At 35.0% G+C, this 71,302-nt stretch overlaps 8 protein-coding genes, 1 long non-coding RNA gene and 1 pseudogene across 10 annotated transcripts in view; 2 read left to right on the forward strand and 8 right to left on the reverse strand.

The window, feature by feature from the left end:
- Positions 1-2,111: 2,111 nt before the first annotated feature.
- On the reverse strand, positions 2,112-4,360 carry LOC110684386 (cytochrome P450 71A1-like). The gene is made up of 2 exons (XM_021860842.1): positions 3,365-4,360; positions 2,112-2,901 (listed from the first exon to the last, which is right to left on the reverse strand). Exons 1-2 carry the CDS (start codon positions 4,268-4,270, stop codon positions 2,272-2,274), a joined length of 1,536 nt encoding a protein of 511 aa, XP_021716534.1. The 5' UTR covers positions 4,271-4,360; the 3' UTR covers positions 2,112-2,271.
- Positions 4,361-7,284: 2,924 nt separating this feature from the next.
- On the forward strand, positions 7,285-10,772 carry LOC110684387. The gene is made up of 3 exons (XM_021860843.1): positions 7,285-9,119; positions 9,206-9,349; positions 9,436-10,772. The coding sequence occupies exons 1-3, from the start codon at positions 8,823-8,825 to the stop codon at positions 9,550-9,552; spliced, it is 558 nt and encodes a 185-aa protein (XP_021716535.1). The 5' UTR covers positions 7,285-8,822; the 3' UTR covers positions 9,553-10,772.
- Positions 10,773-15,720: 4,948 nt separating this feature from the next.
- Positions 15,721-18,105, reverse strand: LOC110684388 (cytochrome P450 71A1-like). Its single transcript, XM_021860844.1, has 2 exons — positions 17,108-18,105; positions 15,721-16,540 (listed from the first exon to the last, which is right to left on the reverse strand). The coding sequence occupies exons 1-2, from the start codon at positions 18,014-18,016 to the stop codon at positions 15,911-15,913; spliced, it is 1,539 nt and encodes a 512-aa protein (XP_021716536.1). The 5' UTR covers positions 18,017-18,105; the 3' UTR covers positions 15,721-15,910.
- A 6,461-nt stretch (positions 18,106-24,566) lies between these two features.
- On the reverse strand, positions 24,567-26,505 carry LOC110683976 (cytochrome P450 71A1-like). The gene is made up of 2 exons (XM_021860373.1): positions 25,431-26,505; positions 24,567-25,293 (listed from the first exon to the last, which is right to left on the reverse strand). The coding sequence occupies exons 1-2, from the start codon at positions 26,346-26,348 to the stop codon at positions 24,673-24,675; spliced, it is 1,539 nt and encodes a 512-aa protein (XP_021716065.1). The 5' UTR covers positions 26,349-26,505; the 3' UTR covers positions 24,567-24,672.
- Positions 26,506-28,218: 1,713 nt separating this feature from the next.
- On the reverse strand, positions 28,219-34,736 carry LOC110684389 (annotated as a pseudogene).
- Positions 34,737-36,183: 1,447 nt separating this feature from the next.
- Positions 36,184-38,215, reverse strand: LOC110684390 (cytochrome P450 71A1-like). The gene is made up of 2 exons (XM_021860845.1): positions 37,091-38,215; positions 36,184-36,970 (listed from the first exon to the last, which is right to left on the reverse strand). Exons 1-2 carry the CDS (start codon positions 38,009-38,011, stop codon positions 36,341-36,343), a joined length of 1,551 nt encoding a protein of 516 aa, XP_021716537.1. The 5' UTR covers positions 38,012-38,215; the 3' UTR covers positions 36,184-36,340.
- A 1,354-nt stretch (positions 38,216-39,569) lies between these two features.
- On the reverse strand, positions 39,570-42,624 carry LOC110683977 (cytochrome P450 71A1-like). Its single transcript, XM_021860374.1, has 2 exons — positions 41,150-42,624; positions 39,570-40,489 (listed from the first exon to the last, which is right to left on the reverse strand). Exons 1-2 carry the CDS (start codon positions 42,056-42,058, stop codon positions 39,866-39,868), a joined length of 1,533 nt encoding a protein of 510 aa, XP_021716066.1. The 5' UTR covers positions 42,059-42,624; the 3' UTR covers positions 39,570-39,865.
- A 10,927-nt stretch (positions 42,625-53,551) lies between these two features.
- LOC110683978 lies at positions 53,552-55,996 on the reverse strand. The gene is made up of 3 exons (XR_002503712.1): positions 55,836-55,996; positions 55,299-55,352; positions 53,552-54,628 (listed from the first exon to the last, which is right to left on the reverse strand). It is a non-coding gene; the product is annotated as an uncharacterized LOC110683978 (long non-coding RNA).
- A 3,483-nt stretch (positions 55,997-59,479) lies between these two features.
- LOC110684508 (zinc finger BED domain-containing protein RICESLEEPER 2-like) lies at positions 59,480-62,073 on the forward strand. Its single transcript, XM_021860963.1, has 2 exons — positions 59,480-60,697; positions 60,787-62,073. The coding sequence occupies exon 2, from the start codon at positions 60,787-60,789 to the stop codon at positions 62,071-62,073; it is 1,287 nt and encodes a 428-aa protein (XP_021716655.1). The 5' UTR covers positions 59,480-60,697.
- Positions 62,074-65,026: 2,953 nt separating this feature from the next.
- The window catches only part of LOC110684391 (linoleate 13S-lipoxygenase 3-1, chloroplastic-like), a 6,955-nt gene continuing 679 nt past the window's right edge, over positions 65,027-71,302 (reverse strand). The window contains exons 1-9 of one of the 2 annotated variants that reach the window (XM_021860847.1): positions 71,300-71,302; positions 71,164-71,204; positions 69,934-70,214; positions 67,686-67,923; positions 67,174-67,500; positions 66,891-67,084; positions 66,504-66,805; positions 66,136-66,399; positions 65,027-66,036 (exon numbers count right to left, since the gene is read on the reverse strand). The exon at positions 71,300-71,302 is cut by the window's right edge and continues 173 nt beyond it. In XM_021860847.1, coding sequence (XP_021716539.1) covers positions 65,280-66,036; positions 66,136-66,399; positions 66,504-66,805; positions 66,891-67,084; positions 67,174-67,500; positions 67,686-67,923; positions 69,934-70,214; positions 71,164-71,204; positions 71,300-71,302 — 2,407 coding nt within the window. In that variant the 3' untranslated portion in view covers positions 65,027-65,279. Of the gene's footprint in view, positions 66,037-66,135; positions 66,400-66,503; positions 66,806-66,890; positions 67,085-67,173; positions 67,501-67,685; positions 67,924-69,933; positions 70,215-71,163 lie in introns of both variants that reach the window. The other variant, XM_021860846.1, reaches the window with a different exon arrangement.

The raw sequence follows: 71,302 nt of genomic DNA on the forward strand, positions 1-71,302 counted from the left end.
GGAACTAATTCAAAAAACCCGGAGTCAAGGATGGTCTCTCTATCATCCTCCGGGACAGGGGGCAGGCGGCACTTGGTTCCCAAGAGTTCTGGTTTCCGGTTGTAGATCCGGAATTCTCTGTTCTCTGCCGTAGTTGGGGCCTTAACCAAGTAGAACCGGTGCTTCCAGTCCGACCATTTGGATGGCTTGTCCAAGGTCATAAGGTATTTGGGCTGGGTGGTCAAGGTATATCAGGCTCTCCAGCCGCCTGGGCTCCTACTCAAGTAATGCATGTGGGCAAACGCCTCCCAGCCGGGGTTGAGGCCCTGCATCTCGCAGGCGGCGATATACCCTAAAATATTTACCCATGAGTTGGGGGTTAATTGCCAGAGACCTAGGCCATACCCCCTAAGTATGGCTTTTATTGTGTCGTGGAGAGGGAAGCGGACTCCGGCCAAGAAGGCCGCCTCGTAGCACCCGAACCAAGCGTTCGCGTTTGGTTGTTCATCCTCCCACCATATTGTTCCCAGAGCAGATGGGATTTTTATTGTGTAGTCACCCCCCAGCGGCCGCCGTTTGATAAAATCTGGCAGCGCAGCTCGCATGAGGTCGCGGTCCTTAGAGGAGACGGCGATCATGAGAGGATCGTTCCTATTATCCCAAGAAGGCCTCTCCACCTCCTCGCTATCCTCGGATTCGGTTAAGTAGCTGCTACTGCTACTTTGAACGCGACCGGCATCAGAGCCGGCTGGGGAGTTGGAGACCTCCTTATCAGAGCCTGCCTGCTCTCTGGTCTCATTGAGGGGAGCAGTCTCCTCATTTAAAATGCTATCACCCGGGGTGCTAGGAGTGCCCCCGGGTGAGCCTCCCTGCTCTACCTCTCCTTGCTCTACTTCTCCGCCTGAAGCTTGGACCTCAGGCGGCTGCTCATTTGAGCTCCCACTTCTGTAGTTGGGATCTCTGGCAGTAGACCGGATTCTGGCCATTGTGTCCTGCACAGACACAAAGTCGGTCGATATGGGTGTTGAAAAAGGGTTGTCCCAAAGAACAGAGGCGGCAGACCCAGTTCTAGACTCAGCCGTACTAATAAACCGGCTGAGTTCACAGCTAGGTTCCGGGTATGGGTATAAGGGGTCCATCTACTTATGGGACCAATGAATAAAAGTGCGAGTAAAAGACTCAAACGGAAATATATGAAAAAGCTAGAAAGAATAGAGACGGTACCTAGAAGAAAATCTGGAAATTCTTTGGGATGCTTGCGAAGACGCAGGCGGTTCAAAATCCGGCTGGGTTTCTCTGATTACCCTCGCGAAAACCTTTAGCTAGCTTGCAACGACCCAGACGGTCTGTAGATCAGTTGCTCTCAACAAATTTCAACTCCGAATGCTCTCAACTCTTAAATTGCCGGCTGCTCTCAAATTTTCAGAAATTTTGCAAAGTTTGTAAATGAGAGCTCGGGGGGCATCTTCTCCTGCTTATAGGATTTGTCCCGGAGGGTGAAGAGTCGTGACTCTTCGCCTTCTGCTTTTCCATCCTTCAAAAAAGAATCTGAAGAGTAAAAAAAAAAAAAAAAAAAAAAATTCACCGGCGCCACGTAGCACCCTGCCACGTCAGCACCAGTGAGGGGCAAATGTTTGGGGTAAAAATACCCTAAACACGTGGCCCAATGGCCTAGTGACGCGTGGCACCCAGCCGTTGGTCAGCAGGGTTCCAATCCTCTGCTGACACGTGTCCTCTAAACCCTAAAAGGGGAACCATCCCTTCCCCACTATAAATAGTGGAAGGACCCTCATTAATGGGCATCTGAACATTTATTTCTTACATTGAATACTCCTCAAAAAGACAAACACCTACCCCGAGCAATATTAATTGCGGAATTCTCCCATTACGCGAGAAGTAACTTCAACAATACGTGCATTCTACCTCCCGTATCTTTACTAACTTGATCGTCGGAGGCGGAGCTCCTACCCCCAGGAGTCTTCGTGATTTTGCAGGCACAGGCGTCGAAGGGCATTCTTGGAATTGTAACTCTCCCGCAGGACACATCAAAAAACCCCGAAACACCATTGACAATTGATTATGCAATCATTCCACTAAAAAATCAACGTTTATGAAATATCTAATTCACAATCTTGTAAACAATTCATATATTTCTTATTTAGCTAAGAAATTGAGCTGATTATATTATTGCCAATCGTTATGACTAAGTATTATAACTTACATTAAGGAAAGGAAAATACCTAGGTTTAATTAAGACGATAATAAGCACACAACATAGGTATACATATGACCTTAATATTGATACATATGAAGAGGAAGTCGAGGTTCAGCACAAGCAACAAGAGGAATTTTCTTAGGGTTTGAGAGACCGAAAATCTCATCCATGTCCAAATCTTCGGGTTTTATGTTATCCGGTAATTTCCATGTAAATCCCTGAAGAATATTAGCCAAACTTGCCTCAATGATTTTAAGGCCAAGACTATACCCTGGACACATCCTTCGCCCTGACCCGAAAGGCAATAACTCGAAATCGTGGCCTTTAACTTCTATGTTCTTTCCAATAAATCTTTCGGGACAAAACTCTTCTGGCCTTTCATACACTTTAGGGTCTCTTTGTATAGTGAAAGTATTCACAAGTACTAGAGAGCCTACGGGTATATCGTACCCGTCAATTTGAACTGGTTCCCTTGACATTCGTGGTACGAGCATAGGTGCAACTGGGTGCAATCGCATTGTTTCTTTTACTATATTGCGAATGTAGGGTAAGTTTGGTATGTCTTTCTCTTCAACCCATCTCTCTCTTCCAACTACGCGATCAAGCTCTTCTGTTGCTTTGGCTAATGCGTCTGGCTTTCGTACAAGTTCTGATATTGCCCACTCTACTGTTACCGTTGAGCTCTCTGTGCCTCCAGCAATTAAATCCTGAAATCATATATATAGTTGACTTAGATAGTTGTCAATTTTATAATATGGAGTAGCTAGTTAATTTTTGGAACATTTTGCCTTTTGTAATTTAGGGTGTGTTCGGCACTAGCTTTTAGCTTAGGTAGCTTTTAGTGGTTTGACTAACAGCCACCATCACAAGGATTCACAACTAACAGCTACACGTACAACTAACAGCCACCATCACAGCTAACAGCTACCTTTACCGCTATATTTTGCCGAACACGTCCTTAATGTTGTGAAAAAAAAAAAAAGGAATCTTACAAAAGGAGATTAATCGTTCTTATCTTAAGGGATTAGTCAAGAAAATTAAGAGCCCGTCAAAAAGATGGAAAAAAAATATTATGTGGACTATAAAAAAGCGATAGTGTTATTTATTTATTTAATTTCAAAGTCTAGTCTTAAAATAATTGGAAAACATAAAAGTTAGACTAGGACATACCTGACTAAATGCCTTGACTCCAATTCTTTCAAGTTTGACTTCATTATTTGGATCATCAGCAAGTTGTAACAAAACATCCACCATATCTTTAGCCACCCAATTTTCCTTCTCCTTTTCTCTTCTAGCATTATGTTCATCTAACACATGCTCCATAAATCGATCAAATTTTTTAGCCAAAACCTTCATTCTTTTCACATAACCTTGTACATCAACATACTTCAAACAAGGGATCCAATCACCAAGATTAAACACCCCATTTAGTAAGAACAACTCATCAAGCATCAACTTGAATTCGTCCGGTGTAATGATCGGTTTCTCTTCATTTTTGTCTAGGTACCTTTTACCTAACACCATCCTACTAATCACGTTTAAGCTCAAAGTTGAAAGGTGATCTTTTAACACAATGGGCTCACCATTTGTGTTAAATATACCTTTTAACACGGAATTGAGCTCTTCTACACGTATGTACTCGTACGATTCGAGCCTCTTAACACTAAAGAGCTCCATCAAGCACATCTTTCGCGCTTGGCGCCAGTATGGACCGTATTGAGACCATGTTATATCGGAGTAGTTATAAGTGGTTAACTTTCCTGCTGAGGTTTTGGGCCTCCCAGCAAAAATTACATCATGAGTCTTAAGAAATAATTTTGCCATATCAACTGATGAGCCCACTAACAGTGGGACTGACCCAAATTTAAGCATCATTAAAGGCCCATATTTCTTAGAGAGCTCATGTAGGGAACGGTGAGGGAGTGACCCAATAAGGTTAAAGTTTCCGATAATGGGCCATGGTTTTGGGCCTGGTGGTAGATTGAGTTTACTACGGCGAAGGTGGTTTGTAAGGAGTACTAAGGCTATAGCCACTAGCCACGCAACCGCGTAGGCGGCCAAAGTTGGCGTCTCCATTAGTGATTGGTTTATGTGGTGGTAGTGAAAGAAAAAAAAATATATTTTTGTTTGTGATTTGAAAGTGTTAGGTTGAGTAGCTTGGCCAAACTATATGATTATAAGGGTATATATAGTACGTTATATGCAAGGAGAAACTAAGCAGTTTATAATGCATGAAGTTGCGGTTGGTAAACTTTACTCTTTTGTTAATGGTACTTGACATTGCGGTGTAATTGCAAGAAAGTTTCCCTCCTTATTAACAAATTAATAAAGTTGACCATAAAAAACTAGTGATGATGTATTGATCAACCAATAATGCAATTATAGTATTATAACACTCTATACTTTAAACATATAGGGGTTGAATAAAAGTCCCAATTAAAACTTGTTTACCTCCTTTTAAAAGCACTTTTTGTGAAAAACCTCCTTATAATTTTTTTTTTGTGAGATCATACCTTAATCAAATTTTCTTTTTTTTTACAAAATCATACCTTTGGATGGAAAACGGGGTCAAACCCCGTTTTCAGGCGTTGACTAACCACCACGTGTATCTCACGTGGTCGACGAAAACCCACCAAAGCTTATTTTCCCCCAAATTTTTCCCTCGAATTATTCTGTTCACTGTTCTTCCCTCTCTTTCCAATTAAACCCAATTATCCCCTTGCAATTACTCTTCTCTATTGCGACTCTACCATGGCAGGTTGAAATTGAATTCCCATCATTCCCAAAAGAGTAAGTATGAAATTTCTCTCTTTCTTACATTTGTTATTAATAACTACCAATTTTAGTGTGCTAATTGAATTCGTCCTTGCATTTCTTTGCCTTGGGTATGAAAATGAAAGCAGCTACAATAAGGAAGCAAGGTGGGGGACTAGTTACATAATCATCCAAAAAGACAGGTAAAATTTCTGATTTTTATAATGTTAGGGTTAAGTGAAATTGGCTAATTAACAAATTAATTATAGTAGAATGAATGTTGGAAAATGAAATGGACATGCATGTTTAAAATAACAGTGAGATAAAGTGGTGATTGCATAAACTAATGTTGGATGATTTTATAATTATGTTTGGGAATTAGTGATGCTATATTGAAATTAGTGATGTTTTTGTTTTTTTTTTTTTTTTTTTTTCTTATTATTATTATTTCTGGAAAGTTTGTGGGTTTTTTATAATTATTTTTGGAAAGTGGTGATTTTTGTATGTATAGGACATTGAAATTAGTCTATGTTATTGCATCAGGTTCAATTTAGTGGTATTCATGGATCCAATAAATATTAGGTTGATGTACGGTGGTGATTTTGTAACTAAGAATCAGAAAACAACATATGAGAAGGGGAATAGCAATTATCATAGAGTGTCTTTCATCCAAATGTGGATGTAAGTCTCTTATTTCAAATTTGTTGACTGGGTAGGCGTCGTTCGAAGTGCGCCTACGTTAAAAGCATGTGGTGAATATGCTTGGCACTCTTAGGAAGTGGGAATTGACATATACGATTAGAGACAAGGAAAGTAGGGAGCCGCCAACAAGTTTTTAAGGAACTTGTAAACCGTTCACGGATCATAAAAGGCAACCACGAATAAGGGACAACGATAGGTAACAACGATTGACCCGTGAAGGTTACACCCCATTCATAATCCATGAGATTACTAACTCCATATAGTTCGGAACCACGAAAGGAGGATCGGGGATGATGGTACGAAGTGAGTCATGGAGTCACATTTGCCCGTATTGGTCTCTACTCGATTCTTATAGTGAAAAGTGATTCCTGCGATGTCAAAGGCATACAAACAAAATATTCAATTTGCTCCAAACTATTATTAGGCTAAATTGGTTTAATATTAATGCAACACATAATTCTAAAATATTAGTGATCACTTGATTTAATAACAAGATTAAAAAGGAACCTAAACCGGTTGTCCAAATTATCTTATTAGGCGTGATTTTCAATTACATATTCCCTTTAAACATGCAATATGGTGATCAAAAATAATAATAGAATAAACATTAATATTGGAAGCAATTCAACAATAATAACAACAATATAAAATCGTTAGAAAAATAATAGAAATAAAAGGAACATAATTCTTACTTTGATTCTGTTTGTTTGCAACTACAAAATAATAAACGAATTAGTAACTTCAAGGAAATGATAATAAAACAATAATTAAATTAAATTAAATAAAGTAGAGTTGATTTGGGGCCAAACCCTCAAACAGTTCTACCTTTCACGCCTTGGCTTAAGGACAGAACCACGAGTAAAGTACGGACTCTTGGGAGTGCTTGAAGAAGGAATTTTGGAAGAAGAAGGGTAGGCTAGTGTTTAGGCTAGAGCATAGAAGAGAGAGAAAAAATAGAGAATTAATTGATGCCCCGTACATCAGAAATGAGGGGGTATTTATAGAAAAAAATGTGCTGAGGGAACACACGGAACCCTAAAATGATAAAAACCCTAAAAAGTATCCCTCGACACGGAAAAGTGTACCGTGACACGGGAAATCCCACCGTCAGACGGGAAACATTCCCATAACACGGTGCACATTTTGTGTGACGCGGGAAATAATTAGTGAACGAGGGAGAAAACGCGTTAAGGGTTTACGCGGAAAGGACACGGAAATTCCCGTGTCACAGCAGGTTTCCCGTGTCACGGGGAACCCCACCGTCAGACGGGAAAGTTTCCCGTGACACGGTGGACTGTTGCCGTGACGCGGGAATTTTCAGTCCGCTTTTCTGTCTAAATTCATTTTTAACCCTAATTTCGTTCAGCATTTTAAGTGCCGATTGATAATTTCGGACCATTTTCTGATTTTATTATTATTTGGGCTAAAATAAATAAAAAGTTTGGGCCAAAATAAATAATAAAACAGTAAAATTAAAAAAAAAGGTTTGGGCTAAAATTAAATAATAAGTTTCGGCTGAAATTAAAACTATGCTTTGACCAAACATCAAGACTAATCCATGGAGTAATCAAAAATTGAATTTAATCAAATACGATTTTTTAAGCACTCTCGGGATTAAATACTGAACCCGACCAATAGTGGCAGTGAAAGGTTATTCATCATCGGGTTTGGTTTTGGGGAGACTTTTTAGGTGTCTACAACTGGATAACTGGGGAGCTAGGGTATGCTGAGGTTGGGCAAATTTGGTATAAGAAGCATGGGTGTAGTTTATATAGTGGTAGAAAACAAATACTGACTGATGCTGACATACCAGAGTTCTTAGAAGCAAAATAAAGTGATGGTTGGTACATATTATACTTGGTGCAACCTAAGAAAGACTATGCTGCTGAGACTTGTAGCACAGAGGAGTCACAAAGGAGTAATTCAGCAGTGTTGTGTGAGTCAAAAAGGGGTGAGGAATCAGCAATGGGGGGTGAGTTAAGTAGTGAGTTGGTTGAGACAAGTTCAAAAAGTGTGGGGCCCCTAATAATAAAATATTCCCTTGCAAACCCTACATCTACTTTCCCTTATACCTCCCCTATTTTGCCTCAAAACAGTACCTTATCCAATTCAGATCTAAATCCACTTAGATCAGAAAAACTCCCAACTTTCTCCAAAACAAAACCCAAGCTGAAATCTTTGACTGAGGTCAAAGAGGGTGAAAGTAGGGGGGGGATTAGAGATCATACCTGAGAGAGGTGAGGTTCTTCCTAGTCACAATGATGAGAATGATGACAGTGATGTTGTATTGAATGATGATGATTTTGAAGATATAGGTGATGATGATCTGTTTTCTGAAAATATTGGTGTTGGTATAACTGAAAGAGTGATTGAGAGCTTAGGTGGTTCTAAACTGATTGTGGTTGAATACCATAGAGAGGATGAAGAAGAGGATAATGTGGAGGAGGAGGGAGATCAGTTGCAACGTAATCATGATTTAAATGATAGTGACTGTGAGGATGAACCTCAATTAGGATATGATCATGAGGGAAGACCTGAGTACCCCATATTCAACCCAGAAGTAGACTTTAAGAAAAAAAAATTGAACTTAGATTTGGACTGAAATTCCCATCCAATTTAGTATTCAGAAAAGCTTTGAGAAATCATGCTATTGAAAATGGGTATGATTACTACTACCTACATAACTCAAATGTGAGAGTGTCTGCATACTGTGCGAAGAGATGTGCATGTCCATGGTAGAAAGGTAGAAATCTATACAAGTGTGTCTGTAATCAGAAGAGGAAGTGTAGATTTAAGGTCCATTGCAAGAAACTGAAAGGAGAGGAAACTTTTCAAATTAAAAGTTTTAGAGGAGAACACATTTGTGGTCATCAACATGTTAATCCCAAGTTCCTCAAAGTACATAGTAGAGAGATACCTTGAGGACTGGAGAGATGACCCATGTATGAGCATGAAAGCATTCATTAGTAGGGCTACCAGAGAAGTACAATCTGAGATAAAATATCATAAGGCCTATAATGCTAAGGAAATAGCACTGAAAATGTTGTTTGGAGATGCTTCATAGGAGTATAAAAAAGTGTGGGATTATGCAGCTGCTATTAAAAAATACAACCCTAGAAGCACAACTATTGTTAAGGTCACAGGAATAGAGAACCCCCCACCATTGTTCCAAATGATGTATGTGTGTCTACAACCTTGTAAGGAAGGGTTCATTGTTGGGTGTAGGCCAATTTTGGGAGTTGATGGGGCATATCTGAGAGGTCCTTTTCCTGGTATCTTATTAACAGCAGTTGGAAAAGACGGAAATAACAACATTTTTCCAGTCGCTTGGGCAGTAGTTGAGACTGAAAATGCTGAAACTTGGAAATGGTTTTTGGAACTCTTGGTGCAAGACATAGCAACAGTGGCTGATTCAATTACACGGGTTCATGAGAATGAAAACCTCACCTACATGTCAGATAGACAGAAGGTAGGTTTGATTCCTTTTAATTTTGTCCTTAATTATTTTCATAAGAATAACCTAAATTGTAACTATGTGTCTTATTTTACATGTAGGGGTTGCTGGATGCTTTTAGTAGTGTGGTGCCAAATGTAGATATAAGGTTTTGTTGTAGACACATATGGTCTAACTTCAAAACCAAATTCCCAGGGGAGATATATAGAGAACACTTTTGGAAGGCTGCAAGAGCCTCTACTAAGGTAAGTTCTTGAGTACAAGCATAACATACATTACTAAAGTGTAATATGATTTATCTCACTGTTATTTAATATCATTCATGTCACAGCATCATTTTCAGCAACAAATGGAAGCTATCAAACTCATAAACATTGATGCACACAAATATTTAGAGTCAATACCAGTGAGCAGTTGGTCAAGACATGCATTCACCACTATGTGGTGAGCAGTCTGGTATGATTTAAAATAATTGTTGTGAATCCTTTAATAATGTTTTGAGAGAGGCAAGAACAAAACCCATCATATCCCTTATGGAGTGGATAAGGAGATATGTCATGAAGAGATGTTGTGCAAAAAGAGAGGGTTTGAAGAATTTTACTGGCCAGATCATGCCATCTGTAGATAAGATGATAGAAAATGGATTGTTAAAGGTGTCTAATATGAGAGTTAATCAGGCAGATTTATATGAATTTGAGGTAGATGATGAAAATGATACTTATGTAGTCAATTTGCAAAGTAAGGTGTGTGGGTGTTTTCGGTGGAGTTTGTTGGGAATTCCATGTTGGCATGCACTTGCCTGTATTGTGAAGAGAAGGTTGCCACATGAGGAGTTTGTGCATCCTGCATACCATGTCAGCACCTATGCTGCAACTTATGCTCCCATATTCAGAGCAATGCCTGGGTACAAGCAGTGGGATGTGCAACCTCTACCCTAACCTTTACCCCCTCCTTATAGGATAATGCCTGGAAGGCCTAGTAAAAAGAGAAGAGTGAAAGAAGCCGGGGAAGATAAGGAGAAGCAGTTGGTGAAAAGAGCAAAGAGAAGTAACAAGTACTCTAATTGTGGTGGTCTTGGTCACTACAAAACAAAGTGCCAAAATGTGACACAACCACAACCAATCAACAAGGGTGGGAGACCTAGGTCAGGTGATGCCACTACTCAGTCACAACAGGTTGCTGCAAATTCCACTCAACTCAGTCATTCCCTATCAACTACTAGGGCATCAGCAACTGCATCCAACACCACTGCAAAAAAGGCAAAGGCACCTCCACCAGCACCTAAAGCAACTACTTCTACCAGGGCAGCAACTGCAGCAAAGGTAGCAGCAACAAGCACAACAACAGCTTCAAAAAGAGCAGCAGCAAAAAAGACTTCAACTTCACATCCAACAACCAGCAGAGGAGCAAATAAGTAAAAAAAAAAACTAAATCAATGACTAGTTTGATTACAAGCAGTCAGAACGTGCAATCTTCACAAGCATCCTGTAACTTTGTCAAGCAATCTTAAAAAACAAGGGTTTAATATTTTGACATTCTTTGTCATGCTTTTTTTTGGGAAATTAATTCCTTAATAGTTTGACATTAAGGAAATTTCTGTGTGATAATTGCAATGTCACTTTTGTAAACACTACTCTTATTTTGGATCGTATTTATAACATGCATTATCGCAAATATTATTGCTATTTTGATAGATATTGCATTATAAATGATAATTGCATAGCATTTCATTTAATAAACCCATAAGCAGGTCATACCAGTACACATTACAACCAAATATATGGCATTAATTCCCTAAATTTGCATATATTGATGCCCAAACAACAACCTAAATAAACAACTTAACAACAATACTAACAACAACAGAAACCACAACACATGCTCCAAAAACTACCCCTAACTGGTCACTTTTAGCTTTGTTTTCCTGGTACTTCTTCTCCATTCTATTGATTTGTTCCATGAGTATGTTATTCTCATGAGTACAACAAGCCATCTTTGTCTGCTGCAACCTCACATCAGTGGTTAATCTATGCTTCTCAGCCACAAGATTATTAGTAACATCCCTTTGCCAATCGAGTATGTCCTCATCTACCCACTGAAAGTAATTGCAACCTCTATACCCACTAAAGGCAGTTGGTCTCTATGGTTAGAGATATATGAGAGTTTTGAAGTACTTATTTAGCAGTCAGTAGGGTTGGCAAAAAATCAGGAAAATCCAGACTGTTATTTTAGATTTAGCATCAACTTTTTTGTTAATTTTAAATAAATCAAAATCGAAGATGAACTGAAATACGAATGATCGAATATCACTTGTACATAGGCTAAACCGCCGTTGCTTTTGTGTGTGTTTGTTTGTATTTAATTCCCAGTAGCACCCCCTCCATATCAAGCACCACCTTTGCAACTGTCAATCACGAATTCACCATCACCACAGACACCAAGATGCCGACAACCAACAACTTCAATGATTTAATGAGTAACAACTAAACACCACAAAAACAAAAAAGAAGCCTTAAGTCCTCCGCCTCTACTCCCTAGCTCCCTCAACCAAGTTACACCTCTAAACCATGATTACATCCTCTCGAAATTGTAAAATTTACAGTCCTTGAACTTCCTTCCGGGTACTCATGACTCCATGGCATCCTAACACCAACAGAAGTACCAGAACGACACTTCTGACCCCCCTCAATCATGCTGCAAAAAAAAAAAAGAAAAAAAAAATTAAGGAACGATTCAATTTAAGAACCCTAGTTTTTCGAATTAACCATAACTCATAATCAACCCTAATTTAAATTAATCCATTTCCAAATTTCGACAATTACCTGGCTTAGTTGAAGATCCTTACACAAATCGAAGTAATGAAAGGGGATAATTTGGGTTTAATTGGAAAGAGAGGTAAAAACAGAAGAAGGAAGAGGAACAGAGTACTTCGAGGGAAAATTTGGGGGAAAATTTGCTTGGGTGGGTTTTCATTGACCACGTGAGATGCACGTGGGTAGTCAACGCCTGAAAACGGGGTTTGACCCCGTTTTCCGTCCAAAGGTATGATTTTGTAAAAAAAAATTTGTTTAAGGTATGATCTCACAAAATATTTTTATAAGGAGGTTTTTCACAAAAAAGTGTTTTTAAAAAGAGGTTTCTGACAAAATTTCCATATATATATATATTTTTATATTTTTATATATATTAAAAAAAAAAAGAATTATTTCATGTTTTTTTTAGACGGAATAATTAATTTCATGTTTGATGTAACATAATGAGGCCTAACATAATAAAGTTTGTTGACTACTTTTAGAAAGAATTTCCAAAGACTTTAATGAGTTCTTGTAAAATTGATTTATAGATCCAAATTCAAATATGTTTATGAGAGAGACCTCATGTCATGGACTTGTTAGGTGTGTGTTTGGCTTATTTCGTGACTTGGTTCTTTGAATTGTCTTACCCACGTACTTGACCAATGTTTTGTTGCGGACTGTTTTGCTTAAAATTCTCAAATTTTAGCAAAGTGAAGTTTCCCACGAATCTCATGTGTAAATACTTTGAGATATCGGAGCAACTACTAGCTAGTGCTACTACTTACTTTGTGGAGTATTATTGGTGATTGACCAAGACAAGACTCATGAGTAGATTGGGTTCTTGTAAAATATCATGAAGCTACATATCAACTTTAAGTAAATTGTTATATATATATTTCTTTTCTAGTAAGTTGTAGAGAGCGACAACAAACAAATAATCTAGGACAAGATTATATCTCAAGTTTTGATTCAATCTTAAAATTTTAGCCAATTATGCTACTGGATTTCCAACAAACAATTGTGTAGTAAAGAGTTTTTAGGATAAAATAAAAGCTTATTTGATTAACTTAGAAGATTGACTATGTAAATTCACTATGTTGTCTTATAAGAGCTTATTCTTTGTTAAGAAAAAAGGAGCTTATTGAATGAATAATTAATTGGTTGTGCTGATCTGTCTAACTTCTAACACTTTTAGGGGTTGTTTGGCAATTGACGGTTGGTTATTGGCTTGTTTGCTTGGGTTTTTTTTTATTATCTTGAAGTATTAACTGTATGGATGGACTTTTAAAGTTAGTTGTTTAAACCAACTATTTACAAATGTGTTTGGTAAAATTATTAATGTTCGTTACTGTATATTAGTGATAAAGTGTGTCAACAAGCCAAAAGTCAATAGAAAATGATACAAAACATATTTTTTGACTATTTATAAGCTTTTGGCGGAAAAGCCAACTACCAAACATAATTTTTGACCGGTTGACAAAAAATGTGGACCCTTATCAAATTTATACTCCCTCTGTTTTTAAATACTCCGTATTTTCCTTTTCCGACCGTTTTTAAATACTTGCTCTATTTCCTTATTTGGAAAGTTTTTATAATTTTTAATTCATTTCTCTCACCTAATGGACCAACCATAAATCATATTTTATTAATTTTATATTCTCTCTCCTCCAATTTTCTTAACTACTTTTGTTTTTTTTTTATATATAATTTTTTATTATTCTCCCTACCCCACCACCTCCATGTTTTATTACGTTAAATTATCTTAAAACTTCACGCATGGAGATATGGAGCAAGTATTTAAAAATGGGGGTGTAATTATTTTTTATTTATTTAATTTCTAGTCACAACAATCTCTCACAAAAAAAAAAAATGATATAGTAGGCTATAATGAATTAATATATAGGTAGTACTTAATAGAGTCTCACCATTGGAAAATTATATGTCACATGAGTTACTAAATTGAGAAGTTGGTTGAGTATCACCATTGGGTATGAAAAGCAACTCATTTTGTATTTTAATATTACCTTAATTTGGTTCTTGTACTCGTAACTTTTGCCATTTTTGGATGGTTCACATTACTTGCAACTTTTATTTTTCTTTCATTTTTATGGTAGGTTTTTGGGGTTAAGTTTACCATTTTACCCTTATTTTTTTTTTCTTTAATCAGTCTTATTAAACTATAAATCTAATTATATTAAATTAAACCCCAAGATTAATTAAATTACTCTCATCCCCAATTTTTTTTTCTCTCTCCTCCTCCAACCCCAATCTCAAGGTGGGTTCGTCGGTGTTCCAAGTGTGGGTTCGTTGGTAGTTCAAGATTGTCGGTGGTTCGTCATCGTCGGTGTTTGGTGTGTTCCAGATCGTTGGGGTTCGTCAGTGTTCCAGATCGTCGGGTTTCGTTGGTTAGCTGAGGTCGGTGGGTTATGGCTTAGATCGGTGGGTTTGGTGGGTCGTGGGCTCGTGGAAGAGATTGGTGGGTTTAGTTCGCCGTATTTTAGATCGGTGGGTTTGATGGGTACGTGATTTGGTGGGTTGTTGCGGTGGGTTTGGTGTGGTCATCGCTGAGATCGGTGAGTTAGGTGGGGTCGTGGTTTGGTGCAGTGGTTGCTAGATTTGTAGGTTAGTGGGTTCGACAGTGCTAGGTTCGGTAGTTGTTGGGTTCATTCGTCGGTGCTTGGGTTGCAGGGTTCGGGGGTCGTCGGTGTTGGGTTTCTGGGTTCAGTGGTAGGTGATGGTACGTGGTGGTGGTGGCCTGGTCGGTGGTTTATGTACAACTAGGTGGTGCTGGTGGTGGTGGGTAATTTATTTTAAATTTGGTTGAATTTATTATTTTTTTAGTTGGATTAATACTTTTAGTATATACTCTTATCTTTCAACAAACATAGGTAGTACTTAACTGAGTCTAGGCACCATTTGAGATGGTCTAACATGGGATTATTTTTATCCAACGATTTTGTATAAATAACACCTAATTAAGATATTGAATGTAATTAGCTAGTTAAATTACTCAACGATTTTTTTTTTTCTTTTCTGAAACAACAACGTACGGAATCAAATTTAATCATCAACTACTCATTGTCTACTCGTTAATTACCAAACATATCCTTTAAGTTTTCCCATCCAAATTAGTTAAGGAAATGTGGGATCAAAAGACCCTCTTGTATATTAGTCAATTACTGACAATTAGTCATGTGCAACTTGCAATGAGCCTAGGCCAACAGCTAATAACTCCTACAACAGTCTACAGAAACTCAAGATTGGTTATCAATTTGCAGTATCATTTAATATGTTCATTCATTTTCCCAAATCGCATAATTATGGATCATCAACTAATTTAACAGCGACATACTCTATCGCGTTAGGCAAGCCCATGCAAATTGTTAACGACTCTAGATAACAGCAACTATTTGTTTTTGTTTCTAGTGAGATGTTTGGATAATACAAACTACAAATGAGATAAAATAATAATTATTGTCATCGTAAATACTACATTTACAATTATCCTCGCTATTGTATGGAGTATTAGTATATAAAATTATAAGAAAATAATTTTTACTCTAAAATAAGTGATGTTTATGCAAGTTTAATTTGTTACTCATAAAAATTAATAATTAATGGCATTTTAGATTTTATACTCTCTCTGTCTCTATAAGTTTTTCATATTTAGACAGTGATTGTCTCACAAAAATAAGTTATGAAAATTAGATTAGCTAGTAATATATATACTGGATAAACATATGCTTGTATATAATTTTATCATATCTCTTACAAATCCATAATTAATTATTTCAAGCAAAACATCAATTGAGTACCTTAACTTGTAGGAAATCAAACAATAATCATCTCTTATTCAAGACATTATACGAAGTACTAAATAGTAGCACACAAGAGGTAAAACTAAACTCCAAGATTTAATTAAGACAACACTGCAAAAGTGCAAATAAATCAAAATCCTTAGCTCACTAGTTAAGTAACGATCATTTTTTAGGTTCAAGGAAATCATAATGTTCACATATGATACATATGATGAGGAAGTCGAGGTTCAGCGCATGCAACAAGAGGGATCTTCTTAGGATTTGAGAGACCATAAATTTCTTTCATATCCAAATCTTCAGGCTTCATGTTACTAGGCAATTTCCAAATAAATCCATGAAGAAGATTAGCCAAACTCGTCTCAATAACCTTAAGGCCAAGGCTATACCCAGGGCACATCCTTCTTCCTGATCCAAAAGGCAACAACTCAAAATCGCGACCTTTGACATCTATATTATTTCCAAGGAATCTTTCGGGCAAAAATTCATCTGGATTTTCATACACTTCGGGGTCTCTTTGTATGGTGAAAGTATTCACAAACACTACACAACCCTTGGGAATATCGTAGCCTTTGATTTTCACATGCTCCCTTGCCATTCGAGGGACGAGCATTGGTGCCACTGGGTGTAACCTCATTGTTTCTTTTGCTATTGCACGAATGTAGGGTAAGTTTGGTACATCTTTCTCTTTAACCCATCTTTCTTTTCCTATCACACGGTCGAGTTCTTCTGTTGCCTTGGCAATAACTTCGGGTTTTTTCAAGAGTTCTGAAATTGCCCACTCTACTGTTACCGCTGAACTCTCTGTACCTCCAGCAATTAGATCCTGAAATTCAATAAGTATATAGACTTAAACTAATTGATTAACCAATTTAAAGTCAATAAACATTATTGTTACATACATTTGTTTTTATATGTGTTAAGCTAGTACTACCCCCGTTTCATATTATTTGCAACGATTAAACATTTTTCCTCTCTACTTTATGTCAAATCGTTTCAAATAATATGAAACGGATGTAGTATATAAACTTGTATTGTATAATTAAAAGTGTTGCAAGTAAAAATAAACATATTACTCCTTATCAAGTGTATGGTAACATATATAGTCATATACGAAGTAGTAACTACCGCGAGAGAGCCCTCATAATTACATGACCAATAATACAAATTTGGCTCCATCTTAACCCGTAAGCCCCCCACCAAAAAAGTTGCTGTCACTCTATCACGGAGTACAATAACGTTCTTTATCGTTTCCATTATCACATCATTACATGTGCAACATCAAATAATATCTCTCTTTCCATGTCAAAATAAAGTAAAAATATATTCCGTTCATTAGCACAGGTGTACTTTTGTCTAATAATAAAAAAGAAAAGTTAAGATTAAGACGTACCTGGCTGAATGCCTTGACTCCAACTCTCTCAAGCTTAACTTCAAGAGTAGGATCATCAGCAAGTTGTAACAAAACATCCACCATATCTTTAGGCACCCAATTTTCCTTCTCATTTTCTCTTCTAGCATTATGTTCATCTAATACATGCTCCATAAACATATCAAATTTCATACCCAAAACCTTCATTCTCTTCACATAACCTTGTACATCAATGTACTTCAAACAAGGTATCCAATCCCCAAGGTTCAACACTCCATTTAGTAAGAACAATTCATCAAGCATCATCTTGAATTCCTCGGGCGTAATGAACATTTTCTCTTTATTATTTCTTTCTAAGTATTTTTTCCCTAACACCATCTTACTAATCACATTTAAGCTCAATGTTGAAAGGTGATCTTTTAACAACGTTGGCTTGTTGTTAGTGTTAAATATGTCATTTAACACTAAATTAAGCTCTTCTACACGTATGTACTCGAAGGATTCGAGCCTTTTTACGCTAAAAAGCTCCATCAAGCACATTTTTCGCGCTTGGCGCCAATATGGACCATATTGAGACCATGTTATATCGGAATAGTTATAAGTTGTGTACTTTCCTGCCGAGGTTTTAGGCCTCCCGGCAAAAATTACATCATGAGTTTTAAGAATAAGTTTAGCCATTTCAATTGATGAGCCCACTACCACCGGAACTGACCCAAATTTGAGCCTTATTATGGGCCCATATTTTTTAGAGAGCTCATGGATGGAACGATGGGGGAGGGCCCCAATAAGGTTGAAGTTCCCTATGATGGGCCATGGGTTTGGGCCTGGTGGTAGGTTAAGTTTACGACGGCGAAGGTGGTTGGTAAGGAGTACTAAGGCTATGGCCAATAGCCATGCGGCCGCGTAGGCGGCCCAAGTTGGTGCTTCCATTGGTGAATTGGGTTGTGTTGGTGGTTGAGGTAATATGTTTTGGCTTGTGGCTTGGAATTGAAAGTTGGATTTGGCTTGGCATAACTCAATTATGGTAAGGGGTATATATAAGTAATATAATAATGCACTTTTAAATAAATATATTAATATAATAATGGTTTTCCAAAATAATAATAGTACTTCCTCCGTTTCTTTTTAGTTGACTTGTTTCTTTAATCACGTTTATCAATGCACAAATTCAACCACAAATATCTTTTGTTACACATAACCAAAAATTATGAAAATTTGATATATTTAAAATATTTATTGTGACGAATCTAACAAAATATCAAATGACTATATTTTTCATTATGTATAAAGCAAAAAACATGATTAAAGGGGAATATAAATAGTGTTAAAATCAAAACATGTCAACTAAAAAAACGGAGGTAGTATGATGGAAAAAAGATTGCAAAAAGAAGTTACATAGTAATGCATCATAAAGTTGTTTCCAATAAGAAATCATGCATAAAGTTGTGGTTGTTAGACTTCACTCTATTGTTTTGGACTTTTGCCATTGTGTTATACGAAGTAATTGCCAGACATTTTCGTTATACACGAGTAAGTCAGTAAGGAATTGTACAGTCCTTTTCCACATAGTTCAACTCCAAATGAGCAATTTTGACTAGTTTTTTTGAAGGAAAGCAATTTGACTAGTTTGGGGAAAGATTTTCTGATTTTTCACTTTCCATTACAACCATGAAAAAAATTTCTAAACTATGGTAGAGCATAAAATAGATATGAACTTATTTATTTTAAACAAATAATAATAAGTTGAACCAAAAAGGCCTTAAATGACAAGGCCATACACTAGTATCTTTTGTTAGATTTATCTCTATGTATAAATTTAAATTAAATTATCAACTTTTAGAAATCGAAGTGTAAATTTTGCTCATTATTCACTAATAGTTTGTTTGGTAAAGAAAGGGGAAGGAAAAGAAGTGGAGGGAGGAGAAGAGGAGGGGAGGGAAGAATGGTGAGTTTTCCTTTTAAATCTCTCCATTGTTGAAGGGATCAATTTCCTACAATTTAATCATTTCATTTCTCTTCCCTCCAATTCCCTCCCTTCCTCATTTGCTATCCAAATGAAAGATAATTCATCTCTCCATTTCTCTTCCCTTCCTTTCCCTCCATTTCCTTCAATCCAAACACACCGTAAATACTTCATGTGCAATTTCTTTTGTATAGGCTAAACTGCTAAACATATGCTAAGTAATAACCTAATAAGTATTGTATGTATTAATGATCAGATTTGTTCATTAATAAATACAACCGAACTAAAGTGTTATTTTTAAGTAAAATTTTAGTATTCCGTAAGAAACAGAGAGTACTCACGTTTTTAGAAGTAAGAAAACAAGTGTGGCAGTGGTCCATCCTTTTTGTAAATTTCATGTGCAATTTCTTTTGTATAGCCTAGACAGAAGCTAATTAATATTAATCCGTCTAAATGAGTATCCCATATTAGACTTGACTAAGTAGTTGGTCCATCGAAATTCCTTATCTCAAGGGCTAATAGGGCGATGATGAGACTCGATCCCAAAATCTCTTAAAATTGGGAGAGAAGCTTTAACCATTTGAGCTATCTTTCACTCTCATAAAATATATAATAGAGTATGTTGCTATGAAGTATTTTTAAAAAAATTATTCAATCACAGATATCCACAATGACCCACATAATATCTCTCCGTCTAAAAAATCTAAAGGAAAAAAAAAATCATTCTAGAAAATGTTTATTACGGAGTATTTACTCATTTTTTTCATCGATTTACTTTTGACGTCTATACAAGGACTAAACAGTAAACACTAAACACTGCCTTAGAAAATTATAAACATTAAGTAAACTGTAGACAGAATTGGTTTTTATTTCTAAACATGAATATTCAAAGAACACTGTTGTCAAAAACAACACCCACAAAAAAAAAAAAAAGAAAAAAAAAAAAAAGAAAAAAGAGGAAAGGAGAAGAGAAGAGAATATTCAAAGAACATTCATGAAAAAAAAAATGTTGAGGGAAATGTAAATGCTTTATTATTTTTTTTTCCCGAAGATATAGGTAGTAGGAGAAACTTTGTTGTGATTTTCTAGTTTAAATTATTATTTGCCAACCTATTTGACTTAAATTTCGTTCTTTACTGTTACTAGTATAACTTAGAAGATTCAAATCACTACTTAAATTACAACTTCAATTCCTTTGTGTTTGAATAAAAGGATAGTGATTAGTTTCTCCTTCCATCTCCCGTTGTTGGGGGTTGGATTCCTCACTTAGCTCTCATTTCTGTGATAGAATCATAGAAAAAGGGTTCATCTTGTACCTTAACGTGTGTTATATATATTTAAAAGAATCAGTTTGATTTTTACACTATTCATATAAATATGACATGACACTAATATAAACATGATACATTTTTTATCGCTATAATCATGTCATGTCACCTTCACAACATGTATCAAATTTGACAATTAAAAATGCTTAGATTTGAACTTGAGATCAACATGTATAAATGTATTGTATTAAGTTACAAGTCGTACTCGTATCATCTAAGCTATCCATTTATAGTGCCTTTTTAACCAACAAAAATTATATTGTAGTTCACTTTAATACTATGTATATGAGATTATTACTCGTAGTATTTAGTTACACTATTTGTTCCCATAATATAATGATCATAAATAATTTAGTCACTTTAATTTTGAACTTTGACAAACTCTTATTGTTTTTTGGTTTTATGAAAAATAATATACTATGTATTTGTTTTAAAGTTAAATTGTCAATAGTTGAATATCTTTTTTCAATTATGAATTTTTCAAGATGATTATCAAAACACTAAAATGAAACAGCCGAACATAATTATCAAACTAAACAAGTATTTCCTATGTTCTTTTTTACTTAACCTGTTTCATTTATCATGCTTGCCACTGCAGAACTTTACCCATTAATACTTTAATTTTGCATTAGTAAAAATTGTAAAAGTTGCATGTTATGATAGTAATTATTGAGACAATAATTACAATATCTTACATGTATATGTTTTTCTTACCTATAATTCACAAAATATGATCAAAAGAGAAGCGATGAATGGTATAAAAGTCAAAACAAGCCAAGTTAAATAGAACAAAAAAAGTACAAACTAACTATTTGAGACATCGCCAATAATACCCTTAAATTGATACAGATGCAATACAAAATCATAGAGTTAAAATTCTACTAGTGTTACGGAGTAATTATTATAAAACGGCGAAAGTATTACTGTGTAACTGACCAAGACTAGACCTTTAGCAAATATTCTGATGGACAATTACTGGGTTCCCCCTTTGTCAGTGGGCACCCGAGCCCTACGCTCTAAAATGGTCCAAATTTTCAATTATTTTGATGACGATTTCTTCTGGTGCACTATGTTTATCAAATTGTAAACAAATTTTGATTAGGGTATCGGATATCATCATTCCCAAAGTATTACCAGCTAATATTATAGGTATTATGTATTACTCTCTCCATCTCAAAATTATGTTATTGTTATTTTACGTAATAATTTTATTCAAAAGAACATTATTATTGCGGGCTAGGACGCTAGGTATAAGAGGGAAGTTGGCTTAAAGTGGAAAGTACTATGTATATATGTTGTGTTGGAGATGGTTTCTTGAGAGGAAATGCCAATCAAACACGTTATAGGGAGTACTTGTTTAATTATAGGCAACTGAAAATTGCGGTAGTGACTCATAATTCAATCATCACTTATTTTCTTGTAAAATTTTATGCAATAAGTTATTGTTAATTTATACTTATACTTTAAAAAATGAAAAAAAATTGGCTTTGATGTGATACTGTAAAGCAAATTTTTAAAATAAATAAATTTTGAAAAGAGATTAATAATAATTTTTTTTTTTCCATGAGGCTAATCACACCATATGACTAGTTGTAAATCAATAAAGTAACCTCTATAAATCTGAATAAGTTTTCCCTGTAACACTGTAGAAGTAACCTTGGAATACTGAACAATAACTCCTATAATACTAATGAATTAATCCTCATGAAGGCCAGCCAGCCCGCCACACCGACCCATATAAAAGTCATACATAATAAAATATCATATATGACGAAAAAAAGGTTTTAATAAAATTGAATGAACTTGAGAAGATTATTGTTTTTTTTTTGGTGCTTAGAGAGTCACAAGGGCGGGGGTGAGAATCAATCCCATGATCTCTTGGAACCGGGAGGGAAGCTCTAACCACTTGAGCTATTCCTCACTCTCACTTGAGAAGATTATTGTGATAGTCTTCATTTCTATAATTTATTACTTTGATGATGATAACTTGATATTGAGAAAAGTAAAGGTAATAAAAAGACAAGTTTGGAGTGGGAAAATTAAAGAAAGTGAAAGTGAAAGTAAAATTTCCAAATTGAAATGTACTTGTGCATTGAATTGATTATTGAAGAGCCTCAATCTCCATGGAAGTAGGTCAAGTAACATTTGGGCCCTATCAAGCAACGTGATTTTGCAAATTTACAAAGATTCCACACAAAGTAGATTAAGGGACCTATGTGCTAATGTGCTATATGCCTTAATGCCTATATATATGGCTATTTTCTAGTACGTGTTATATACTCGTAATTATTTGTTGTGACATTATTTGTATCAACAACCAAAAAATGACACTGCCAAAATAAGGGTGGTCGTTGATGGGACGGTCCATCTTTACCAACAAATCATGTGTGAAAAATCTGACAATGCGCAATTTCAATTGTATTAATCTAATGGAAGAGATTAAATATTTGATCACGTGCACCCATATTTTAATATCCAACAAAGTAACATATATGTGGTACTCTCATAATCCCATATAAAAGAGAGTGCCCATTATTTAAAGGGGTTGATTGATTTGGAGCTCTTCAAATACAGAGTAATTTCTTAGAAAGACAATCTTCAGTGTGCTTAGACTATACACAAATCCACCGAAGTGTATAATGAAAAGTGCATTGAAATTAATTTGGTTATTCAGTATTTTTCATTTTATTGAAATCAATTTGGTTATTCAGTACCTTTCATGTTATTAAAATCAATTTATTTACCGTGTCAATTAAACGAGACCTTAAATTAATGTTTTGCATTGAAAACAATTTGGTTATTCAATACCTTTTATGTTATCTTTGACAAGGTCAAAACCTTTCAAAATTGGCACCTAATATATATGTTATATTATTACTCATATGCGACTGGGCATAAAGCTCATCACATAGTCAATTAATAGTCATATATGCATGCCACAATTGCCACCTCTTGACTTCTTGTTACTAGACTAGTTACACTCTTAGTTGAATTTTACTTTAGTAATAAGTAAGAAAATTAAAAGGGGATTATTCAGCTGATAGAGAGGACAAGGAAAATCTCTTGAATGAACTATACATGAAGAGAAATATTACCATGACTCTACCACCTCAACCTCATCATGCATCTCTCTTGCCATGTGAATTTGGATACTATTGCTGGTACCACCTGAACTCAGCTCAATATAATATTCAAAGTACTACTATGCATGTCATTAATCTTCATCTTTTATTATTCTTTCATTATATATAATAATTATTATTAATATATTGCTTTCATGTGAATGATATGGCCAAGCCCAAGCAACATGACAAACGATTTGGTTGACCTCTAATCTAGCCTAACACAAATTGAAAGGTGTTAGATAAGGATAAATTATATTGGTTGAAATAAATTGCAACAACATCACGGGAAATAAATTGATTTCAATAACATGAAAGGTACGTTAGACCCCGGGTCTAAACAATTTATTTCAATAACATGAAAGGTACTGACAATTGAAATCAATTTATTTCCCGTGTCAATAATATTGGTTGAAATATTGGTTGACCTCTAAACAAACATATCACCACTTGGGTCTAAACAAATACTTCCTCCGTTTTGTTAATATTGCAACAATGGACTTTTTGCACTATTCAGCACTCTTGTTTGACTATATAATATGATTTATACGTTAAGCAAAATATAGTCATGTGGGATCTTGTTGGATTCGTCTCATAAAATACTTTCACGATCTCAATTTTTTATAATTTTTACTCTTACACATTTATAGATATTTTGCATATAAAATGTTCATAGGGATGCGTAATTTCCTCATTATTGCAATATTAATAGAACGGAGGAAGTGCTATATAACTGCACTAAAATATTTTAATTTAATGAAATCATTATTTTCTGCTCCTTCAAAGTTTTCATACATGTTTTCAATTAGGATCTTGCTAACGAGCGCCCCGGGACGTTAGATAAGAATAAATTATATTGGTTGAAATGGTATTAAGTTAGGATTTCATGACAAAATCACGCGTCGTTCGGTGTAATTAATGTTAATTTTACTCTAATATTTGCACTTTAATTCTCTTATCTAATGCCTCGGAGGCGCTCATTAGCTTTTGCCTTGAATATTATACTTTTTGATAAAAAATTAAACTTGAATATTATTCTAATATCACATGTAACATACATACTTAGGTTAATAAAAACAAGAAAACGAAAAGTCTTGGATTATTACCACAAAGCCCAAAACTTGAAATGTCAAGTTCGTTTATGCTATATATGTTCACTGAAACTTAAGATGATCACTGATACATATGATGAGGAAGTCGAGGCTCGGTACAAGAAGGAATCTTCTTAGGCTCTGAAGCACCATAAATCTCTTCCATAGCCAAATATTGGGCCTTCATATCCTCAGGCAATTTCCATGCAAAACCTTGAAGAAGATTAGCCAAACTTGATTCAATAACTTTAAGGCCAAGGTTATATCCCGGGCACATCCTTCTTCCTGACCCGAAAGGCAACAACTCGAAATCGTGACCTTTGACATCAATATCATTTCCAATAAATCTATCTGGCCAAAACTCGTTTGGCCTTTCATAAAGCGTAGGGTCTCTTTGTATGGAGAAAGTGTTTACAAACACAATGGTATGTTTAGGGATGTCATAGCCTTTGATTTTAACTTGTTCCCTAGCTAAGCGAGGCACCAGCAAAGGTGCCACTGGGTGCAATCTCATTGTTTCTTTTACTATTGCGCGAATGTAAGGTAAGTTTTGCAAGTCTTTCTCTTGCACCCATCTTTCCTTTCCAATCACGCGGTCTAACTCTTCTGATGCCTTTTCAATGATGTCTGGTCTTCTTATGAGTTCAGCAATTGCCCATTCCACTGTTATTGTTGAACTCTCTGCACCTCCGGCAATCAAATCCTGCAATTCATTATTGTGTAAGATCTAATATTAGTATATACTAGATTTTACATCTCATAGGAACATTAATTATGTGTAAAGAGAAAATACAAAAATGAGATTAAATTACTTGATAAAACTAAAATTAGATAAATTACCTGGCAAAATGCCTTGACTCCAACTCTTCCAAGCTTAACTTCATTATTAGGATCATCAGCAAGTTGTAACAATACATCCACCATATCTTTAGGCTCCCAATTCTCCTTTTCTTTTTCCCTTCTAGCATTATGTTCATCCAAAACATGCTCCATAAACCTATCAAGTGTCTTGGCCGAAATCTTCATTCTTTTCACATAACCATACACATCAATGTACTTAAACAAGGGGATCCAATCCCCAATATTAAACACCCCATTTAACAAGAACAATTCATCAAGCATCAATTTAAATTCTTTAAGTGTTATCATTGATGTCTCTTCATTACTTTTTTCCAAGTACTTTTTCCCTAACACCATCCTACTAATCACATGTAGGTTCATAACAAAGAGGTGATCTTTTAACACTATGGGCTCACCCTTAGTGTTAAATATGCCTCTTAACATGGCCTTAAGCTCTTCTACGCGTATGTACTCATATGAATCTAGCCTCTTAAGGCTAAAAAGCTCCAACGAGCACATTTTTCGTGCTTGGCGCCAGTATGGATCATATTGAGACCAAGTTATATCGGAGTAGTTATAGGCTGTGTACTTTCCTGCAGCATTTTGAGGCCTTCCGGCAAAGGCTTTATCATGCATTCTTAGGAAAGTTTTTGCCATTTCCACTGATGACCCTACTAACACCGAGACTGACCCAAATTGGAGCATCATTATATCTCCATATTTCTTAGAGAGCTCATGGAGGGAACAATGGGGAAGGGGCCCTATGAGATTGAAGTTCCCGATAACGGGCCATGGTTTCGGGCCTGGTGGTAGGTTAAGTTTTTGACGGGTAATGTGGTTGGTAAGGAGTACTATGGCTAGAATTACTAGCCATGCAACTGCGTAGGCTGCCCAAGTTGGTGCCTCTAAACCCTCCATTGGTTATATGATTAGTTTGTGGAGTTGAAGTGTTTTTTTGTTGATTGTTTTGTGGTTTTATGTTATGGAAGTAGATGTTGATATGTATGAAGGTATTTATAATATAAGAATCAAGAAAAAAAAATAAAATATGTTGCATGAAATGAATACTTTTCAGATCGTCTTTGTTGGACTATAAAGAACACATAAGAAGACAATTGGATATCATGAATGAATTATATATTTTTCCATTTGTCTTTGTTGGACTAATAATAAACGCAAAATTAAAGTAATAAGAAACTAAAATAATGCATGAAATATACATTATTATCTATAAAAGATAATTGGTGAGTTGTATTTCTTTGCATAAAGTTACAGCCTATAAATATACAAGCTAATGACTATTTTAAGTACGTAATAAATTACAGCTAAGAGGGGAGGAAATTAAGGGATATAATTTACACAAGTCAAAAATGACAAATATGTTTGCAGAATAATATCAAGATAATTTCTTGCTATTATTCTCTTCATCATCATCATCGACTTTGTTGAACCAATTAGATGTTATTGTAAAGGATCTATACTTTTTGTTGTTCTTTGATCTTATGCATGAAGAAACATTATTGTTGTCTGAATTGGAAATTGTTTAGTCAATTTTGATAGCATTCCTCCATTTTTTTAATTAGATGTATCATTTTTAAAATTGCCGATTTTTAGGCAATTTTTTGAGTAGAGATAGATGAAGAGAAAAACTAAAGAGGATCTATGTGATATGAGAGAGATACAGGGAATTTATTAACTAAAAGGGAAAGTGATGCATCTATATCATATTGAAACTTTCATGCATAGAAACTGATGCATCTAATAAAAAACGAATGAAGTAAAAGATATTATGTACTACTACTTGGTAAGATTATTGTTAGATTTTTATTTTGAGTCTTAGGCCCCGTTCAGTTCGCCTTATTTTTGCTGAACTAAAATTATTTTTACTGAAATGAAATTATTTTTGCTAAACTTAAATTATTTTTACTAAACCAGTAAAAATAATTTTACTGAACTTGCTGAAATGAAATTATTTATTGATTTTCTATTAAATTTTTTCTTTAAGTTTACTGATATAAACTGAACTGAAATTAAATATTTTACTGAATTGAAATTATTTTTGTTGGGCTCAACTTATTTTTACTGAAATGAAATAAATTTTACTGATTTAAAATTATTTTTACTGTATATTTTTTTTTTAATGTGAAGTGAACAAGGCCTTAATAAGCAACGGTATAAGACCGACTTTTATGTGATGTTATTGAATTTGATAGGTCGTTAATGGGAGACAAATGAATTTCCAACAATTCTAATAAGGCTTAGAGACAATTAATGCAGATATATATTGGGTTTGGTAGGCTATTATAAGATTGTTGTTTAAGGCATCGGATAAAAATCTCACCTCTCTCCTATTACATCATGAAAAAATTATTGAATATGTTGCAGGCTAGCTACTTGTATCTATATATACTTATTTACATACAAGTATATCTATCAATATATGACTTTGAACTCATGTCTTATTTTGGATCCTATAGCCATTAGATTTCAGGCGTTGCCAACAATTATGACTCAAAATTACTAAACTACCGTGTTTTGCTTGAAATTGTTAAAAATGTCTTACAAGTTGATTGATTTAGACCACATCCAAATTTGTAGCACATGCAAAATCTACATTAAATTAAATATGTTGAGCAAATTTGAGTTGAAAATTGTTATAGTTGACCTTGCTTTCCACACAATGAAAAACTATTGCTGGTTTGATCTCAAAATAGGTAGGGGTGTCGTCATTCGTCAAGCATGCCTCATATCTATAATATAGATATAAATATAAGTATATGAATTAATTTCATTCCATATCTAAATCTTGAGCCTTCATATAATCAGGCAATTTCCATTCAAAACCATGAATAAGATTAGCCAAACTTGACTCAATAACTTTAAGGCCAAGACTATACCCTGGGCACATCCTTCTTCCTGACCCAAAGGCAACAACTCAAAATCTTGACCTTTGACATCAAAATGCTGCTCAATAAATCTCTCTGGTTGAAACTCCTCAGGCCTTTCATAAATTTTTGGGTCTCTTTGTATAGTGAAAGTGTTTACAAGCACAATAGAACCCTTAGGGATATCATATCCTTCGATTTTAACTTGCTCCCTTGCCACGCGAGGAGAAAGTAAAGGTGCCACAGGGTGTAGCCTCAATGTTTCTTTTACTATTGCACGGATATAAGGTAGGTTTTGTATGTCTTTCTATTGAGCCCATCTTTCCTTTCCTATCACGCGGTCCAACTCTTCTGTTGCCTTTTCAACAATGTCTGGTCCTCTTATGAGTTCTGAAATCGCCCACTCTACTGTTATCGTTGAACTTTCTCCACCTCCTACGATTGAGTCCTGAAATTCATCATTGCATAAAACCGATATTAGTTTACTAGAATAAATATATTTCTTCTTTAGAATTATAGTAGTCTAAAGAGTGAGACCGACTAATTAATTTTTGTTAGTTGTAAAACTTACAAATCAATGGGAATAATACCTGGCAAAATGCCTTGACTACAACTCTTTCAAGCTTAACTTCATTAGTAGGATCATCAGCAAGTTTTAATAAAACATCCATCATATCTTTAGGCACCCAACTTTCTTTCTCATTTTCTCTTCTAGCATTATGTTCATCCAACACATGCTCCATAAACATATCAAATTTCTTACCTTAAATCTTCATTCTTTTCACATAACCTTGTACATCAATGTACTTTAACAAAGGGATCCAATCTCCAAGATTAAACACCCCACTTAACAAAAATAATTCATCAACCATCATCTTAAATTCCTCTATTGTCACGATCGATTTCTCTTCATTATTCTTTTCCGTGTACTTTTTTCCTAGCACCATCCTACTAATCACATTTAGGTTTAAAGCAAAGAGGTAATCTCTTAACAAAATGGGTTCCTCACTAGTGTTAAATATGCCTCTTAACATGGATTTAAGCTCTTCAACGCGTATGTACTCATATGAATCGAGCCTCTTAGAGCTAAAAAGCTCCATCAAGCACATTTTTCTAGCTTGGCGCCAATATGGACCGTATTGAGACCATGTTATATCGGAATAGTTATAGGCTGTGTACTTTCCGGCGATATTTCTAGGCCTTCCGGCGAAGATTTCATCATTTGTTTTTAAGAAAACTTTTGCCATTTTCACTGATGAGCCTACTAACACCGGGACTGACCCAAATTTAAGCATCATTACTGTTAAGAAAATAATGCAAATTTTCTATTTAATCAAATTTGAGGGAGAAATAAATTATATAAACAAAATGTCTATTTATACCAAAGTGTAAAAAACACAACCCCTCTTTTCTCTGAGTTATTTTTCTTCTCTCAGATTTTCTCTTGAAAATATTACATACAAATGAAGGAAATGCTCAATTTATAGTTTTCCTAAAACAACCTAAGCCATTTAAAATTTAGCCTGCAATATTTATTACCATTAGTTATTTTTCCCTATATTTGGAAACACCTTTAATTTTCAATGGTAATGCATGGTTATCTGCCAACAATCTCCCACTTGAAGACTGATTTCAATATGTCTTCACACCAAGGAGTAGAACCTCAACTAGTCTTCTGTCATTTTAAGACCAATTGATGTTGAGCACAATTTCAACTTGTCAATCGTCACTGTTTTCGTTAACATGTCTGCTGGATTCTTACTGCCAAGAATCTTTTTAAGAGTTAACACTTCATCTTCTAGAAGAGACCTGATAAAGTGATAACGAATACCGATGTGCTTTGTTCTTGAGTGAAACGCCGAATTCTTTGCTAAATGTATAGCACTTTGACTATCGCTATACAAAATATTATTCACTTGTTTGAACCCCATCTCATCTAACAAACCTTGAATCCATATCATCTCTTTACTAGCTTCGGTCACTGCCACATACTCAGCTTCTGTAGTGGATAAAACAACAATCTTTTGTAGTTGGGACATCCAACTTACGACTGTATTTCCAACTGTAAATACATAACCCGTTGTGCTCTTTCTATTATCGACTTCACCGCCAAAGTCTGCATCAACGTAACCTTGTATTTTCAATTCGCCTTTACCAAAGTACAAACACTTATTAATTGTACCTCGTAAATACCTCAAAATCCATTTAACAGCTTCCCAATGGACTTTTCCTGGATTGGACATAAACCTGCTTACAACTCCCACTGCATGTCCAATATCTGGTCTTGTACAAACCATTGCATACATCAAACTTCCAATAGCCGAGGCATAAGGAACCTTGGCCATATATTCTTTATCTTCATCTGTCTGAGGGGACTGATCCTTTGATAGACGAAAATGACTCGCCAATGGTGTACTAACAGGCTTAGCATCACCCATATTAAATCTCTGAAGAACACGTTTGATGTACTTTGATTGTGATAACTGCAAAGTGTCTCTCTGCTTATCTCTTGTGATTTGCATTCCTAAAATCTTCTTTGCTGGACCCAAGTCCTTCATGTCAAATTCCTTTGACAATTGATGCTTCAACTTTATAATATCATTCATATCAGAACCTGCTATTAACATGATCAACATAAAGTAATAGGATGATATAACTGGATTGATATCTTTTGAAGTAGCAACAGTGGTCAGCGTTGCACTTCTGGAAATCTTCCTTGTGCATGAAGTTATCAAACTTTTTGTACCATTGTCTTGGGGCTTGTTTTAGCCCGTATAAACTTTTCTTAAGTTTGCATACCATCTGCTCTTTCCCACTTTTTATAAAACCTTCTGGCTGGTGCATGTATATTTCTTCATCAAGATCTCCATGAAGAAATGCAGTCTTCACATCTAACTGCTCGAGATAAAGATCTTCAATTGCAACAATACTCAACACTGTTCTAATGGTATTGAGTTTCACAACAGGAGCGAATATCTCATTATAATCAACTCCTTCTTTCTGTTGAAAACCTTTGACAACTAGTCGAGCCTTATACCTCTTGGAATCATCGTGCTCCTTTTTTGCTCGATATATCCATTTGTTATGAAGGGCCTTCTTACCTATGGGTAACTCAGTTAGTTCCCATGTCTGGTTTGAAATTAGGGATTGCATTTCATCTTTCATTGCAAGCCCCCACTTGCTAGCATTTCTGGTCTGGGATGCTTCATAATAATCTTCTGGTTCCCCATCATCAGTTAATAACAAATAATTCATATATTTTCTATTAGGCACATGTGGTCGAGTACTCCTTCTTAGGGTAGGAGTTGGACAAGAAGGTTGTTGTATGTCATTTGATTGCGATGTACTGCCCTGTACAGTCTGTTCTTCTTGTTGCGGAGTACTTATGATAGTGTACTCTTGCATCGTACTGTCTGGGACATAATCTTCATCAATGAATGTAGATTCTTTTTAATTTGTTTCATAACTCTCAATTTTATGCCTATCTTTGTACATGACTCTCTCATTGAAAATTACATCTCTTGAACGAATAATCTTTTTGCTTTCATCATCCCAAATGCGGTATCCGAACTCATCTTCGCCATAACCGATAAAAGTGCAAACTTTTGATTTTGGATCAAGCTTATTTCTGCCTTGATCACTAATGTGCACATAAGCTACACAACCAAATACCTTTAAGTGCGACAATTTGATCTCTTTGCCGCTCCATACCTCCTCTGGTAATTTGTACTCCAATGGGGTTGATGGTCCTCGATTGATCAAGTAAGCTGCTGTATTGACTGCTTCTGCCCAGAATTGTTTTGGTAGACCTGACTGTATACGAATGCTTCTGGCTCTTTCTGTCAATGTTCGGTTCATCCGCTTAGCTATGCCATTATGCTGAGGCGTACCTGGCACAGTTCTTTCCATCTTAATACCATGCTCGTAGCAAAACTTCTTGAATTTGGTGTCCTCATATTCTCCGCCATTGTCGGACCTGAATCTTTTGATCTTCAGACCTGTTTCATTTTCAACCCTAGCTTTCCATATCCTGAAAACTTCAAACACTTCGGACTTGTATTTTAGAAAGTAAACCCATACTTTCCTATAGTGATCATCAATAAAAGTCACAAAGTACTGTTTTCCACCTATAGACTGGGTGGTTGTTGGTCCCCACACATCAGAATGAACAAGCTCCAATTTTTCTTTCATTGGAGTTCTTCCATATGTCTGAAAGCTTACCCTCTTCTGCTTTCCAAGTATGCATTCTTCACACATGTCTAAATTCACAGATTTTAGACTAGGGAGTTTTCCAATTGAATGCATGATCTTCATTCCTTTCTCACTCATGTGACCAAGTCTTTGGTGCCATAACTTGGAATTTTCATTCTCTGTTGCAACTGCAATCGAATAACACGCTCCATCTGTCAAATAGAGAGTACCATTCTTTTTACCATGAGCAACTATCATTGCTCCCTTTGAAATCTTCTAATTATCACCTTGAAAGATTATAGTGTAACCTTCACGAGCCAACTACCCTACTGAGATCAAGTTCTTTCTTAGGTCGGGAACATGTTTGACATCCTTCAGCTCCCAAGCTGACCCATTTAACTTAATTTTGACATTATCTTGACCAACAATATCACAAGGTTGGTCATCACCAAGGTATACCTGTCCAAGGTTTCTATGGACATACTTCTCAAAAAAGTTTTTATTAGAAGTAGCATGGAACGATGCTCCAGAGTCTAATACCCAAGACTCTTCTTTTCTCTCCAATGAGCATATCAACGCATCATCACCTTCTCCGGTAGAAGTGACATTTGCCTCTGCCTTCACTTCTTTGCCTTTTGGTGTTCCCTTACACTGATTTTTATAGTGCCCAATCTTTCCACAATTCCAACACTCCACAGTCTTTGAGTTTTGGAAATTATTTGGATTCCTGGATTTTGACCTCCTATCTCTGGATTGTCCTCGATAGTTAGATCTTCCGCGTTCATTCCTTCTGATTAAATTTCTTCCTCTTGACTCTGTATGCAATACTGAAGAGGATGAAGATTCACCTGATTCTCTTCGTCGAATCTCCTCACTAAGAACCAGATCACGAACGTCATCAAACTTTAACTTGTTATTTCCCGATGAGCTACTCACAGCTGTGACTGTAGCATTCCAACTATCTGGCAGGGAAGATAAAAGTATTAACGCTAATACTTCATCATCAAATTTGATTTCAACAGAACTCAATTGGGTTGTGACAGAATTGAGTTCATTAAGGTGTTGAGCTACCGATCCACCTTCCGAGATCCTCAAACTAAACAACCGCCTCATCAAATGAACTATATTGGAGGCTGATGGCTTCTCATACATATTAGAGAGAGCTTTCATGAGACCTGCCGTTGTGGTTTCCTTTGCAATGTTAAACGCCACATTGCGTGATAACGTCAATCGAATAACTCCGAGTGCTTGTCTATCTAAAAGCTTCCATTCTGCTTCTTGCATGTCATCTGGCTTTTTCTCTTCCAGAGGTTGATAGAGTTTTTTCTGGTATAAATAATCTTCAATCTGCATTTTCCAAAATCCGAAATCTTTACCATCGAATTTTTCAAGTTTAACTTCTCCTTTGTCTGCAGCCATTTCTCCCAATCAAATTTGACTATTTCTTTTAGGATCGTTTTTATTTTTATTGTAATGTGGACTAATTGTCAACCAAGCTCTTGATACCAATTGTTAAGAAAATAATGCAAATTTTCTATTTAATCAAATTTGAGGGAGAAATAAATTACATAAACAAAATGTCTATTTATACCAAAGTGCAAAAAACACAACCCCTCTTTTCTCTGAGTTATTTTTCTTCTCTCAGATTTTCTCTTGAAAATATTACATACAAATGAAGGAAATGCTCAATTTATAGTTTTCCTAAAACAACCTAAGCCATTTAAAATTTAGCCTGCAATATTTATTACCATTAGTTATTTTTTCCTATTTTTGGAAACACCTTTAATTTTCAATGGTAATGCATGGTTATTTAATAACCATTTATTTTTTTTTCTTTATGTTTCTTAATTATCTGCCAACAATTACATGACCATATTTCTTATAAAGTTCATGAAGTGAACGATGGGGGAGTGACCCTATAAGATTGAAATTCCCAATGATAGGCCATGGGTTTGGACCTGGTGGTAGGTTATGTTTACGACGGCGAAGGTGGTTAGTAAGGAGGACTACGGCAATGGTTGCTAGCCATGCAACTGCATAGGCTGCCCAAGTTGGTGCCTCCACTAGTAAGGTGACCATTTTGTGAAGGTAAAATATTAAAGATTTTTGTTTTGAAATTTTAAGGGGGGTCTACGTTTGCATGTAGAATAATGTTATAATTTTTTTTTAGTACTAATTATAGTAAATTAAGCAAAAAGAATTTAAAATACAATCAATGCATGAAATAAATAAGTAAATACTTTTCACGTCGTATTTTTTGGACTAAGAAATAAAAATGAACGCAAAAGCTACTCTTCAATTCATAATAACCACTCATAAATATAATAATCCTACATTAACATTTACTGTAACTAGTATGTCATGGATCTTCATTTTGTATGAGTGGTTCTATTTTACGGGAATTTTTTGGCTAAACTGAAAATTTTCAAAGTCTAATTCGGTTGCTAGCTAGCTACTACTAGTCTACAAGTTCATGTAAAAGATATTTTGTATACAATACTTGATAAGATTACCACAAAGTCTTATATGTGGTTAGTCACATGATGTGCCCACTTCACATAATCACATACAAGACAATTAATTAAGTAATATGAGGTTACGGTGATGAGCAAATAGGGTTACTTTAACGCGTATGTAGGTTACTTAAATGAGAAATAGGGGTTATTATCTCAAATAAGTGGAATAGTTCTTTCATTTTTTAAAACAAAATAATAGAGGCTACTTGAATGAACAAATATAGTTACTTATTTCTAAATTACATGAAATCACTTGTATAATGAATTTGGTTTACTTTTATGGACAACGTACATGAGGTTACTCTTATGATAAATTGAGGTTACTATACTCATATATATAAATGAAGATTACTCTTATAAACTAATGTGACCACACCGTGTGGCCAGCCACTTATAAGACTTACCCATTTGGATATATTTCTCGAGTTGATTTTGTTTTTTATTTATTTTATTTTATTTTATTTATTTATTTTTTTAATATTTGTCTATATTATTGGATTTGGTATGGTAGATCGTCAACTGCAAAATTTCTAAATTACTCGGGACTTGATAGAAATTGTTACAATGTCGTTGTAGAAGTTAAGTGACTTAAAGCTAATAACATGAAAATTCTACATATATATGTTGAGGAAATTCAAGTTCAAATTGTGGAAAAATCTAGTGCACAATTTTCGAGGAAGATTTAGCTCTAGTGTACACTGCCATGGCAGTCCAAGTCCAAGCTCATGCGCTTGAACAGGTCTCACAGGCTATTTGTTTTTAGAATGATAGATGGTTCTTATTATATACTCCGTAATAAAGAATCGAGCTAACGAACGCCCTGGGGCGTTAGTTAAGCATTTAAAACATTTTTTAAATTAGTACTCCGTATTTATTTAGAAAAGCATGCTAAAACCACGCGATTGTCGGTGTTATTAATATTTATTTTAATTCAATATTTTTACTACTTTTAGTTATCTTATCCAACGCCTCTGGTCGAGACGTTCGTTAGTTTTTACCAAATTTTTTTCTCTTCCAACTTTTAGATTTTTAATATATAGCGTTAAGGATTATAGATTAAATATCATTTTTTGTACAAATATTAGTGAATGAAATTATGAAACTGTATATTGACAGTCATGACTAATTAAACAATAAAACAAAAAACTTTAAAAGAACGAACATAGGTAGTGTTTACTTATTTTATCATGACCAGTAGTTTACACACTCGATTAATTATTAAAACAAGGAAATTACAAAAGGCCCTAGCCTAGTAACCCAAAACCCAACTTGAAAGATTAAGTTTAGATTCTTTAGGTTCAATAGAAAACTTAAAATTTCACAAATGGTAAATATGGTTAGATAGTCGAGGCTCAGCATAAACACTAAGTGGAATCTTCTTAGGATTTGAGAGACCATAAATCTGTTGCATATCCAAATCTTGAGGCTTCATGTCATCAGGCAATTTCCATGCAAAACCATGAAGAATATTAGCCAAACTCGACTCAACAACTTTAAGGCCAAGACTATATCCAGGGCACATCCTTCTTCCCGATCCAAAAGGCAACAACTCGAAATTATGACCTTTGACATCGATATCATTTCCAATAAATCTATCAGGCCAAAACTCGTCAGCCCTTTCATACACCTTAGGGTCTCTATGTATTGAGAAAGTATTTACAAGCACAACGGAGCTCTTAGGTATATCATAGCCTTCAATTTTAACTTGTTCTCTTGCCGAGTGAGGCACGAGCAAAGGCCCTACTGGGTGCAGCCTCATTGTTTCTTTTACTATTGCGCGAATATAAGGTAAGTTTTGTATGTCTTTTTCTTGAACCCATCTTTCCTTCCCAATTATGTGGTTCATCTCTTCAATTGCCTTTTTAACAATGTCAGGTCTTCTTATGAGTTCAGCAATTGCCCACTCTACTATTACCGTTGAACTTTCTGCACCTCCAGCAATTAAATCCTGTAATAATTAATTACCATGTAAAACTCATATTAGTTTACTAGGATTTATATATTATAGTAAATCATTGTGCAATGAAAAAGAAAAAAAAAAAAAAAAAAAACTAAAATTAGGTTATACCAAGCAAAATGCCTTGACCCCAGCTCTTTCAAGCTTAACTTCATTATTAGGATCATCAGCAAGTTGTAACAATACATCTACCATATCTTTAGGCTCCCAATTTTCCTTTTCTTTCTTCCTTCTTGCATTGTGTTCATCCAAAACATACTCCAAAAATCTATCACTTTTCTTAGCCGAAATCTTCATCCTTTTCACATAACCATACACATCAATGTACTTAAACAAGGGGATCCAATCCCCAATATTAAGCACCCCATTTAGCAAGAGCAATTCTTCAAGCATTAATTTAAATTCTTTTAGTGTTGTTACCTTACTAGTCTCTTCATTACTTTTTTCCAAGTATTTTTTCCCAAACACCATCCTAGTAATCACATGTAAGTTCATAGCAAAGAGGTGATCTTTTAACACTATGGACTCACCCTTAGTGTTAAATATGCCTCTTATCATGGATTTAATCTCTTCTACACGTATGTACTCGTACGAATCGAGCCTCTTTACACTAAAAAGCTCCATCGAGCATATTTTTCGTGCTTGGCGCCAGTATGGATCATATTGAGACCATGTTATATCGGAGTAGTTATACGCTGTGTACTTTCCTGCAGCATTTTGAGGCCTCCCAGCAAAGGCTTCATCATGTTTCTTTAGGATATTTTTCGCCATTTCCGCCGATGATCCTACTAACACCGGGACTGACCCAAATTGGAGCATCATTATATGGCCATATTTCTTAGAAAGCTCATGGAGGGAATAATGGGGAAGGGGCCCTATAAGATTGAAGTTCCCGATGACGGGCCATGGTTTCGGGCCTGGTGGTAGGTTAAGTTTTTGACGGGTAATGTGGTTAGTAAGGAGTACTATGGCTAGAACTACTAGCCATGCAACTGCATAGGCTGCCCAAGTTGGTGCCTCTAAACCCTCCATTGGTAAAGTGTTTTTTTTTTGGTAAATTGTTTTGTGGTATTATGTTTTGTAAGTAGATTTTGAAATGTATGAAGTATTTATAAATTAATGGAGAAAAAAAAAAATGAAACATGGTGCATGAAATCAACACTTTTCCCATCGTCTTTTTGGACTAAAATCTAATGCATGCAGCATAAGAAGTGACATTACTCCGTATCATGCATGAATTGATGCAAATACTTTTCCTACTGCCTTTGTTGGACTAATCGTTACGGAGTATAATACAAATCGAATTTTTAAACTCTGACCAAATGAGATCTTTTACCAAAATGGCTAATTTGACAAAAGTATTTACCAAAACGACTAATTATAAAATTTAATTTCCAAATTATAAAGTTCACTTTATTCTTTTTTTTTAAAAAAAAAAAAAAAAAAGAATTAGTTTTTTTTTTTTTTTTTACTTTGGTTTTATTTAAATTCTAAGGCCATAGTTTAAAATATTCCATTACTTTGAACAATAACAATCAACATAATATATATGCAGCAATTCTCAATTTTTAAAAAAGTTACACAACATAAACAACCACAAAAGGAAAAAAAAAATACAACTATTAATTCACTACTAGAATATAGCCTAATACCGATGGCCAAAATCCATCGGTAAACATATAAAAAAAACCATCGGAATCACGTTTACCAATGGCTGCCATCGGTATTTTGGCCATCGGATAACAATTTGTCGGGAAATCAGAAAATACCGATGGAAAAGCCATCGGTAAAAATAATACTGATGTTTTTCTAAGATAAACCTATTAATACCTTAATTTCTAAGATGAACAATACCTTAAACAAGTATATTGTTTAAATTTTCCAACTTAAAAAAATCTGTAAGTAAATAAAAAAAAAAACAAAGTTAAAAAAAAAAAAAAAGAACCAAATCGGTTCAAAGGAAATAAGAAAAAGATAGATTCCTTCCAAGTTAATAAATTAGCTAGTTTGGGAATTAAAATGTATAATTAGTCGTTTTGGTAAATACTTTTGTCAAACTAACCGTTTTGGTAAAATATCCGACCAAATGTATATAAAATATTTACGAAGTTATGTGATATTTTATTAGATTCGTCTTGACATGTAGCTTTATAGTATTAAAAATTTATAATTATTTTTGTTAATATTAAATTAAAGATAGATATTGATGGTCAAAGGAGTACTTTAGAGCAAAGAAAGTGCGAAGAAGTGAAAAGGTGCGGAGAAAGTGTTAAGGCCACTCCTAAAATGATAGTTATTACATTTTTTTTAGCAAAGAAAGTCCGTATATTTTAAAATAAAAGACACACATATTCGTATTTGGCGTGATTATTCCCCATAATTTTATTTTATATTTCATTTATTTTCATCTTCATATTACTAGTCGCGGGTGGTGCTAGTAGATCTCGTGTCTAATTAAGTTGATGCTAACTCGATTATCAAATATCTAGCAGATACAAGAACATATATTTTGGTATATGAACTTTTAGGTTTTGTAAATAGGACTATAATTATCTAACAGTACAAGAACATATATTCAACCTTAGCTCATATTTGTTGATTATTATAAAACATATCACAAGCAACTTGCTAACAACAAAGAAAACAAGTTCAACTTAACTTCACAAAATAATGTCCCCACCACCACATACTTTCGTTTGTGAGCTAAATTGTTTGATTCCTAGCACTAATTTATATATACTACATCCAGTTCAAATTACTCGCAACTTTTAAATATTTTATACTTCACAAATAATACCCTAAAATTGCGAGTAATTTGGACCGAAATAATACCCTAAAATTGCGAGTACTTTGGACCGGAGGTAGTACTTGGTACTTGCTTATATTCTAAGTCATATGGTGAGAAAGTTGAGGCTCAGCACAAACACTAAGAGGAATCTTCTTAGGATTTGAGAGACCAAAAATCTCTTCCATATCCAAATCTTGAGGCTTCATACTATCAGGCAATTTCCATGCAAAACCATGAAGAAGATTAGCCAAACTCGTCTCAATAACCTTAAGGCCAAGGCTATACCCAGGGCACATCCTTCTTCCTGATCCAAAAGGCAACAACTCAAAATCGCGACCTTTGACATCAATACTCTTTCCAATAAATCTATCCGGCCAAAACTCGTTAGGCCTTTCATACACCTCAGGGTCTCTATGTATAGAAAAGATATTTACAAGCACAACAGAACCCTTAGGGACATCATAACCTTTAATTTTAACTTGCTCCCTCGCTAGGCGAGGCGATAGCAAAGGTGCTACCGGGTGCAGTCTCATTGTTTCCTTTACTATTGCGCAAATGTAAGGCAAGTTTTGTATATCTTTTTCTTGAACCCATCTTTCCTTTCCTATGACACGATCAATCTCTTCTCTTGCCTTGGCTATGATGTCTGGTTTTCGTATGAGTTCAGAAATTGCCCATTCAACGGTTATTGATGAACTTTCAGTGCCTCCCGCAATTAAATCCTGATATTTATTTAAATTTTACATAAAACTCTAATATACATTGTACTATATATATACCTTTATTACAAGGGAAAGGGTGAGGCCAGCCAGGGAAATGGTGTCAACATGAATTGACCTATTTAACCTTATTAATCTATTCCATTTATAGTTAATTAATACACTTAATTTAATTTTTTGCATATTATTTTGTTTACTTTGGCCCTACTAAACATTAAATCCCAGAGGGAGCCCCAGTTCATCTTCATGATGAACAAAAAACATTTATCTAGTGGCTAATCAACATTACTAGGGTCCACATTTGACAAAAGTTTTTTATAATTTATAAAAATGCCATTAGATAAACGTTTTTCTGTTTATCATGAAGATGAACTTGTATTTTCTCTAAATCCCATTAATCATGTCCTAATATAATTTTTTTAATAAATACATTCAAAAAAGGCTTGATCTGATGATTAAATAAAAAATTAAAAAAAAAAAAGAATTTAGAAAATGAAGGGAAAATCAAGCAAGAAATTGCGTTACTGAAATCCAAATAATTTCAAAAGCATGTATATTCAATTATAAGAAAAAATAATGTAGGTTGTTTTGATTAGGTTATTATAATTTAAGAAATTCTAATATCTGACAAACATAAACAAAGATAGATTAGAACATACATACCTGACTAAAGGCCTTGACTCCAATTCTTTCAAGCTTAACTTCATTTGTAGGATCATCAGCAACTTGTAATAAAACATCCACCATATCTTTAGCCACCCAACTTTCCTTCTCTTTTTCCCTTCTATCATTATGTTCATCCAACACATGCTCCAAAAATCTATCAAATTTCTTAGCCAAAATTTTCATTCTCTTCACATAACCTTGTACATCCATGTACTTTAAACAAGGTATCCAATCTCCAAGATTTAATACCCCATTTAACAAGAATAATTCATCAAGCATTAACTTAAATTCCTCTAATGTTAAGACCGATTTTTCTTCATTATTTTTATCCAAGTATTTTTTACCTAACACCATCCTACTAATCACATTTAGGTTCATAGTAGATAAGTGATCTCTTAGCACAATGGGTTCTCCATTAGTGTTAAATATATTTCTTAACATGGAATTAAGTTCTTCTACGCGTATATACTCATACAGTTCGAGTCTCTTGGAGCTAAATAGTTCCATCAAGCATATTTTTCGTGCTTGGCGCCAATAAGGGCCATATTGAGACCATGTTATATCGGTATAGTTATAAGTTGTGTACTTTCCGGCAGCATTTTTAGGCCTTCCGGCAAATGCTTCATCATGTGTTTTAAGGAAATTTTTCGCCATTTCTACTGATGAGCCTACTAGCACTGGAACTGACCCAAAATGGAGCATCATTATAGGTCCATATTTTTTTGAGAGCTCATGGATGGAGTGGTGAGGAAGGGATCCAATAAGGTTAAAGTTCCCAATGATAGGCCATGGTTTTGGGCCTGGTGGTAGGTTAAGTTTACGACGGCGAAGGTGGTTGGTAAGGAGTACTATGGCTATGGCCGCCAGCCATGCAAGCACATTAACGGCCAAAGATGGTGCCTCCATTGGTGTTCAAGCTAAAAATGGAAATAACTTTTTTTTTGTTTTTTTTTTTTTTTTTTTTGAGGGTTTATATTTTTCAAGTTGAATTCAATAGGGGATACTTATAGTGATTGAAGCAAGAATAACCCTACTTATAGAAAATAATAATGCATGCATTTGTGAAGTAGCGATTTTATTTGCATTGGTTTTATTTATAACTTTCTTATATGGTGCCACTTGGGAATACATTATACATAGGCAACATAGCTGACCTATGGTGAATGTGACGAGCTGAGTTCTTTCAAAAAAACATGATGTGTAATTGAAAACATCATAAAATTTTACAAGCTTACAAAAATTATTAAAAAAAATTTATACCTAAAGGCCAAGCAACCTTAAAACTGAATTTGAAACTTACATCGCTTAAAGAGGTTCTAGCTCAAGGTCCGGTCACTAAGACATAATACTTAGCTTCGTATTATATACTACTAACTTATTTGACTTTCGATTCTCTCTCTGAGATAGGATAACCATTTAGCCATTCTTGACCTTTCTCGGCGGTAGAGAGATCAGACTATTTGTATCGTGTACTTTTTTATCTATCAATAAACCTCCAACTAACGTAAGTGTAGTTAAATTAGTGGGTTAATTCACCCATGTACTCCATAATTAATTGATTAAATGGAAAGTATATTCAAATTGAACTGGTATGTTGTTAGATTGTCATTTTCGAATAGTAGTTGTAGAGTGTATAGTTCTATCTTCTTCTCCATATTATATATAGCAAGCTGGTTAGGAATGACTCGATCATTCAAGAAAATGTGGAAAAATATAAGGGATTATTTGTTTTTAGCATACGATATCAGATCGTTTTAGGTTTTACTATTGTATATAAAATAATAAACTCTAATTGTTACTTAAATACGGGGTACTTTTTAAAGACTTGTATTCGGTCTTGTGACCTATCAGCGATTCAGCGTATAGTAGTATAATACTCAGTACGTACTACGTAGCTCACACATGCATCATATCATGCAAGATTATTAATAAATCTTGCATATATATGTCACACCCTCCAATCTAAACTAAAAATGTAGACTAAGCTAGCTAGCTCAGTGAATAAGGTACTCCACTTATTATAAGTACGAGTTTACATACTGCTCTCTTCATCTTTTTATACTTGTCTTATTTTTTATCTTTTCATTAGATCGAAGCCAGAAATAGAATTATAAAGTTATGGGGCCGATTAGTTGATACTTCAAATTACAAAATATGAATATATATGTTGAATTGCTTATAATCTATGATATTATTATCTTGTTTTCTCACATTTATTGGCTTATTAGAATGATAATTATACATCTGTTTACGTAGTACTCCGTAGTAATAGTTTAGGATCACACCCAAAGGTTGTATCAACGAGTATGAAAGCTAAAACTTGAAGGCATATTAAGCCTATACGCTACAGTTTACTTTAAGAATCATGGGACGTTCTTTTTTTTTTTTTTTTTTTGAATTTGAAGAAATGGGACGTTCAATTTATATCAAAATCTTGTAGAGGTCAAGAGTAAATATCAAAGCCACAGAGTTGGGCAGCCCGCTTCACATCTAACAGATAGACAAATAAGTCAAACAGTTAATATCACATATGTTTATATGACCCCGAGATGTATCCCCTAAAATCTCTTCTTTTTTTTTTCGACAACGGGTCCTAAAACCTTCAAAATTTCTCAAAAAACATGGATACTAGCCTACAATTTTGGAATTTTTAGACTTATTCGCACGGAAATAAAATTTGTCGAAATGTTTACCATGATCCCTAATATTCCCCGGGAGGCATATTGGGTGGGTGGAACCATCCAATTTGCCTTTAACGACCAATTTACTGGTTTACAACTTGCAACGATTTCATTAACTCAAGTCTACTACGAACATTTATGAAAACAAATAATGGTCATATATGGTTCCAAATGACATTATATGACCCAAACATGTATTCCTTAAAATTTTAAAACTTTTAGACACCAAGCCTCGAAAACTCCAAAATTTCTCAAAAAGCGTGGATATTAGCCTTTAATTTTTGAATTTTTTGACATTTTTAGCGCAGAAATAAAAATTGCCAAAATGTTTACTATGGTTCCTAATAATCTTCGGGAGTCCAATTGGGTAGGTTGAACCATCCAATTTGCCTTTAAACGGCCAATTTACCGATTTAAAACTTGCACCGATTTCATTAATTCAAGCCTACCATGAACATTTATGACAACATATAATGATCATATATGGTTCCAAACGACATTATATGACCCCAAAATGTATCCCCTAAAATCTCAAAGCTTTTCGACAACGGAACTCGAAACCTCCCAAATTTCTCAAAAACGTGGATATTAGCCTTCAATTTTGGAAATTTTTTTACTTTTATTCACTCGGAAATAAAAATTGCGAAATATTTAACATGGTCCCTAATACTCTCCAGAATCTTAATTAGGTGGGTGGAACCATCCAATTTGCCTTTAAACGGCTAAATTAACGGTTTACAACTTGCATCGATTTCATTAACTCAAGTCTACCATCAACATTTACGACAACATATAATGATCATTTATGGTTCCAAACGACATTATATGACCCCGAGATGTATCCCCTAAAATCTCATTTCTTTTCGACACCCGAAACCTTCGAAATTTCTCAAAAAGCATGGATATTAGCCTTCAATTTTGGAATTTTTAGACTTTTTTTTTGCACGGAAATAAAATTTGTCAAAATTTTTACCATGGTCCACTAACATTCCCCGAGAGTCCAATTGGGTAGGTTGAACCATCCAATTTTCCTTTAAACGGCAAATTTAGCGATTTACAACTTGCACCGATTTCATTAATTCAAGTCCACCACAAACATTTATGACAACATATAATGATCATATATGGTTCCAAACGACTTTATATGACCCCGAGTTGTATCCTCTAAATTCTCAAGGCTTTTCGACAACAGACCATGAAACCTCCAAAATTTCTCAAAAACGTTGATATTAGCCTTCAATTTTGGTATTTTTTTTACTTTATTTATTCGTCTGGAAATAAAAATTGCCGAAATGTTTACCATGGTTCCTAATACCCTTCGGGAGTTTAATTAGGTGGGTCAAACCATCCAATTTAACTTTATACGGTCAAATTACTGGCTTACAACTTGCACCGATTTCATTAACTCAGACCCACCACAATCATTTATGACAACATATAATGATCATTTATGGTTCCAAATGGCATTATATGACCCCGAGATGTATCCCTTAAAATCTCATTTCTTTTTGACACCGGGTCCTCAAACCTTCGAAATTTCTCAAAAAAAACATGGATATTAGCCTTCAATTTTGGAATTTTTTGACTTTTATTCGCACGGAAATAAAATTTGTCGAAATGTTTACCATGGTCCCTAATATTCCCCGGGAGTCCCATTTGGTGGGTGGAACCATCCAATTTGCCTTTAAACGACCAATTTATTGGTTTATAACTTGCACTAATTCCATTAACTCAAGCCTAACACGAACATTTATGAAAACAAATAATGATCATATATAGTTCCAAACGACATAATATGACCCCGAAATGTATTCTCTAGAATTTAAAGACTTTTAGACACCAGGCCTCGAAAACTCCAAAATTTCTCAAAAAGCGTGGATATTAGGAAAAATGCAGTTTAATAATCCCAACTTTGTCTAATTAATTTAAATAATCCCAAAGTTTGATTATTCTTCAACGATCCAACTTTCACCTGCGTTTTCTTTCTTCAAGCCAAATTACCAGTTACCTGTAAAAAAAGGTTTTAAAAAATTTAAAAAAAATTACTTGACACGTGTTGCATTCTAATTACTTCGAAAAAAATTAAATTAATAAACAAAAAAAAGGATAAAGAAGACCACCAGCCAGTCAGCCACCAAATGCTGGTGGCCTTCCTTCCCCATCTGCCAAGTCCCACTCCCAAACCACCCTTCTAGATCCCTCTACCCTACTTTTCCGAACTCCCTCACTCCTTTTATCCACTGGAAACCTTCCCCTCGCACCTGTTGTTTGCGTTTTCCGGCGCATGAAGGAGAAAGAAATTAGGAATTTGCATTTTTGGTTGTTTCGCTGGTGAGAAGGTGAATTCAAGGGCAGGGGATGGTGTTTTAGGTGGTTTCGGGGGCGGGGACAGGGGAGGAAGACGACTTTAAGGAAGGGGCTTTGGTTATGGGTGGTTTCGAGGTTATGGGTGGTTGTTTCGGGGTTATGGGTTTTGGCTATAGCTGTTTTACGGGGTAAGGGTAGGAGAAAGGCCGATTTTGCGGGGGTGGGGCGGTTTAAGGGGAGGTAAGGGAGGCCGAGGATTGGGACGTGGTGGTTCGGTTGGGATGGGGAAGGGAATGGCCACCGCAAGTGGTTGTGGGCTGGTGGTGGCATGTATTGTTTTTTTTTTACTGATTTTTTTAAAAAAAAAATATTTTGGACCATTTACAACTTGACACGTGGAAAATTACCTACAATAAAAGGTGGTTGAAATTTGTTGATCGGGTTGGAATGGATAGAAGAAAATAGAGGTAAAAGTTGGGATTAGTGCAGAATAATCAAACGTTAGGATTATTTAAAGTAATTTGAGTAAAGTTAGGGTTATTAAACTGTATATTCCTGGATATTGAATTTATTTCGCCCAGAAATAAATATTGCAAAAATGTTTACCATGGTCCCTAATAACCTCCAGAAATCCAACAGGGTGGGTTGAACCATCCAATTTGCCTTTAAACAGCCAATTTACCAGTTTACAATCAACTTGCACCAATTTCACTAACTCAAGCCTACCACGAACATTTATGACAACATATAATGATCATTTACGGTTCCAAACAGCATAATATAACCCCAAGATATTTCCCCTAAAATCTCATTTCTTTTGACAAACGGACCCCAAAACCTCTAAAATTTCTAAAAAAACGTGGATATTAGCCATCAATTTTGGAACTTTTTGACCTTTTTTCGCCCGGAAATAAAAATTGCCAAAATATTTAACATAGTCCCTAGTACCTTATGGGAGTCCAATTGGGTAGATGGAACCATTCAATTTGCCTTTAAACGGCCAATTTATCGATTTATAACTCTAACCGATTTCATTAATTCAAGCCAACCACGAACATTTGTGACAATATATAATGGTCATATATGGTTCCAAACGACATTATATGACACCAAGATATATCCCTTAAAATCTCAAGGCTTTTCGACAACAGACCCCGAACCTCTAAAATTTCTCAAAAAGCGTGGATATTAGCCTTCAATTTTGGAATTTTTTTACCTTTTTTCGCCCGGAAATAAAAATTGTCAAAATGTTTATTACCATGATCCCTAATATTCTTTGGGATTCCAACTGGGTAGGTGAAACCATTCAAGTTGCCTTTAAACTGCCAATTTACCAATTTACAACTCTAACCGATTTCATTAATTCAGGCTTACCACGAACATTTATGACAACGAATAATGATCATATACGGTTCCAAACGACATTATATGACACCGAGATGTATCCACTAAAATCTAAAGGCTTTTGACAACGGACCCCAAAACTTCTAAAATTTCTCAAAAAAAATGGATATTAGCCTTCAATTTTGGAACTTTTTGACCTTTTTTTCGCCCGAAAATAAAAATTGTCAAAATGTTTAAATGGTCCCTAATACCTTCTGGGAGTCCAATTGGGTAGGGGGAACCCATTAATATGCCTTTAAATGGCCAATTTACCGATTTATAACTCTAACTTATTTCATTAACTTAAGCCAACCACGAACATTTGTGACAATATATAATGATCATATATGATTCCAAACGACATTATTTGACACCTAGATGTATCCCCTAAAATCTCAAGGCTATTCGACAACGGACCCTGAAACCTCTAAAATTTCTCAAAAAAACGTGGATATTAGCCTTCAATTTTGGAATTTTTTGACATTTTTTCGCCCGGAAATAAAAATTGTCGAAATGTTTACCATGATCCCTAATATTCTTTGTGAGTCCAATTGGGTAGGTGAAACCATTCAAGTTGCCTTTAAACTGCCGATTCACCAATTTACAACTCTAACCGAGTTCATTAATTCGGGCTTACCACGAACATTTATGACAACGTATAATGATCATATACGATTCCAAACGACATTATATAACACCGAGATGTATCCCCTAAAATCTAAAGGCTTTTTGACAGCAGACCCTAAAACCTCTAAAATTTCTCAAAAAAAAAATGGATATTAGCCTTCAATTTTGGAACTTTTTGACCTTTTTTCACCCGGAAATAAAAATTTCCAAAATATTTAGCATGGTCCCTAATACCTTCTGGGAGTCCAATTGGGTAGGCGGAACCATTTAATTTGCCTTTAAACGGCCAATTTACCGATTTATAACTCTAACTGATTTCATTAATAAAAGCCAACCACTAACATTTTTGACAATATATAATGATCATATATGGTTCCAAACGACATTATATGACACCTAGATATATCCCTAAAATCTCAAGGCTTTTCGACAACGAACCCCAAACCTCTAAAATTTCATAAAAAGCGTGGATATTAACCTTCAATTTTGGCATTGTTTTTTACCTTTTTTCGCCCGAAAATAAAAATTGTCGAAATGTTTACCATGATCCCTATTATTCTTTGGGAGTCAAACTGGATAGGTGAAACCATTCAAGTTGCCTTTAAACTGCCAATTTACCAATTTACAACTCTAACTGATTTCATTAATTCAGGCTTACCACGAACATTTATGACAGCGTATAATGATCATATACGGTTCCCAACGACATTATATGACACCGAAATTTATCCCCTAAAATATAAAGGCTTTTTGACAACGGGCCCACAAACCTCTAAAATTTCTCAAAAAAACGTGGATATTCAATTTTGGAACTTTTTGACATTTTTTCGCACGGAAATAAAAATTTCTAAAATGTTTAATATGGTCCCTAATACCTTATGGGAGTCCAATTGGATAGGTGGAACCATTCAATTTGCCTTTAAATAGCCAATTTATCGATTTATAACTATAACCGATTTCTTTAATTCAAGCCAACCACGAACATTTGTTACAATACATAATGATCATACATGGTTCCAAAAGACATTTTATGACACCGAGATTTATCCCCTAAAATATCAAGGCTTTTCGACTATGGACCCCGAAACCTCTAAAATTTCTCAAAAAACGTGGATATTAAGCCTTCAATTTTGTAATTTTTCGACCTTTTTTCGCTCGGAACAAAAAACTTTAGAAATGTTTACCATGATCCCTAATATTATTTTGGAGTCCAACTGGGTAGGTGAAACCATTCAATTTGCCTTTAAACTGCCAATTTCCCAATTTACAACTCTAACCGATTTCATTAATTCAGGCTTACCACGAACATTTATGACAACGTATAATGATCATATACGGTTCCAAACGACATTATATGACACCGAGATGTATCCGCTTAAATCTAAAGGCTTTTGACAACGGACCCCAAAACCTCTAAAATTTCTCAAAAAACGTGGATATTAGCCTTCAATTTTGGAGTTTTTTGACCTTTTTTCGCCCGGAAATAAAAATTTCTAAAATGTTAAAAATGGTCCCTAATACCTTCTAGGAGTCCAATTGGGTAGGTGGAACCATTCAATTTGCCTTTAAACGGCCAATTTACCAATTTACAACTCTAACCGATTTCATTAATTCAAGCCAACCACGAACATTTGTGACAATATATAATGATCATATATGGTTCCAAACGATATTATATGACACCGAGATGTATCCCCTAAAATCTCAAGGCTTTTCGACAACGGACCTTGAAACCTCTAAAATTTCTCAAAAAACGTGGATATTAGTCTTCAATTTTGGAATTTTTTTACCTTTTTTCGCCCGGAAATAAAAATTGTCGAAATGTTTACCATGATCCCTAATATTCTTTGGGAGTCAAACTGGGTAGGGGAAACCATTCACGTTGCCTTTAAACTGCCAATTTACCAATTTACAACACTAACCGATTTCATTAATTCAGGCTTACCACGAACATTCATGACAACGTATAATGATCATATACGGTTCCAAACGACATTATATGACACCGAGATGTATCCGCTAAAATCTAAAGGCTTTTGACAACGGACCCCAAAACCTCTAAAATTTCTCAAAAAAAATGGATATTAGCCTTCAATTTTGGAATTTTTGATCTTTTTCGCCCGAAAATAAAAAATTGCCAAAATGTTTAACATGGTCCCTAATACCTTCTGGGAGTCCAATTGGGTAGGTGGAACCATTCAATTTGTCTTTAAACGGACTACCGATTTATAACTCTAACTTATTTCATTAATTCAAGCCAACCACGAACATTTGTGACAATATATAATGATCATATATGGTTCCAAACGACATTATTTGACACCTTTATGTATCCCCTAAAATCTCAAGACTTTTCGACAACGGACCCCGAAACCTCTAAAATTTCTCAAAAAGCGTGGATATTAGCCTTCAATTTTGGAATTTTTTGACCTTTTTTCGCCCGGAAATAAAAATTGTCGAAATGTTTACCATGATCCCTAATATTCTTTGGGAGTCCAATTGGGTAGGTGAAACCATTCAAGTTGCCTTTAAACTGCCAATTTACCAATTTACAACTCTAACTTATTTCATTAATTCAAGCCAACCACGAACAATTATGACAACGTATAATGATTATATACGGTTCCAAACGACATTATATAACACCGAGATGTATCCCCTAAAATCTAAAGGATTTTTGGCAACAGACCCCCAAACCTCTAAAATTTCTCAAAAAAAAAATGGATATTACCCTTCAATTTTGGAACTTTTTGACCTTTTTTCGCCCGAAAATAAAAATTTCCAAATTATTTAACATGGTCCCTAATACCTTCTGGGAGTCCAATTGGGTACGTGAAACCATTTAATTTGCCTTTAAACGGCCAATTTACCGATTTATAACTCTAACTAATTTTGTTAATTCAAGCCAACCACTAACATTTGTGACAATATATAATGATCATATATGGTTCCAAAAGACATTATATGACACCTAGATGTATCCCCTAAAATCTCAAGGCTTTTCGACATTGAACCCGAAACCTCTAAAATTTCTCAAAAAGTGTGGATATTAGCCTTCAATTTTGGAATTTTTTACCTTTTTTCATGCGGAAATAAAAATTGTCGAAATGTTTACCATGATTCCTAATATTCTTTAGGAGTCAAACTGGGTAGGTAAAACCATTCAAGTTGCGTTTAAACTTCCAATTTACCAATTTACATCTCTAACCGATTTCATTAATTCAGGCTTAACACGAAAATTTATGACAACGTATAATGATCATATACAATTCCAAACGACATTATATGACACCGAAATGTATCACCTAAAATCTAAAGGCTTTTTGACAACGGGCCCCAAAACCTCTAAAATTTCTCAAAAAACGTGGATATTAGCCTTCAATTTTGGAATTTTTTGACCTTTTTTCGCCCGAAAATAAAAATTGCCAAAATGTTTAACATGGTCCCTAATACCTTCTGGGAGTCCAGTTTGGGTAGGTGGAACCATTCAATTTGCCTTTAAACAGCCAATTTATTGATTTATACAACTATAGCCGATTTCATTAATTCAAGCCAACCACGAACATTTGTTACAATACATAATGATCATATATGGCTCCAAAAGACATTATATGACACCGAGATGTATCCCCTAAAATCTCAAGGATTTTCGACAACGGACCCCGAAACCTCTAAAATTTCTCAAAAAACGTGGATATTAGTGTAGGGAATAATTTCAAGCCTTAAATCCCACTAGCTCGAACCCCACTGTGATCATACACTAAAGTACGGTGGCGTCCAAAAGGGAAGAAGATAGAGCAAAAGAGTCTCCAACTAGTTTTTAAGGAAATTGTAAACCGTTCACGAGGTGAAGGTTACACCCCTTAATGATCCAAGAGATCGTCAACTCCATAAGGTCATGAACCAACTAAGGGTTCGGGGATGAAGGTACAAATCCAACCTAAAAGTGGTTGAACCTGCCCTAATAATAGGCCTCTACTTAACATGCAATCAATAGGATTAACCCTAAACCTGTTTAATCTATGTTGGTTGAATATAATGTACAAATAAACTATTATTGGCGATCACTTGAATTTATAATCATATTAACCCTAAACAAGATTATTAATTATGTTATTAAGCATGATTACAAGTACCAATTCCCTTTTAACATGCAATAAAAGGCGTGATCAAGCAATAAAAAATATCGTATCAAGCAACATAATAAATAACCATAACAATAATTATAATCGTTATCAAAATAATAATAATAATAATAATAATAATAATAATCATCATCATAAATTATAACAATTAAAATCATAATCATGCTCATGTTAATATTAAAGCTTAATAATAACAAGATCCTAGGCATGATACTAACAAGATTAATAACAAACCCTAGCATGTCACTAAGCAATAAAAATCAAATCTTTAACCCTAACATGATACTAACAATCATAAATATTAGGAAGAACATAGGAAGCATCATAGAAATCATATTTAATATTAAAATTACCCTAGACATGATACTAGGAATATCATAATAACAATATAAACATGATTCTACATCATAATATCAATTAATCAATTAAAGTACTTACTTTGATGCCTCATACCTCTTTCTAATAACAAAATACACACGTTAGTAACTTCAAGGAAAATAATAATCAAAACAATTAAATTAAATAATTGAAAGAGAGATTTGGGACCAAACCCTCAGAAATTAAACCTTTCACGTCTAGGGCAAAGGCAACTTCGAATATGGCTAGGTGTTTCTAGATCTTGTGAATGCGGAATTTTGTATGAAAACAAAGTAAGAAAGAATTGAAAGAAAGAATGCTAAAGAATTAATGATCGTTGATGAAAGCTAATTAAAACTAATTGTTGATGAGAATTCGTCCATGAAAACGGAGTTTTTGATACGATATTTATAGAGAAAATTAGCCAAAAAAGATAATTTAACAAAATAGAGTCTGACGCTCAGGAAACAAGGTTGGCGCCAACCCTGGCTAGCTGGCGCTAGGCACCAGTGGCTAGCACCAGGCGCCAATGGCTAGTGCCTGGCGTCAAGCCTGGTTCCAGGCGCCAAGGCTTGGGGTTGGACGCCAGTCTTGATTTTAACACGTTTTCGAAAATCCGATAAGTTTACCGTACTGGAGGATAAAATAATATAATTTCTTCGAAAATGCTATTTGATTTTGATTAAAACACTGAAAAGTCAACAAAGTCAACTTATCAATGCTAATTGAATTAGGAATGAAAAGAACCTTCTAGAAGATTCTAGAAGACTAAAACCATTCCTCATTGCATTAGGAATAATAAATCATATTAGGCCCTCCCCAAGATCATTCGGTCGTACATAAAGCTCAAACCGGGTCCAGTTTGGTAATTTGGCCATAAACTACTCCCTTTCTTAATTCGTTGCCTTAGAGACATGATCCTGAATAATGTGGTAATTAGACACATAAATTTACAAACAATTTATTCATCTACCAGCTAAGACTCAGAATTGTGATTACTGTTCACAAGATACTAAACGTTTAATCAAATTGACTGGTAAGTTTAAATTGCCATTTAAAAGCAACTCTAGATAGCATCTCAAAATAAACCATCACAAGATTTTATCATAATTTGCATGCAATTATGACACACAAATTCACATAAGAGTGCAATTCACCTTCCAATCCTTTTCCAATTTAGGAATAATTATCAAATAATAATCCATAAACCTTCATTAATATACCTTGGGATATAAAATTCCCAAAAGACTACCAATCTCAATGCAATTCGAATTTTAATTCGAACCTTTGTATTCTAAAATATAATTTGGACGTTTGCATAGTCCATATGCACATAATTCACGTAAAGTTTGAAATTACTTTTTGAATACGTTTCAAATTCTTTTAATTTCGAAAATATTACATATAGTTGTAAGTTGAATACTAGATTCATAATGTGGATTAATTGGACCAATGAGATCCTAGGTAGGAGAGGTTAGGGTCGACGTTGCCCTGAGCCCAAGTCCTGCCTTAGCCAGAGTTCATTGTCAATCCAATAATCCCCACTATTAATCTTTCTTCGTATTAAAATAGAAAGTAGTTTTTATTTAAATATATACTTTCGGAAAAACAAATGCGAAACTCTATCCTATATGCCCTTCTTAGGTCTACCCATCAGTTTTATATACCCTTCTTAGGTCTATCCTATATGCTCTGATACCACTTTGTAACACCCCCAAATTACTCTCTAATATTAACAATAATAATCCAACTTTAGGGAGTAACATGGGAGTATTACCGCCACGTGATTACGTAAGGCTTAACAGAGTTTTGCAGCGAAAAATAGTACTTAAATTTCATTAATGATAATAATAGTTTGATACATTTTCAAAATAACTACACCACTAATATTATGTCTACTAGATTAAACTAGGTGATCACCGCCCATCATTCCCCATGCAGCATATAGTTCACGTTGTTCGGTCGCCATCACCTTTCTACTTATCAAAATGATAAGTAGGGCCAAGCCAAAACAAAACAAATACGTATTAGCCAAAATGCTAAGTACATACAAATGCTAGACATGTAAAATCAATTTAATTAATTAAACGTGCTTTCGAAAAGATTTAACTTTATTAAATCATAATTTATCCAAACCATTCCTGAATATAAATTCACGTATAAAAGCTTGTCAAAAGAACCAATTTCCGAAATAACTAACTTTCCAAAAATAATTCCAAATAGGATGGATCAGTCCATATTTTCAAAAATCATTTTACCACCTAAGTGTGTACACCCCCCAAGCTAGTAACTCCTTTACATAGTGCTATCAAGGGGAAAGACTAGGTCATACAAAGTCCATAGTATTCAACTTACTCCGCACAGTGGGAGTTAAAAATCTAAAGATCCAAGGAATAAATCCTGATAAATAAACTTCCCAATATCCCATACTCGGGATAATTTAAACAACAAAACTTCCTTCTTGAATATCAATACAAGTTTATAATCAACCATATAAAATATTCAAACATTTGAGATTAAGCGATTAAAACATGCTTCACTGAAATTTATATCATAATCATTTAAACATGGTTCGAAATCACTTAACATATAAATCATGTTGCATATAAAAGTCACTTTATAAAAGATCTAGCCACGTGTACGTACCTTGATCTTTGCAAAACAAACACGGGGTTCCTAGTTACGAACCGGAAATACCTCCTACAACAAACCAATAATCCTAATCAAATACTTTTCAACCCAAAGATACAAGGACTTAGACTATCGACTTTGACTAGTTGTGCATGAACAACTTATAATTATAACTCTTTTATAAAATTAACACTTGTATTTATAAAATAATCTTTAATAATTCATAATAATAATAATAATAATAATAATAATAATAAGGTAGTATTAATGCTACGTAAGTAGTAGTAGTACATGTGAGTAGTAGTAGTAGTCATATTAATAACAATGATAATGATAGTAATAATAATAATAATAATAATAATAATAATAATAATAATAATAATAATAATAATATAGGAAGTAGTAGTAATACGTAGATGTAGTTGTAGTAGTAGTACTACTAGTGCTTAGTAGTAGTAGTTGTAGTAGTAGTAGAAGTTGAGAGTAATAGTAGTAGTAGTATTACTAGTACTTAGTAGTAGTACTAAAATGAGAAATATATGGCTTACTTACGGTTCAACGCAAGGAAGGAGGTGGCGGCAAGGTGGTGTCCAAATGGTGGTAATAGGGTGGCGGCGAGGAGGTGCTCGTGAGGAGCTCAAGACTACAAAATGAAAGCTTAAAAACGAGGTGAAAATGGAGGAGGAAGGAGAAAGGAGAAGGAAAGTAAGAAGAGAAGTAGGAGGTGTGATGGAATAGCTCATGTTTTCATGGCTATATATAGCCCCAACTCAGGCACTATTCCAACCGATTTCATAAATGCTGCCAACCCAATTAATGCGGCTAACCTAATAAATGCTGCTGGCCTAATAAATGCAGCTGACCCAATAAATGCTGCTGACCCAATAAATGCTGCCGGCCTAATAAATGCAGCTGACCCAATAAATGTTGCTGACCCAATAAATGTTGTCGGCCTAATAAATGTTGTGGATATGAGTAGTAAGGGTTGACCTTGATTACGGGAGGAGGGATAGTTTGGTACTTGGTAGTTTGACTCAAGTAAAATATTGAAGGCTGAAATTCCGACAACTTTGAGTCGACTCATATAATTACAATGCGTAACAAAATTATATTTTTGTAAAATCATGTATGGACTTAAATAAATATTTTTTTGTATAATAAAATATTTCGGAAAAATCCATAATTAATAATTAGTAAATGGCTTAAAAATACGGGGCATTACATTCGACACCAGTCCTCGAAACCTTAGAAAATTCTGAAAAAGCATGGATCTTAGCCTACAATTTTGGATTTTTTTTTTCTTTTTTCCTCCCGTAAAATAAAAATTGCCGAAATGTTTAACGTGGTCCCTAATAACCTCCGAGAGTCCAATTGGTTGGGTGTAACCATCTAATTTGCCTTTAAACGACCAATTTATTGGTTAATGATTGCATCGATATTATTAAATCTAGCCTATCACGAATATTTATGACAACGTATAATGATCATATATGGTTTCAAACAGAATCATATGACCCCAAGATGTATCCCCTAAAATACCAAGTCTTTTCAACATCGGGCCCTGAAACCAACAAAATTTGTCAAAAAGAGTGGATATTAGCATTCAATTTTGGAATTTTTTGACTTTTTTTTGCCCGGAAATAAAAATTGCCGAAATGTTTACCATCATTAACTCAAGCCTACCACGAATATTAATGACAACATATAATGATCATTTATGGTTCCACACGGCATTATATAACCCCCTAATGTCCCCTAAAATCTCTTTTTTTTCGACATCGGGCCCTGAAACTTTCGAAATTTATCAAAAAGCGTGGATATTAGCCTTTAATTTTGGAATTTTTTTACTTTTTTCGCCTGAAAATAAAAATTGCTGAAATGTTTACCGTGGTCTTTAATATCCTCTGGGAGTCCAATTAGGTGGGTAGAACCATTCAATTTGTCTTTAAACGACCAATTTACTTGTTTACAACTTGCACCGACTTCATTAACTCAAGCATGTCACGAACATTTATGACAATAAATAATGATCATATATGGTTCCAAACAATATTATATGACCCGCGATGTATTCCCTAGAATTTCTAGACTTTTAGACACCAGTCCCCGAATACTCCAAAATTTCTCAAAAACGTGGATATTAGCCTTCAATTTTTGAATTTTTCGACTTTTTTTCGCCCAAAAATAAAAATTGCCGAAATGTTTACCGTAGTCCCTAATACCCTCCAGGAGTTCAATTGGGTGGGTGAAACTATCCAATTTTCCTTTAAATGACCAATTTACCGGTTTACAACTTCCATTGATTTCATTAAATCAAGTCTATCAGAAACATTTATGACAATATAAAATGATCATATTTGGTTCTAAACGGAAATATAGGACCTCGATGTATCCCCTAAAATTTCAACACTTTTCGACAACAGACCTCGAAACCTCTAAAATTTATCAAAATGCGTGGATATTAGATTTCAATTTTTGAATTTTTTGACTTATTTTCACCCGTAGTAAAATTTGTCGTAATGTTTAAAATGGTCCCTAATACCCTCTGGGAGTCCACGTGGCTGGTGCAACCATCAAATTTGTCTTTAAACAGCCGTTTTACCGGTTTACAACTTGCACCGATTTCATCAACTCGAGTTTACCATGAACATGTATGACAACAAATAATGATCATATATGGATCCAAATGACATTATATAATCCCGAAATGTGTTCCCTAAAATTTCAAGACTTTTCGACACCGGGGCCCCGAAACCTCTAAAATTTCTCAAAAATCGTGGATAATTAGTCTTCAATTTCGGAATTTTTTAACTTTTTTTGTCCGAAAATAAAAATTGCCGATATGTTTACCATGGTCACTAATACCCTCTGGGAATCCAATTGGGTGGGTGGAACCATCCAATTTGCCTTTAAACGACCAATTTATCGATTTACAACTTGCATCGATTTCATTAACTCAAGCCTACCACGAACATTATTTATGACAACATATAATGATCAAATATGACTCCAAATGAAATTATATGATCCCGAGATGTATTCCCTAAAATCTCAAGGCTTTTCGACACCGTGTCTCGAAACCTCAAAAATTTCTCAAAAAGCGTAGATACTTCGATTTTGGAATTTTTTTACTTGTTTTTGCCTGGAAATAAAAATCGCCGAAATTTTTACCATGGTCCCTTATACCCTCTGTTAGTCCAATTGGGTGGGTGTATCCGTCCAATTTTCCTTTAAACGGCCAATTTACCAGTTTACAACTTGCACCGATTTCATTAAATCAGGCCTACCACGAACATTTTTGACAACATATAATGATCATAAATAGTTCCAAACGGCATTATATGACCCTGAGATGTGTCCCCTAAAATATCAAGGCTTTTTGACATCGAGCCTCGAAACCTCTAAAAATTTTCAATTTAGCATTTAATTTTGGATTTTTTTTACTTGTTATCGTCCGAAAATTAAAAATTGCCGAAATTTTTACCATGGTCACTAATATCCTCCGGGAGTCCAATTGGGTGGGTGGACCCATCCAATTTGCCTTTAAACGGCCAATTTACTTGTTTACAACTTGCACCGATTTCATTAACTCAAGCTTACCACGAACATCTATGACAACTAGGGGTGTACAAAAATTGGCCCGGACCTGAAACCGGACCTGAACCGACCTGAACCGGACCGGACCTGACCCGGACCTGTTGATTCAGGTCCGGTCCCGGTTCTTAAAAATCCAGGTTCCCGGTCCCGGTCCGGTCCCGGTCCAAACCCGGGGTTTTCAGGTCCGGACCTGAAACCCGGGAAATCGTAATTAAAAAAAAAAATAAAAAAAAAAAAAAAAAAAAACAAGAAAATATCTGATTCTCTGCCTCCCTCAATCTCTTTCATATTTTGAAGTTCTAACCCTAACTCCCTAAGCCCAAACTCTCAGCCTCCCTCAATCTCAACTTCTCAACGCGGCTGTCCGGCTGTCCCAACTCGCTCCAGCCACCGCCCACTGCCGACACCTCCCTCATTCTCTCAGGCGATGCACACCGATAATATCTGGTAAGTATTTGCTTATAATTTTGGTATTTTTAATTCGAAATAATAAATTAAGTGTGAGAATTTATATGTTTATTCTTGTTTCAAATTTTCAATTGCTTTTAATGATTGTTTGATGTTTGCATGTTGAATTTCTTATTTTTAGTTCATCTCTTTCGAATTTCTGTTTTTTTTTTTTGGTTTTTTTGAGTTTAGGGTTCATAAGAATTAAGAAGTTTAGGGTTTAGGGTTCAAGTGCGAAATTTAGTTCGAAATTTTGTGTTTATTATGATTATTAAGATTAATTTAGTGCGAAAATTTGTGTGGTAGGGTGGGTTGGGGTGGGGTTATGGTGGGGTTACGGTGGTACGGTTCTGGTGTGTGGGGGTTAAGGGTTAAGGGGTGGCAGTGGGGTGGGGTGGGGTGGGTTGGGGTGGTGAGCTGGGGTTTTTGGGATGGCTAGATGGAAAATTGTGAATGTTGATGGGGTTGTCGGGAGTGGAGATGGGGTTTTCGTGGTGGCTGGTAGGGTCACCGAGAGTGGAGATGGGTTTTCGGGGTGGCTGGGTGGTGTTTTGGATTGGAGGGGGTTTTGGAGTGGTTGAGTGAGAACATAGCAGACCCAACCACTCCGGAATCATACCATCACCCCAATTCAACTCGGTTTATTGAGGAGAACATAGGAGCCTTAAATGAGGAAAATAGGGGGGCTGCTACTGCCTTTACTATACACTCAAGGGCTGCTATTCCTCTAGGAGATCCTTATGCCCCCTTTACTGCAATTCGAACACAATCTCAAGTAGGGGGTGGATTCAGAATGTCTGTTGCGCTCGAGGACAACCTTTTCTCAGACTCTTCAAGTTCTAGTGCCTCCCTGCATCGTGCAAGTAGCTCTACTGCCGACTCCTCAAATTCAGAAAATCAGCAGCTCGTGTCTCCAACTGTCCAGCTACCTATTGTGGGGTGGATTCCATGGTTGGAGTGTCAGGGAAGGCGGCTAGGGGTGGGGCTGCCAATGAAGCTGGTTGTGTTGTGTTGTGTGGGCAGTGGTGGATCTGGGTATTGACATAAATTTCAGAAAGTTGGTTGTGTTGTGTTGTGTTGTGTTGTGTGGGCAATGCCTCTCTCATTTTTTTCTTAACATAAATTTCAGAAAGTTGAAAGTATTTCTAATGTGTATTGATATTTCTAATGTGTATATATGGACACTTTTTAAGCTAACTTATACTTTAAAATTTGTGTTTATTCCTGCTAGGCTGCTAAAAGTATGGACTCAGATTATTAAGATTAAATAAGTTGGCTAACCTGTGTGTAGTTCAGGGGTTCTTATTTTTGTTTTTATTCTTGCAGGGAGTGAAGGAAGTCAAGGAACCACGGATTCTTATTCTTGCAATGTAAGTTGCTCTTAAATTTTTTTATAAAATGGTATGTGTATATAATTGTTACTTTAAAATTACTTATATTGTATATAATTATATTGTAGATGGAGAGCTCTCAATCCAAACGGTCTGCTTCTTTTTCTGAACAAACGTCACAGCCACTTTCTGAAAAGGATATGGAAGAATTGCAATCTACTTTGCCTCCTGATAAGAAGCTAAAAGCGGGGCGGGAATATATATGGAACAGAAAAAGTAAGAGGAAAGCTGAGTATTGGAAATATTACTTAGAGTACGTCGAGAATGGAAAACTACGAGCTGAATGTAAGTTCTGTCCTAAAACTTTTGCTGCTGATGGTAATCTTAATGGTTCAAAAAATGTTAAAAACCATGCAGAATCATGTCTCGGTAATCCTATTAATATAGAAAAAGAAAAGGGCAAAGAAAAGCAAACTAAATTGTATTTTGATCAAGAACATGAGAGTAGTGAATTAAAGTGTGGGAGTAGGATTATTAACTTGAATGATGTTAGAGAGGCATTGATTCACATGATTATTGTTGATGAGTTACCATTTAAGCATGTGGAAAAACCCGGTTTTAGGCACTTTGTGCAAGTTGCATGTCCACAATTTCACATTCCATCTCGTGTTACCATTGCTCGTGATTGTTTAAAGTTGTATTATAGTGAAAAAGAGAAATTGAGAGAAATGTTTAAGACATGTCAAAGAATTTCTGTGACCACTGATACTTGGACTTCAATACAAAGAATTAATTATATGTGTCTTACAGCTCATTTCATTGATAATGACTGGAAATTGAATAAAAAGATCATAAATTTTTGTCCAATTTCTAGTCATAAAGGAGAGGCTATTGGAAAAGCAGTTGAGGCATGTTTAGAGTATTGGGGTATTGATGATAAACTTTTTACTGTCACTGTTGATAATGCTTCTTCAAATGATGTTGCTTGTGCACACTTGAGTAGAATGGTTAGAAGAACAGGATGTATAAATGATGGAAAACATCTTCATGTTAGATGCATTGCTCATATCATTAATTTAATTGTGTGGGATGGTATTAGAGAACATGGTGTGTGCATTGATAGAGTTAGAAATGCTGTGAAATATGTTAAGAATTCCCCTGCAAGAATACTTAGATTCAAAGATCTTGTGCAAAAAGCAAACATAGATTCAAAATCTTCTTTATCCTTTGATGTCCCCACTCGTTGGAACTCCACATACATAATGTTGGAAACGGCTTTGAAGTTTCGACGTGTTTTTAGTGGGTTATCTCTTCCTGATGGAGAGGATTTGAATGACAATGAAAGGCCTCCCGAACCCGAAGATTGGGAAAAAGTGGAGAGGTTGGTTTTGTTTCTAGGGGGTTTTATCTGTTAACTAAACGAATTTCTGGTTCCCATTATGTGACAGCTAATAAAGGTTTAGGAGAAATTGCTTCTATGTATGATATGTTGAATAATTGGGAACAAAGTGAGGACTTGAATTTTCAAGCCATGGCCATTGCAATGAAAAAAAAGTTTGATAAGTATTGGGGGATATGGATAAGATGAATAAGTTCATTTATGTTGCTCTTCTTCTCGACCCTCACTCTAAGATGGTCATTGTTGAATTGACACTAACGGATATGCATGGACCGGAAAAGGGTACAAAACTTGCTAATGATGTGAAGGAGTTCGCTTACTCTTTATTTGAGGAATATAGAAAAATGTATGCTACTTCTAATATTCCAGATTGTGGAGATAATATGTCAATGGATATTGATAATAGTAAAGGAGTGGGTTCCGATTATGTGAGGAAACTAAAAGAAAGAACAAAACGGTTGAAGGGGACAAGTGGGTATGCGATAAGTGAGTTGGATAGGTACTTAAATGATCAATTAGGGCCGGAGGAGGAAGAACAAGATGCATTGACATGGTGGGGTAAGAATGGTAAGCGTTATGTGATTCTTAATCGCATGGCACGTGACATACTAGCCATCCCATTGTCGACCGTTGCATCGGAATCTGCTTTTAGTACGGGAGGTCGTACTCTAGATCCATTTCGGAGTTCTTTAACTCCTAAGGTAATGCATCGTTATCTTTTTATTTTATAAAATCAAGTTTGTTTATATCTTAATATGACTTTGTTTATACATATTTGTGTAATATTTTTGTATTGAAGATGGTTCAAGCGTTACTTTGCACACAAGATTGGCTTAGAGCTAAGGAAGTGCCAATTGTTGATGTGGAAGAAAATTTGAAAGAGTTAGAGGAAATAGAGAAAGGTAGTAATAATTTTATGTATTTGAAATTTTGTTACACCAAATTTATTATTTCATTGTTATCAATCATTAATATATTCTATATTGTATTTTATTTAGAGGTGCAACGTGGTGAATCTAACGATGTAGACGATGAAGTTGTTTTCGTGGACTCATTAGTGTGAATCACGCGATCAAAGGGAAAACAACTCGTTGGAGAATTTATGTATTCCTAGTACTTGAGAGTTGAGAGTTGAGACTTAAGAAAATTTATGTAATTTTATGAGTTTTCGTGGACTTATTTGTATTTTCGGTGGACTCATTTGTATTTTTGGTGTTTGAGAATCGGGACTTTATAGACTTTATGTAGTTTTGTAATTGATAATTTTGGTTTGTATGTAATTATTAAATTATGCAACAGGTCTAAAAATCACAAAACAGGTCCATATGCAGGTCCAACAGGTTTTGTATTAAAAAAAAAAACGAAAAAAGACACAAAACAGGTCCATTCAGGTCCAAACCCGGACCGGACCTGATTTTTCAGGTCTGGCCCGGAACCGGACCTGTTAATTCAGGTCCGGTCCCCGGTCCTCATAATTACCCAATTCAGGTCCCCGGTCCAAACAGGTCCGGTCCAGGTCCGGTCCGGTTTTGGACCGGTGTACACCCCTAATGACAACATATCATTTAATCTTTTATTAAAGGTAGCAATAAAGATTAAATTAACAATTATTTCAAAATGGGTGAACCACATAACATGAAAGTCTAAAATATCTAATTCCATTAGATCATAGCATAGTACATTAGTATTATGGTATCCCACTGTTGAATAAGTGATTCAGGAGTAACTTTCGAGTTCATAGTTGGCCCGACAAAGGCTATGTATACATAGTCTTAAGCTTGCTTGTAGTTGTAGCATTTCAAGAATATGTCAATTACTATTGAAGTTGGTAGGTTGTCAATTCTAAAATTTTATTGATTATTGACACTTAATGTAGATTGTTTCGCTGGATTTAACATTTCTACAACATATGCTAAAAGAGTAGCAAAGTTACAAATAAATACAACTTATTTAGCATATACGTACATCGGTACATTAGATGGAGAACAAGCAAGATATCACGTAGTTGGCAAAGGATTCATTTCGTAACCTTGCCACGAAATTGTATTATTCAATTGTCAAGGATACATACCCCCCTTCCTCTCCTCCTCCGATCCCCTCCTCCCGGCTTCAACCTTATCAGTGTCTTACTTGGAAAATTGGACTAAAAAATTGCAAGGGTTGAGTTTAAATTAGGGTTCTACTTGCCTGAACCAAAAGAAAAAACAACCAAAAGATGATAGTTGAATTCTAGTTATCACAAACTTTTTATTAAATCGGGTGTTCACTATTTTAGTGAAAATCGAAAGGAAGCGTGAGTTTGGTGGCCCAATTTTGACAAGTAAAAAATGAAATCTTATTTTCTCTCTCCTCTTTATTCTATAGATTCTCTTTCTTCTTCAATCTTCTTTTTCTTTGTTTTTTCTGTCTCCTCTAGTTCTCATCTTCTTTTGTTTTTTCCCTCTCCTCTACTTCTCATCTTCTTTTGTTTTTCTCTCTCCTCTGGTGATAATCGATCATGTTGATGTTTCTGCTCTAGGTTAGTATTTGTACTTTTTTTTTTTGTAAATTTTTCGTCAATTTGTTTGGTGAGATGGTCGGAAATGGTAGAATCAACAATGGTTTCAACGCGATCGGTGTCGTTAACGGTGGTTCTGGCGGTGACTTTTGATTTGTTTGAGTGATTGTATAGTTTTTTCATGACTATTGTTAATTTTTGTGTTTGTTTCGTTAATTTTGATTCTTTGTTTTGCATATGTAGTTTAATTACTTTTATGAAAAAAAGTCACTTTTATGAAAAAAAAAAAGGTAACTTTTGTGGAAAAAAAGGGTAACTTTTGTGAAAAAAACAAAATCACTTTTGTGAAAAAAGGGTTATTTTATGTAAAAAAAAAGGGGTCACTTTTGTGAAAAAAAAAAGGTCACTTTTGTGAAAATATGAAGTACTTCTGTGAAGAAAAAGGGTCACTTTTGTACAAAAAAAGGGTCACTTTTCGCAAAATGTTCGATGTACAATAAAATTATTGTAAACCGGGGGCATACAAAAGTTTTTGTCTAGTTATTTAGTTTTATACAAATCATACTTATCTACTCCATAAATCTCCTCTAATCTAAGCCCACTAGCATATTACAAATACTCCGTAGTTGGCTTACTCACTAAATACACTTAGAACTACATCCCCACTACTTATTTGGGTTGAAGTCCGAGTACGGAGTGATTACTAACCCTAATTTATTTAGTCCTTAGATAGTTATGCTATTGGGCACCCCCCTACAAGTAACCCCTGGCTCCGAGCTAGGAGCCATAAGCTCGTAAGGGATTACCCCAGCACCACACCTGTTCCTAAGGCTAGGATCCGCGTTCCTCCTATCAATCTCTTTCTCAATCCTTCGCATCTCTGAAGAGAACTCGAAGAACTTTTCAACAATCACAGGGTCCCCTGTCCATGTTGAGGGCTGTGCTCGCTCCCCAAGGTACTCCTCGTCAGGGGAGTGGGTGGAAAGGGTGTCAATCACAGCGATAAACTTGCTTGTCTGTAGGACACTGGGAAGTGCAGAGAGGTAGAATCTCTGGGGGTCTGATATAAAGCTTGCATACTCAGGATCATTCTCATCAGGGATCAAACGACGCATCAGAACAGGCCGGTTTGGGATGTACCCTCCATAAGGGTACTGCCCGAAGTTCAGAGCAGCATGCTGGGCTGAGCCTAACCACACCAACGTCGTGATGATTCTCACAAGGTCATCTGTATTGTTCAACTCTGGCCACCAGCTTGCATCACTCACATCAGCATGACCGACATTGACAGCCTCATAATACCAAGCCTGAAGCTCCCTATCATCAGCCACTAGGCTTGGATCCTTGTAGTAATGGCACACATAATCTCGAACCCAGTTTTCAATGGCATCCCAAATTAGTAACCCATCAGCAGCATACGGATAGTCCTTGATTAGAAGCCTCAGTCCGTGGGGCTGTGTGCTGTCTGGTACTGCAATTCCTCTGAGAATTACCATTGTAATGGAAAAAAGATGTTAGACACATAACAATGCTTCAGTTGGAGAATTAGGAGTTTTCATAACATATAAGTATATATTTTACCTTCGGACAAGTTCAAAAGGGAGGCCTTCCAAATCAAAGCGCCAATTCTGATAGGCAGCTGCACTCATCTCCATGCTATAGCGCCCAGGGGAGAAAGAAGACTCGATAACACCATCCCCGTTGATCAAGCTTTGCCTAGCTAGAGCATTAATATGCAATGTGTATCTCATATGAGGCTCCAAGAGCTTGTAAATAGGATGCATACAGCTCAATTGCCTGTGGGCTGATATGATGAATGGTTCCAGTGATGCATGTGTTCGCAGCCTAAAATTTCATATTAAATCAAAGTTAATCAATAAATAATCTTGACATTTTGTCAACCAATTAACTTTTTCATCGAGAAAATTGGTTGTTTAAGAGTTCCTTACCAGTGATGAACGAGTTGGTGTACGCCTGCATCATTGGAACATACATGAGCCTTGGCAAGCTGCCAAATCCAGTTACTGGTGGCATCCTCGGGAGGACTCACCACCCTTTTCGACTTTGAATTAGGTCCAGATGGTGGCGAACTTAGTTCAATAGCAATTGGCTTAAGAGTTCCAAGTGAGGTCAAGAAGAACACAGTTCTAGTAGCATAAGCTTTCCGGCCATCCAGAGCATTCAGTCGCTCCAGAAATGGCAAGTACGTGTCATGGTAGTCCACGATAAACAATCTGTTTCCATCCAAAGCCTGAGAAGACATGACCAAGTTTCACAGCATAAGCAACTGAACATAAAAAAAATTTGCTAGACATGGTAAAACCGTTATATCATACCTCTTGCACTGACATTCCATCTAAGTAACCGACAATGTGCTCTTCTGTCAGGGCAGATTCTACAGGACCATAAGTTTCTGGGTCAAGATTACTAACTGGTGGAAAGGACTGCATCCTCCGGATACTAGCAGGGTTGACACCAGCTAAAAATTGTCGAGCAAATTCATCATCTCGCATCCAGGCCAATTTATCCTCTGGAAATCAACCAAGCATTACATTAGCAAAATTATACACACTATAAATAATACGAGTAGAGTGAAAGACAATTGTAGGTGTGACTTACTAGATACTATGCTTGGGGTGTCGAACTTAATTAAGCCCTGGCTCGTGGCCTGGATTTTGTGAACAACTTGGGGCAATTTCTTAACAAGTTCATCATGCAAACCAAGGTTATTAAGAAGCAAGCCTTCGCTGAAGAGGCTGTCAAGGTGCTTGAACCCAGTGAAATCGTGCTTTGAAGAGATGTTGGTCGTCAGAGATGGTAGCAAGTTGTGAAGAACTGCTTTAAGCCTGCAGAAAGAGAATGTTCCTGCCTTTGATTCCTCGAATTGTTCGTCCCTAGGAACATATATTGGTAATGGCTTCTCCACACGGCTCTCATATTTTATATCTAGGTAACATTAGAGAAAAAACCACATTTAGTGCCTTATCCATCATAAATCTAAACTTTACAAGCTATATTTCAGGTCTCATTTAATTTCAATCATGTTATTTTGATTAAATTAAAAAGTTTCAATGATTGAGGTTTTAAACTAAACTACTACTAAATGCATAAGGCTAGAGAACAATACTAACCAGTTTCCATAGGAGGTCTGCCAGTACGACACCGTCTAGGGTATGGAATCTTTTCGCCACCAAGTATTGGGCGGGCAAATTCACCTCCTTTATCTGGGTTCCCCAAGTCATTATATATATCATAGTCATAAATCCTGTCTGACATTTTTCTTTCTCCTTTGCCATTACCCCTTAATTCTTTCAGTTCCTTCTCCCTTAGAGCTCTGAGTCCTGCTGGTGTCTCATGTGGTAAATAAGGCTGCAGCCACCAAAAATATAAAATCGACCATATGTTAGTATCGGGACTAACAATTCCATAAGAATTAAAAACATCCAATGTCATGACAAAATCACGTGTCAATCGTTATTATTAATGCTAAATCAACATCTATCTAATAATGTAAATTTTTCTACATTTACGTTAATTATAAGTTACCTTTAAAACTGCATATATCATATTCCTAAAAACAAATAAGATCGCATCATTCGATTATTGATCAAGTACATAAAAGTTAGAAAATTTTGTCCCCTCATCATGAGTGCTAAGTTGCTAAGATGCAAACCTTATTGGTGTGATTTGTGGAACTTGACATTGCAAGAAAAAATAGCAACTAAGTGGGGCTTATGATGGATGAAATTTGAAAACAATATGTTTTGGTGGGAGATTTTCATTTAAAAAGTGGTCACAAAGGTAATTTAGTGGTAAAATGATATAATGGTGCCCACAAAAACATGAACCATCAAAGATGTTTTACAAGAAAAATAAAGAATTAAAACGTGACTGAAAATGATTCTTACACTATATTACCATCAACAGCACCACAAAAGCTAGATCATGTTACATAAAGTAAAGATTTTAAAGTATCCCAAGCTTTTGAACCCTTTGTTGAATATTCCGATTATGAGAATGATTCTTGTCCAAGTCTAATTCTAGTAGTTTCTGCACCTTTTTTATAAATCAAAGTGTTCGCGTGTTTTTTTTTTTAAAAAAAGAAAGGTACGCTTTATTATACCACTAAACAACGCACATTTTGTCATTCTAATGCTATTAGGATCAGAAAGATTGCATATACTCCGTATCATTTAATCATTATCCAAGTAGTCCGTAATTTACATTCATCAGAAAATCACTCCAAAAAGAAGTCCATCCCAATAATTACTCTAGTCATAAATGACAATAACAATTACTCCGTAGTAATTTTATACCTCATGGTTATATAATATTTTACCAACACAAGGTCTTTTAATATCAATAAGCTTGTTGGTATTGTACTATGTTGGCACAATAATTATACGAATGTGAAGTTTAAAAATATCAACAGATAGTTGTTATCATAATTGATGACTACAGTATTTATAAATTCAGAAACTTGTTCTAAAGTATTTCACCTAACTCATACAAGTGGATGATATTAATACGATCAAGCAAGCAAGTCACTCAAATATAGTTATCTAGGAAATTGAAGATAAACTAGTCAATATTTTCTATTTCATGAAAATCAGAATTCATGTTCAACTAATCAGAAGATATTGTAAGCTTCCCTAGTTTTGACATCTGATCTGAACATGTATATATTATATGCATTCCAATTTCCAAGATTGACACATTCAAAAGAAACAAAATTTAATTTTGACAAGATAAAAAAATCAATGGATCTATTATTAAAATATCAAAGCCACTGCCATTCACACGTATTATTGGTTGCATGTCACTTTACAGTTCTCAAGATGCTAATTAAGAAGTAGAGTATTCAATAATTAACCTATTATGTACAATTAACCTATTATGTATAACCCTAGTATTCAATAATTAACCTATTATGTACAATTAACCTATTATTGGTTGCGTGTGAAGTAGAGTTCATTTGCACATTCAACCATCAAATGAGTAAAAATATTATTTTCTCATTTGTTGATTAAATGAGCAAATGATCTCGAGTACGGTACACCCGAGTATATATAATAAATTCTATTTAATGCTAGGTCATGAAAATTATTTGATTTATTTGTATAACTGTTATACATATCAATGGTAAATTAAACAACTTGTGAATTGACCTTGATCGTGTAATCTCATTTATTGTTACACTTGTAATATTTAAATCTCTTAGCCATCTTTCTACTCCACAATATTCGTCAAGTATTAAAAAAAAATCGATAAACTACCATCCTAGTTTATAGTAGTCCATTTTAAATATCAATGCAATAACTGGTTAATAATTGAGATTAGAAGGAGCACGCTAATATACGTCGATAAATAATCAATTACCTTATTATGGAAAAAGATCCTCTTGGTTTGAATATCTTTGAAAGATTGAACCCAAGAATTGCAGGGGAAATGAACAGGGCCACTTGCAAAACCTTCAATAGTAATACTCTCTAAGAAAAACTCTTGTTGATGATTGTTGGTAATTAAAATTGCTCCTGGTAAACCAAAATTTGAGTCCACCACAAATTCAGCCAAATAATTTACTCTTTCAGCCTTCAATTTTGATTTCTTTGACCAATCTTTCAACACTGCCTCCCCACTTTTCTTTGGTCCTCTTGCTCCTAATATGCCAAAATTAAACCATATTATAAAACACAAATTAATATTCAATAATATCATAAATTACGTAAGAGTATATTATTAGGTTCCTTAATCAATTTGCAATTTTGCATGCTTATCTTGTATATATATATAATATAATTATTTGCATGATATACCTACAATTATATAATAAGACTATAATACAATAGTGTTTTTGGAGTTATTAAAATAAGCGACTTTTGTACAAATACCTGTCATTAATGTTACCTAGTGAGGCATAAAAATATCATATGCACGTTCAATAATGTCATGCTACATTAAAATAACTAAACATTTTACCGTGATTCAGCCTAAAGAGGAAAGTGGCATGACTTTTTTTACCTTCACCATATGTACCCAAATGAACATACACATTCCGTACATTAAATCAAGTTTAAACAAGTATTTTAATCTTTAAGCATACTTTTACTGTCTAATAAAGCGCCACAAAGGACAATAACGTCAATGAAATCCTAATAATTCAATAATTGACAAACATTTTTATGTATATATAATTTTTTTACTATTTGAGACAACAATATAGACAAGATTTTAATATATTCAATGGTTAACACAATATGATTGAAAAAAGTGAAATGTTAAATGTCAACTATAATTGTCTCACAAAATAAGTCAAAATAGAACGACATTGAAACGAAGATGAAGTATGTAATCTAAAGCGCAAAGTCAATAATATACACCCGGGTTTAACATCCAAGAGTATGTTGTTCTTATTTTGATGATTGTGTTTCATTTAATCATCAAATGAAGAACATAAATTAACTTCGGGTTAGTTGGGTGTACGGTGCACCTAGTTGTATATAGCAAATTCCACAGTAATATAGACGGGATTTGTTACATTCAATAATTGTTCGAAATGATGAGCATAAAGTAAAATTAAAAAAGAAAGAAGGAATCAGAGAAACATACTTGGATCGATATCAGTGCTAACAATCTGAAGAACAACATTTCTGCCAATCATATCAGAAAAATTATCAAAATGTTTAACAAGAGCTTCCTTCAAATCTTCCTTAATCTTGTTGCGAACAGTAATAACAGCTCTAACCTT

Source organism: Chenopodium quinoa, unplaced genomic scaffold (assembly GCF_001683475.1).
Source record: "Chenopodium quinoa cultivar QQ74 unplaced genomic scaffold, ASM168347v1, whole genome shotgun sequence".
In the NCBI taxonomy this organism is placed as follows: domain Eukaryota; kingdom Viridiplantae; phylum Streptophyta; class Magnoliopsida; order Caryophyllales; family Amaranthaceae; genus Chenopodium; species Chenopodium quinoa.

Bases quoted from the DNA above. Each gene is read 5' to 3' on its own strand.
- LOC110684386 (XM_021860842.1), bottom strand. From the start codon at position 4,270: ATGGAGACGCCAACTTTGGCCGCCTACGCGGTTGCGTGGCTAGTGGCT. The intron at 2,902-3,364 runs GTATGTCCTAGT...ATATGATTTCAG, and splicing joins GAGTCAAGGCATTTAGTCAG to GATTTAATTGCTGGAGGCAC.
- LOC110684387 (XM_021860843.1), top strand. From the start codon at position 8,823: ATGATGTATGTGTGTCTACAACCTTGTAAGGAAGGGTTCATTGTTGGG. The intron at 9,120-9,205 runs GTAGGTTTGATT...TTTTACATGTAG, and splicing joins ACATGTCAGATAGACAGAAG to GGGTTGCTGGATGCTTTTAG. The intron at 9,350-9,435 runs GTAAGTTCTTGA...TTCATGTCACAG, and splicing joins CTGCAAGAGCCTCTACTAAG to CATCATTTTCAGCAACAAAT.
- LOC110684388 (XM_021860844.1), bottom strand. From the start codon at position 18,016: ATGGAAGCACCAACTTGGGCCGCCTACGCGGCCGCATGGCTATTGGCC. The intron at 16,541-17,107 runs GTACGTCTTAAT...ATTGAATTTCAG, and splicing joins GAGTCAAGGCATTCAGCCAG to GATCTAATTGCTGGAGGTAC.
- LOC110683976 (XM_021860373.1), bottom strand. From the start codon at position 26,348: ATGGAGGGTTTAGAGGCACCAACTTGGGCAGCCTACGCAGTTGCATGG. The intron at 25,294-25,430 runs GTAATTTATCTA...AATGAATTGCAG, and splicing joins GAGTCAAGGCATTTTGCCAG to GATTTGATTGCCGGAGGTGC.
- LOC110684390 (XM_021860845.1), bottom strand. From the start codon at position 38,011: ATGGAGGGTTTAGAGGCACCAACTTGGGCAGCCTATGCAGTTGCATGG. The intron at 36,971-37,090 runs GTATAACCTAAT...TAATTATTACAG, and splicing joins GGGTCAAGGCATTTTGCTTG to GATTTAATTGCTGGAGGTGC.
- LOC110683977 (XM_021860374.1), bottom strand. From the start codon at position 42,058: ATGGAGGCACCATCTTTGGCCGTTAATGTGCTTGCATGGCTGGCGGCC. The intron at 40,490-41,149 runs GTATGTATGTTC...AATAAATATCAG, and splicing joins GAGTCAAGGCCTTTAGTCAG to GATTTAATTGCGGGAGGCAC.
- LOC110684508 (XM_021860963.1), top strand. From the start codon at position 60,787: ATGGAGAGCTCTCAATCCAAACGGTCTGCTTCTTTTTCTGAACAAACG.